A 72,089-nucleotide genomic window follows, 5' to 3' on the forward strand; every position below is an offset into this window, starting at 1 on the left:
AACCTGTTGAGGACGAATCCCGAGTATGCTCGGGCAAGTGTCTACGGTAAATGTGTGATGTACAATAGTAGCAAAATCAGCCTGTCAATGGGATAAGCTCTTGCTTTCATTAAAATGCCATTTTTTTTTCATCCCTTTTTAAGAGGTAGCCCTGATAGGCAAAGCAGCCTGGGTCCTTGTCAAAGAAGGGGTCATCGTGGCACAAAACAATGTGTATTGTTGGCATGTCACCACATTAAATTCTCCCTGTGGCATATAACTGTAAAAAGTCTGATGGCGGCAGCGCTATTTAAAATCCATAACAATGTATCAAGAATGCTGTGCTGGTGCACAGTACAAGCTCTATTTGAATGAACACAAAAAACGTGGAGCACTGCCTGTATCTCTAAACTACCATGGTATCGTAGATTTTCTTGGCAATTGTTACGTGTTGGTAAAAGAAATATCAAGTTACAAACTCCGAAAATGCATTTCTATTGTGAAGTGACAATGTTTAAGTGATGATGGAAAGGGAAAAATGATAGTTATGATTATGGCGTAATATGTTCTGCCAGTGCCTGTTGCACAGTAACAAGTACGCAAGTGAAAACCAAAAGAGTGACCCCACTTGACCTCTGTGTGTAAGTGTTGTGCATGGTTTTGTAAGATCACCTCGTTCATTTGCTCTGAGTGTATACATCCAGCATAAGGACCCAACATCTAGCGATAAACTGTGTACCACATTTATATGCAGTATGGAGAATTTGCATTCATGTGTAACATATACATACCAAAAGAAAAGAAGACCCCTGTATCTACTACCAGGTTATAAATGCATCAACATCTCAATAGAAGGAGGCCAGTGTGTATGTGATAGAAAATAGTAAAGTTAAAATGCATAGTTATGTTTAACCAAGAAAAGTGACACTATTATTTTTTTTAGCAACTAAAGAGAGCCATCCAAACGTTTGAAAGTGAAATGCAACAAACCTTGTGCAGTACTGAAGTGAAATGTGACATTCTAAATATTTGAGACTTTCAAGTAAGCTTGTATTTCTTTTATGCTTTGCTCTGGTTCATTGTGTTCCATACAATTATTGTTGGAGCAGTCTGTAAGTAGCATAGAGCTTGCCAGCTTCGAGACTGATATGAGGACAGCCTATGCAATCTCGCAATAGCAAAGCGTTATATATGCAGTGCTCATTTCACTGCTTACTGGTGAGCCCATGATCAAATTCTAACTGAGGTGGTAAAACTTGTGTTGCTATTCAATTTCACCTCCAGGTCGGTATAAGATTGCGAATTTATGAAATTCAAGATGAGTAAGTCTGGATCATCATCAAAGACAAAACGAATGATTTTGTCTTCATTACTCAATTAATTTTTTTTTTAATGGCTGTTACTTTATATTTGGCCCATGGTTGCATTGCACCCCGAAAGTGCAATTTCTGTCATTGTGCGCAGGCCAGTGTGAAATCCTGTTTGAGTAACTGATACTTACCAAACATTGTTACTCGGAGCCAAATGTTTCGCAGTCACAAACTAACACAGTAATTCTGTTCATGGCACATAATCTGGTGGCACTGCACGAGAGAGAAAAAAAAAATGATTGCCTTTTTCAAAGTACATATCTGTAGAGGAGTCATCATCAGTGTAAGATGCTGGCCCAAAGTTTGGCTTGCAGTTTGACAACCCCTCAACAGAAACACTCCTGTTTAAATGGTTAGTCATATCTCGCACATACTGTCATAGATGCCATATTTCAGAAAGTTATCAGAAAAGTTTAAATTAGCAGATTTGGACAGTGACTTCTAGCTTTTTCACCTTCCCAGCCGTGCTGCTTACTTTGCTACATGTACACTTATTTATTGACAGGAACTCAATCAGTATTCTTGACTCAAAGAAGTGAGGTCCATATTCTTGTCAGGAGATCAACTTTAGCATAAAAAAGAGGGCAACATTAGCATACTCAGTTTGTCAACTGACCAAATCATGCTGATTTATGTAACCATTGTCGTTTGGAGGGAAGTGAAACTAAGATTGATATACAGGGAGTCATGTACAAGTATATCTGTTATTGGTTTGATTTTTTTGTTTGTGCCAACATCCTGCACAAAAACTTCTTCTAGTGTCTGTTTGTGCTTCACTGATTACACTTTTTATGTTGAAAATTCAGAGCACCGTTTTGTATGTCGGTCATCATTATGCTTCATATGGGTGTGTCATGGAATTGGGTTATTGAGCAATTGACTCCAGCCTGACAAAGAAAGTCAAACAGAGGGGGTTACGCTACTTCTTTTGCATCATCAGAGGAATTGCTGATGTTCAGTTATGCCGATGTACAATTATGCCTTCTTCTTATTAGCATGCAAATAGTATTTATGTACCATCCAGTGATAGGAATGTTTGCTTTGAATAAGACACAGAGACTTCATAGAGTACCGTAGTGTGATGTCATGGCCATTTATGTCACTGTGGAAACTAGTTCTAAACAGCTTCGCGTTCCACAGGATTATATATGAACACAGCATTTGCTAACCATGGTGGTACTGTACCCAGTTCCAACCCACTGGCTGAAGTCTTATGCAAGAGTGTTTTGTGTGGAACCAGCCCTAGGCTGTCACAAAAGACTATGACATCATCACTGTGATACTCATTGTCAGATGTATCATGTATGCCTGAAAGGGATGATTGTGAAATCCAACAAGCTGAGATGGCAGTACGCTTTATTCTGTTTTTTTGTACTTAAAATGCGCCGTGTTTATGAGAATGATAGACAAAGGCAAGCTACAAAAATGTTGTAGATTTGGCAATTAGCTTGTATTAATTATGATAAAAGAGGCGATTTAATTGGGCAATCAATTTTTTTTTTTTTTTTTTTGCAAGGATATTGCTTATATTATTGTCCTGCCAAATTTCCCCATTCAGCATAAGGCTAAGTGAGAAGTTGCCATTACTTCTTCAGATTGGAACCAAAAGAAAAGATAAAGGCTTCCCTGGTGCTAGATTTATTATTGCACAGTATCTTCCTGACAGCTTTATGAAATCTTCCTGCTTTTGACATGTGAACGGTGGTAGTCATTAAACCCCTCTGTGTCTTGGATCATGGATATTGTGTACAAGGCTATGGGATTTTGTGTACCATTTGACACTTAAAGCACACAAAGGGTTTAAAGTCTAGGTGCTACTACACATACTACTCTTTTCTGATTGCTTTACATATAAATGTATCTGGGGACTTATATCAGGGGGGTGTTTCATAAAGCTGTTCTTAAAGTTACGAAAGACTTAAGAACGACTGGTGATCAGTTCTTGTGCTGAATTATTGACATTCTGATAAGTATAGCATATCAGAACATGTTCCAGTCGTTCTTAAGTCGTTTGTAACTTTAAGAATAGCTTTGTGAAACACCCTCCAGGTCCCTCTTAGAAAGGTTTACCTGAGTGTGCCAGTGTCTGGCTCTGGAGTGCATGTTGATATCTGTACAGTGTGCACAAACTGGAGGAGGAACGCAGTGCAATCCTCTGTCAACTTCATGCATACCCCAGGCTTTTTTCACTAACTCACTGTATGCTTTTAGTGCCAATTGGCGCAGAAACCCCCACAGCTTTGTACACACTATCTAAAGTCCCCAGCATAGAAAGGGTTAATTGCCCAATGATGTCACACACATCTGTGGGGGATAGCATCAGTTCACTGTAGGAATTTGCTTACGCAGCAGATATACATCTAAGTGACCATGATTACCATAATTATACATTTGCCAGGTACAGTGGAACCAGGTTTTAAAAAGGACAGAAATGATGAAACCTTATAACAAAGGTGACTTTCCAGGTGTCAACTTGGTTTTTAATATATTTCTTTGTTTTTGTACCTAGATATAATGAGAAACCTGACATAACAAGGTATTTTTTATGGCTTTTAGGTTCTTGTTATGATAAGGTTCCCTGATAACAAGCCATGTACATCACAAGATATCTTCCTTATGTTAACTTACTTAAAAAAAAAACAATGTAGTGAACCTGCTTTAGTATTATTTGTGCATCTTTTGAGGGTATGATGCACATTGCCTGTATGGGAGTTTCCTTCCCATGAAAAACTAAAATCAGGATGCCATCAGGGGTGCTGTGAAATCAAGTCTTGTGGCAGAGATGCCATTTGTTATATTAGATGGGTTAGTCAAATACCGGCTAATGATTGGCTAAACACAGTCACGTGATGGAGGCACATTTTTGTAATGTTCTCCCATGGGAAAACATTTCCACGTAACAAATGACAGAAGGCCTAGGACCGCGCGCACACAGTGAATTTGGCTCTGCAACACTCAAGCGTGCTAGCGAGCGATTGTGTGCGTTGTGCTGGTGGTTGACGTTGACGTATTTGACAAACCCATGTAATATAACAGATGATGACTTTTGTTGTCGGGAAAATGTACCAAACGTTCCATCCTCAGGGTTTGAAATGCTATTTCGGGAGGCTATAGGTCCTTCGACTTCGTCTCGGGACTTATGACCTCCCTCAATAGCATTTCAAACCCTTTGAGTGGAACATTCAGTATGTTCCCACCTCTGCCAGTCATCATCTATATAATGATGGGGGATATTGACTAAAGCAAGAGAGCAGCAAAGCAAATAGTGTCTCTCTCAACCAAGGAATTTACATTCAATGAACCACATATATTACTCATAATCTATGCAGTGGTTGGTGTTAAAGCTCAAAGCTCTTCAGAAGACTATGAGAAAATAATTATGAATCAAGTGAAGAGGATGCACTACACATATTTATGTTCTCTATTTTTTTTTTTTTTTTTTTTTTACAGTGTATGTGTGTGTCATACTTGTGGCACCTTTATACATTGTACCTATCACCCTGGTTGTCCAAAGCATTGTTAACATATTAATTTCAGTTATTGTCTCATTGCTTCATTTGTGAGCACATGTCAGTGATATTTTGTATGATTTCAAGTGTTGCACGTAGTGTTTTTGTTTGTTTGTTTGTAAACATTCATTTTGTTTGATCTTCGGTCTTTTGCAGCTGTAAGGTTAGTTATGGATTTTTGCAGCTATGAGAGATTATTCAGAAGCTGATGTGGTAGATGTACACATGTTGTACCAGGGCAGTATGGAGAAAGATGCAGTATGGTTAACAAAGACTGAAACATCTCACTTTTGTTTGTTTGTTTGTTAATTTGTTAATTTGTTAATTTGTTAATTTGTTAATTTGTTAATTTGTTAATTTGTTAATTTGTTAATTTGTTAATTTGTTAATTTGTTAATTTGTTAATTTGTTAATTTGTTTATTTGTTAATTTGTTTATTTGTTAGTTGTTTTCTCTTAGTCTCAGGGTCTTGTTAGAATTGTTGTGATAGAATTAGATGCACACAAGTCTTTTTGATGTACAACATACTAGTAACAGAGTAAATTTTGTAGATACTGTGTGCACAAATATTGGATCCATATACATTGATGAGGAATGGGTCAGTTTTAATTGATGTATTACCACAGTTAAACTTGCCAATGTTGAACTTGCACAGCCGAAAACCTGCCTCAGCCAGCCCTCCAAATAAAGCTCTGATTTTGTCCTTCCTTTGACATGGACGTAGGAAACATTTGAAGATTCTGTAAGACAAAGTACTTTTCTCAATCCCAGTGAATTGGCGTATTCAGGGGGAATGTTTGTCTCCCGACAGTATGGGTGGTCGTCTTGGTAACCAAAACAAATCTTTGTCCAGTGTTCAAGTGATGAAGCAAAGTTGTGCTTTTATCACAATAGCATTTATGCCATGTGACTTCAGAAGTTTAGGTTTTGTCTGAAACTAGACTATGTTTCCAGGCAAGTGATATATCCTAAATTTAAAAGGATACATTCTGATTTTGTTGCGTGATAGATATGATATGTATTGAATATCATACTGGACAGAAAGGAAAAAAAAAATCCTAACTAAATACAGGTGACGTTTTTCCATATATTTCAAGGCATATTACTGACTGTATGTTAGGCAGCATTTCACAAGTGCTGTCAATAACAGGCTGATTATGAATGGTGTGTCGTTGCAGTTTCAATACAGTGATATTGATAAGACAAAGCTGTTCTATCAGATGTATGTGGTGTGTTACCTTACAAAAAATCGTGTTTAGTGGGGGAACAATGTTGCCCCTGAAGTACACTGTACTTGCATATTTTCTAAGGCAGCATCTTCAGTTTTATTTCATTGTTGCCTTCCGTATGGAATATAATGCCGAGTATTTGCAGAGAGAAAGCGAGAAATATTGGGCACAGTTATGATAGACCTAGAGAGAGAAAATTTGTCAGTTTGTATGTATTCATGTTGCCCTATGTTGAAGATATGTTTGCTGGTTGTCTTTTTCCAGACTTAATTGCTACATACATATTTTCCTTGATAGATATCAGTATTTATACATTGTATATGATACCAAGTTCTTCACATGGCATAAACCAAAACTATCATATTCTGTCAATTAATTGGACGGCACCGACGAGCCAGTGTGAGATTTGCGCCTTGTGTGACAAAATGTCATACATGTACCTTGAATTTGTAAGCATCAAAGTTCATTGTCCTGATTTGTGAATAACAATAGAAGGACTACTGTTATTCATAGTGACATTGATTCAACAGTCATAGAGATTTTCCTTCAAAATACACCCGGTGTATTGTCGTCATAACAATGAACTTCCGAAAGTCATGCATAAACAGATTTTTCTTGTCAATTGTATTTACAGTAATTATTCCATTTCTAGGGCCTGTTTAATAATGAGCCAACAAGTAGATTGTGATAAGTCGGGGGAAAGTAGCAATAGATTAAATTCTGATTGTCATCCGAGTGGTGCAGATTTAAGGTATGCGATCCATATCCTTGCGACAGTGATTCCCAATGTATTCCCTCGCATTGCCATGAAGTACTGTCCTCTCGTGCATCCTTGTAAGTGTCAACAACTGAATGAGTCTACACTGCAATATAGCTTAGAGTCTCCTCCCTGCCTTCTCCTAGACTATATTTTGTACATGTTGGTCAGGATACTGTATACATTACATCCTGGCAAAGAGAATACTCTTGCTCAGTCGGAATAAGGAGATGGTGAGTGCAGACACGTTGCATGATTATTTTATGTTGGAATAAGATTGTACACCAAGTGCTTATTATTGTCGTACTGTACGTGTGTGCTATCAAGTTAGCAGAGTGGACACTACATGTTGTCTTGAGTTGTGACCATTTACTGTCAGTGTTGAAATGTATAATGCTTTGTCCTGTTTAATACAACAGAAGCAAACTACAATATGTATATTTCATAATAGGGGCCAGCTACAGTACATACTATGTGGATGGCTACCAGTTAACCTGCCCCTGGAGATCACCCACCAGCCTTTTTAAGGAAAGATTTTCATCTTATGCCACCAAAGGGAACTTGCCAATTGGCTCATAATACACTAACACTGCCCCTTGTCTTCTCACATCAGAGGGCATGCATTGTTACATTCAGAAACAATACATCACACTAACATGAGTACGTGATGAGAAATGGCAAAGCAGTTGGAGCAAGGAGTTGAAGTTAGACCTCATAGCAACAGCTTTTAATTTCATTAAATTCTTAATTGAGCCTGCCAGAAAGTGAAAGACTGCATGAAATCGCATTGTGTTTGCATTCGGACTCTGTCATGTGAAGTAAACAGCAAACTGACTAGAAAGACTAGAGCTGATTAGTTTGCGTTTGTAATTCAATGTCATGCCCCTGTCCAAATCTAACAGTGTATTTAATACAATTATGCAAAGTTTAGGGCATATAGAGTCATTCAAGTATAGACATAGGGAGATGATTTGCCCTCACTCGATCAGATTGCATCACTAGGTACAGTTTAGTTGTAATCATTTTATGCTGGGATAGCAAGGGAATGCTTTCATTGATGTCAAGGTTTTCAGCTTTGCAGAAGATTTGAACAAGGAGATGTCAAATCAATGTCGTTTGTATTTTTTAAAATCTCCTTTTTATGCAACATTTTGCTTTGTTTGGCTAATATATATGAATAGTACCTATGTTTAACTCTTGATAATGTCATATTGATATTTAAGGTGCCCATTTGAGGAAATATACATAATACTGTAAAACATGATATATTCGCGGCGTGAAATTTTCGCGAATTGGAGCTGACAGCCTTTTTCGCGGCATGAAATTTTCGCGAATTGCCACTGGCGTTCAATGCATGTAGTGTAGACAAAAACTTTCGCGTGCATTTTAATTTCACGAATTTTGGCGCTCGCGAAATTTGCGAAATTAAAATGCACGCGAAAATTTCTCGTTTTACAGTACAGTTACTCTCATCTGAGTCACCATATAGTGAATTCAGTTTATGACCTACATGTACCTAACAGTGTTGCTCCTTAAAAGGAATAGTAAAGTTTTGGTGGATGGATGGATTGCGATTTTAACTGTTTATGAAATAAATAGAAACCCCTTATGAAAAAATTAAAGAGCATACAATTCTAGGAGGAATTCATAATTTATTTGATGCAAATCGGATTTGAATGGCTGAGATGTCCAAAATCAAAGTAAAACAAAGTGGTCCTAGTTAAAGGTGGGTCCCACCTTTTACTATGACTGCTATGTTTTGGATATCTCAGCCACTCAAAACCAATTTTCATCAAATTAATTTTGAGTTCCTCTTTGAAGTGCATACTTTTTCATATTTCATACCAGCTTTCATGAAAGGTTTCTCATTATTTCACACACACACAAAAAAGCTGGACACTTGGAGCCCCGTCTAAACGAAAAGTTTACGATCCCTTTTAAGTTTTCAAATTATCCCTTGTTCAGGGAGCCTAAAAGCACTCCAAGTTAGCCTGAGCAAGAGCGAAAGTGATCGCACTTTGGATCTCGTCCCTCCTCTCTGTATAGCAGACCAGTCAGGTCTTCTTGGTTCTGCAGGAAGCTGCAAACTTTGAATATCTACATTGTATTTATGTCTTGACAAAAGAGCTTATGAAAGGTTCCCTAATTTGGGAATTGTTTTTGCCTATTGAGATGCATGTTCAATGGAAATTCGATATAAAGAGATCTGATACAACAAAATTCCTGATATAACAAACAACATTAGTTTCTCCCATGCCAATTAATTTATTTCCTTTGTTTTGTTTTGTTTTGTTTATTGACTACTGATTATGAACAAATTGTCTTGGTCCCAAGGATCTGGTTATGCTGAGTTGCCACTGTAGCACACAAGTATCTCCCTCATTGCCAATTTGGCACCTCTGCTGTGGATCCTGTCAGTGTGGGTTGCACTGTAAAATGAATCATTATTTTGACTAACTGTTGTATAATGGACACTCTGTGTGCACCTGAATATTTACTGAGATGGGTGTCCAAGATTCAATGTTTGGACACGAACAGACAGTGTCTACATAATATATTTTTCAACTCAAAATTCGTTTTCCGTGAGGTACATTATTATATCATGTGAAAGGAACTTATATCATGAGACACGCTATAATTTTGTTTGTTTGAAATATATTTATCTCACAAAGATTTGCTGTGTGATTATAACTATGGTTGAAACTTGCAAGTCAATTGTTATAGTTTCATTCATTCTGTATCATGTACTGTTGGAGGATATGAATGTGTAACAGAGGTATTGTTCATATGTATATAAAATGCTCAATTTTATGCAACAGATTTTTTCGTACATTTTATTTTGCTATTACATGTACAAAGTGTCTTGAATATCACAATTATGCCACATTGTTTTCATCTTGTTTTTAACCACTGTAAGAAATATGTCAATACCAGTGAACAAAATTTATCTGTCAGTGTACATGTAAAGCTAAATCTTTGTAAATATGTACATTTTTGTTTGTTATGTTCACCATTTTGATATGAAAATGTGGAAAATAAACTCAACAGGAGATTGAGTATTTATTAAAGGATATGCGTCATCTTTTTATTTTATTTGTAGTTCTTAGTAATTCAGTACAACGCAGTTTGTTTGAAAACGCGATACTAATCATTTTCTGTTCATGGTATGTCATACATGCAGGCCTACATGATTACATGTACTACACAAAATGCAATTCATCTGTTCTTCAGTAAGACTTCAATTCAGACAGTTCGTTATGTATGGCGATATTGATCGTCATACATTGGAATATCCAACAAAAACTTCGAAAAATCGAAAGTTCATGCATTTAAGTCTCGTTAGAAAATATTTGTGATCTCGAGAGTCCTAAATGTACACCCTATACAGTGTACCAAGGAATGAATCTTGTACATATCTTTTACAAGGTCTCTATGTGTGTGTGTGTGTGTGTGTGTGTGTGTGTGTGTGTGTACATGTTTTGCCGGGGTCATCCCGCGATCGCCAGCTAGACACCAAAACAGACGTTGGGGCAAATATGCCCTCAAGCTCTGTACAGAGCCCTGAAGGCTCTGGCTCAGTAGGATGAACAGCGCCACCTATACACAACGACGAGTACGTACAACTTTCGACAGGTTGTTCCAATAATAGCGTAGAGGAAAAAGGAAAGTGGGAGAGCAGTTTCGTCACGGTGACTTACTCGAGGTCGTTACCAATTCACTTATCCAGTGGCATTGTGCTCTTCTTGAATCGATGTTCATTAAATTTTGTAGGGCTTCAAGTTTGGGTCCTCCATAATATTCACACGTTAGTGAAATAATGCTATATACGTACAGGCTTAGCACAATTAAAGATAAAAATAGGTAGATCGCCGGACGTCAGACTTTCTTTCCTTTTCTCAATCACCATTGCGTCATTAGTTGACTGTCGCATTTGCAAGTTATCCTACCCAACTGCCTACAATTTATTCAGGAACCACGTTTTGAGGAAAAAAATTTAATCTTATCTGAAATTGTAATTTTCTTAATATGAAAATGCTGTCAGTCTATTCTAAGCTTTTGAAATTTGCCGCGGCTCATCGTCGATATAATACAATTTCAATTTCATTTTTTTTTTTGCATTTTTCGACAAAAATATAGGGGGGCTATCTATCTCTTTTTTAGGTAACACAATTCGTGGTTTTTGTGTATTATTCTCCTCTATACGGTAATACTGCAAACGGGAAGAAATGATTCTTTTCATGGATGCATCTCCTATATATCGTAACAAATACAGTTGCACTCTGATAGACCCTTTATCATTATTCTGACTAGTATGCAACCTAACTAGTTCCCCCTTTTTTATACTTCGTCATCGAGATTAATAGCCGCTCAAAAAGTCAAACATGCTTATTCATTAGTTTGATCTAAAAAAGAAATCAACCCCAAAACTTACTTCAAAGAAAGAGACAAATATTCCCACAGAGTGATATAAGAATACCAAAAATTTGATAAGAAATAAGGAAGGTATGACATTTCTAAATTTCACATTTTTCGGAAAACATTTCTTCACCAGCTAGTCCTTATGAATATTCAAATGAGCGTGTTGATAATACACTACCCTCACAATTTTCATATTATGTTATACACGTCGAAATTCGAAAAAAGAAATTGTTATTATAAACTGATAAAAGTAAAAATATATTCCCATAAAACCGAGACATATATCAGAGTTGGGTGGTTTTCAGACAAGTTTTATATTAGCTGGAATACGAGATTTTTGTCATTTCTGTGAAGGAAATGAATAAGCAATGGTGTGAGCATGACATCGTCAACTTGCTGATTTGAATGTTCAAAAGGACTGGTCAAGAAATGTTTTCCGAAAAAAAAAATTGAAATTTTAAAATGTCATATCTTACTTATTTCTTGTTCTGATTCTTGTCATTTTTGTATCGTTCGGAAAGGAATATTTTTCTCTTTCTTTTGGAGTTTATTTATTTGGGGTGGATTTATTCTTTAAGGATATTGTGGCTGGGACTTCGATCACATAATATGAGGGTGCGTATCATAGAACATCTACTGTATATAACGTATTATGACATCAGTTACCCAACATGATGAGCTAAATGTCTTAAGCTACGGTCATAAAGGTTCGTACGAACGATGCGTTCGTACGAATGTCACTATTCGTACGGCCGTCTTATGAAGAGAGGGTTTCGTACGAAGTTAAAACAAAAAATCTTCGACAAGACCATCGACCAGGCTACGAACTTACGGTCTACGAACGATCTATGAAAGCTGGTTTCGTATATACGGCCTTCTTAAGAAGATCTTACGAAATTGTTAAAAATCGTTCGTACGGCTTTCGTAGCAGCTCTTAATGGTATTTGTTACCGAGCCATTACTTAATTGTGCCTCTTTAGATTTGATACCAATATGATATTATTACTCGTTGATTATGAAACTGAATACAAGTTGCTGTGGAATGTTAGTACATGTAATGTATACACGATATACTTTAAATACCATATAATAATACTTACGTCATCGTGTTCCAACAATGAAGTGCTGAAATAAAGCAACAAGAATACTATGTAATGTTAAGGACGTGTATATCCAGTCCGCACCAGGGATATCGACAACTCCCTGTCTATATAGGCCTACCGGTATAGTATTTCTAAGATGATAAAAAAATGACGACGCCGAAGAGTTCCACCACATGATTCTTGACATCTGGGGAATGGGGGTGGGGGTGGGGGATATGGTTGACCTTTGAACCTCATCGGCTCTCAACCCCCCCCCCCCCAAAAAAAGAGGAAATATTAGAGTATTTTTACTCTGCTGACAAGTTCCTATCCCCAACATTGGGTAGGTTTGGAGGCTTCCGAGTCATACAATGCTTGGCAGAACCATCCAGTTTTATTTTCAACATAGCAATATGAAACAGAGAATCAACACTAATTTTGATAGATATAAAATTACACGATTGATATATCACTAGAACGATGTTACTCGCCCAGGTAATAGACTGTCTAGGAATTAAGAATTATCATAGTGTCCTTGTTACGTCTCGTCTAGATGCAAATTAGTAAAGGAAGATTACTTGGTTTCTAGTTCCTATGGATTGATATGGTTCACAGTTATAAGTAGTGTGTGAAAGGAGCACTGGAATCGAGTGCACATCAGCATGGAGAGTTATCACGTGTCACGGTGTAAAAAAAAAAAAAAAAATATATATATATATATATATATATATATATATCTTGGTAAGCTTTTTCTCAAATAACGTGTCGTCGGGAGCTTGACTGAGGGAATGAAAAGAAAAAAAAGATGTTACATGAGATTAACATGTGACAAAATTTTTCAAAACTTCCTTTTCATAACTTCCGCATATCTGTGTCTACGATTTGATTCTACTTAAGTCAACTTATATAGGTTCCCACTTCTGATCCTTAATATTTCGAAAACTATACATCAGAAAACACTGTCATTGATATGAGTAATAGTGTACAATTTAGTTGGAGGTGATTTGAATATGAGAGCATGAATCAGTTTCGTTAATTTCAATGTTAAGTTCCAGATATTGATCAAATTTGAACCCTCTGTACAAAATTGAACTTTACACAAGAACCAATGATGTGTATGTGAGTGTGTGCTTACAATGACCCTGGACACCGGACATGACTATCACCTGTTCAGAGCTCTGCTGACTAGCTTCTGGGTAATCTGGGCGCTTGCTCCAAGCCACATGAATGCTTTATTGATAAGTTGTGATGGATTGCCCTGCTAGTCTGAATTCATAGTAAAGGGTAAAATGCATGCACATGACAAAAATAAGCACATGCTTTCGTGTGCTTGCATACACTGCATTCAGGATGAATAAAGACTAGCTGTGACAGTGGAATTTCTCATCAACATGAAATAGAGCTTTCCAATCCTGGCCACAGTTCAGGACCATTGTTAGGGTGTTAATGACACACTGCCATACACACCAATTGACCCTGTGCTAAATAAATTTGTGCAGAGGGTTGAAAACAGAGCAAAATCTGAAACCTAGCTTCAAAATAAATCTTGAATTTAATGAAACTCATTCATGCTATCATTTTTGAATTACCTCCAACAAAATTGTACACTATTCAGCTCATATTGCTCATATCAGTGTTATCTGATAATCTTATATAGTTTTTGAACTATTAACGATCAAAAGTGGGAACTTCCGTTTCGTGTAACACCTAGTATATAGTAGCCTTTTACCGTAGGCCTAATGATCTACACACAATAGTCTATGTTTTGTTATGACCCCGTCTTGCCGTCTGGTTGGCGCTCTTGACGTGCCTTACTTGTTAGTCAAGTAAACGAATTTCTAGTAATTTTAGTTGACTCTCACTTTCATTTTGTTGCCTCCCCTCGGTACACCTTATTAGGGCTCGCTGCTTGCTCAGCACCCCCTCCCCCATGCTGTTGCTATTTCAATTTTTTTCCTTGCGTTATCCCTCTTTTGTTCCTCATCTTGTTTGATGTTGCCTCCCTATTCATCCTTACCCTTCAAAGGTTGCCCCGCATGGTCCTCAGGATCATTACTGACCCTCCTCTGCCTTTTGTCTGTCCACCCTCCTGCTCTGAACCCCCTCCCTTAACCTGTTGGGTTCCTTGCCCATGATCTCCTACCCTCCCCTTTTGTTTTCTTTGTTCTGTGTCCCTAGCCCGTCCCTGACTGTTCTTGTTGTGTGAAGTCCTTATTGTGATTGCTTTCCCTACCTGTTTGTCATTTTGCCTCCGACGAGGATTCTGCTAGGATCGAAAGCTCAGGCCCCTTTTGATGTTTGACTCCATTTTACTCCATTGGCTCGCCACTGTTGGATAAGCAGTTTTCAGCATTTTTTTTTTTTTTTTTTTGCTACAATGGATTTCTAGTATGTCATTATTTCTATGTATTTCACCGTCTATCATACACAGCAGAGCTGGTCCTTAAACCAGACACACTGCCATATTTTAACTGTTTTTGTGCCTATCGTTACGTGATTAAGATCTCACTGCAAAACATTTAATGTGTTTTTCACACTTAATATGAAATAAACCAATACATTTCACATTTCACTCTACAAACATTGAATGTAGGCCGCTATTACTTTGTTGTCGCTTGTAACCGCACCAGTAATTTGGTAAAAATTATAACCCTGTACATACACGGGTCAAAAGTTGTACATCCGTACATGACCCTTTGCACATGGTTTTATAAGTAATATATGGTTGATGATTATGATTAAGACATTACATGACAAACGTTACGGGGCGGGGGCAGGTTTTTAAAGCGAAATAGTCAATAGTGATCACAAGAACTGAATTCTTCATTTATCTGTTTATGTTATCAAGACTCGTTTACTTTGGTCAAACTAAACAATATGTATATGATACATGCATCATATACATAGGATACACGTGCACAGTCATGTAGACTATGTGCAGAGCTGCCACTCAAAATGATAAAGCGACTGTAAAACGTGCTCGACATTTAAAATGTTGCACATAAGTCTGCGATAACTAACGAGTTCAATGATCAAACTGAAAAATGCGCCAAATAAAACAAAGACTTTGGACCATCTTTCTGTGTACTGACTTCTCTGAGCTAGTTGACAACGGATAAGTGCCGTTTCTCTTAGTGAAGCTTCACTCTGTTTAAAGAAAGAAGGAGTAAAACAATCACAGTCATGTTTGATTTGAGGAGGCTTAAGAGTGGGAGTTCCAACTGGCTGTAATTATTCACATAGTTCCTATTGATGTACAAAAAAAGGGGGAAAAAACTACCGGTGCATTTGTGCCTTTGATGATCGATGTTCGATGCCGCCGTCTTGCTGAGCAATCTCAAGACTCATTTTGATCGTTAACATAACGTTGGCTATATTTTGCTTGTTTATTTATCAAATGAAATGAAATATCACTTAATGATAGAGTATACAAAACAAAAGAAGTTTGTGAAAAAAAGTGTAAATCAGAGCTGTATCATGTGAAAGTTTTTAAAACTGTACCATCCTGAAAAGCCGGCTTTATCACTTTTACAATTGATTTCCGCAAATAAAACTGATGTGGAATAATCTGCAAGTATAATTCTTTATTGACAGATATATTATGAAATGAGACAAGAGTCAATTGTCTTTGACCCACCTTTCATTAGGATTGCTTTGTTTTACTTTGTTTTTGGATATCTCAGCCATTTCAAAACGGATTTTCATCAAATAAAGTTGGAATTCCTCATGGAATTTTTTTAAGTGGTTTCTAAGTACATGTATCTCGCCAAAAAAAAGAGCTAAATCCTCACCTTAACCAACACTATACCATTCCTTTAAGAGAAGTGAAGATAGCTTGAAGTAAAGTGTTGAAACAAGATGTGTAGACAACAATAAAATACCAATTACTCTGTGAGTGGCATGCACATATGGAAAATAAAACAGGCCCGTAATGCGGGTAATAGGAAAGATAAAGACGAATGTTTCTCATCTTCTTTACGAGGTTTCGAAATGCTAAAAGAATGCAGCATTTTCTCGTTTGTTGTTGTTGGTTTTTTTCTTAACTTTTTTTTTTGGGGGGGTGGAAGTTAATGAGACTTTAACCACAAAGAGAGGTGGCGCGAAATCATTTTAAATGTTCAAGGCTATTTCTAATAATCATTGCCGCACTGTAATCAGAATGAAAACTATGAGAAGGACATAAACATTGATAAAATTGGAGTTAACGTATATCGCATTTGTTTTTGTTTGAATGTCGATTGTAGCTTATAGCGTCTTTTGGTTTTGAAATGAGAAAGAAAATGGTTTATTTTACCTACATATCCCGTTCGTTTTAGTACTTCATTTCTTATGTCATTAGTCACGGTTGACATCATTGTGTGTATGTGTGTGTGTGTGAGTCTGTATGTGTTCGTAATTTAGTATGAAAAGGACGATTAAGATTAATCGAAGCGGTCATACCCTACCTTCATTCTTTTTTCGGGGGGGGGGGGGATGGTCAGTAAAATCTGTCATACAAGCGCAATTTCACTCCGCTCCGATTCTGACATGTTGAATCATATCAAGAGTTTGTTTGCAAAAACCGATAAATCCATTTTTGAAGATTTTGAAGTACAGTCTCTGTCATAAAGTACAAAATAATACCTTTTAAATGATATATTGGTCACTACATATAAAGGTGCATTTTTGAGGTTATGGTCGAAAGAAGCAAAAATGTTCTTATTATTCTTTTTATTTTTCTTGACCTTTAATCGCAAATATCTCCATTTGGCAAATATGGACTTATCGTTTTTTTGGCGAACAAACTCTTCATATCGTTATGTTGACTAAACATGTTTGTATAAGCTCAAAATTATTCATCTAAGAATTAAACCAATCGAAGCAATCTATAGCAGATAATGAGTCTTTACCAAATTGCCTACAGTTTCTATTAACACGTGGCAAATTAGATCAACGGAGTCATTCTATGTTTTCCGCCGGGCCCGACTATTAATGCTAAAAAATTGAACGATTATCGTCTTCTGATATTTGCTGATCGCGTGACATGTTTTCAGTTGTTTCATGTTTTTATCATATTTATTTTGTGGCTGACGTCAATTCGTGCTATATTCAAGCAGTTGGAATTCCCCAGCAGTCACAAAGGGTATATAGGCTGGTTTGACGCTGCAATATTCTGCACAGCGAAAACTGTATCATCTGGGGCCTGGTTTGCCGCGAGGCTCCGCCGCTGATTGGCCACCATTATGCTCGCGGCCCCTGCCGAAAGGAACGGAACATTTTATTGGTCAATGTTTGTTCGTTTCGACGTGCCGGGTAAAAACTGTAAATATAGCAGAGTCTGCAGTGGACTTGGAAATCGATGTACGAGGCATTCGGATATCATATAGATATCAGAAATAGCGATGATTTCGGTATGTAATAAATTATGTTCAAATACAGCCAGTTGCACAAGTCGCCAATGTCGGTGCGTTCAATGAGCGTCATCTCCTGATCTCTGTAAAATTATCCTCTGCATGATCTGCATTAGAAGGCATCGATTCTGCTTGGTAAGTAAAATCTTTGTTTCTGTCTGTGAGTTTATCTATTTTTTATTTGTTAGGAGGGAGTATATGCACTCATACTGTCATGGCCACTATCACAAGCCTTTGAAGGACAATTATAATGATAGATAAAATTTATTATGTACCAGTTCCACTTATAGAGTAAGATGCTCAAAGATAATGAAAGGGACAGAGAGAGCACACCACTCGATGGTGTGTCCCGCTACAACAAAAGGAGCTATCAGTTGCGAGAAGTCGTTTTTCTGTTAACGGTATGACGTTATTTCCCCATTCTCTGCTTTTCATTTAATACATGACACGATTCACAGACAGACAGACAGACAGACACACACACACACATACACCATGTCCCGTGTGGAGAAAGACCGTGCATTCCCGTTAAAACGAACACGGTTTTAAGGAAATAAAAATCAACATCGCAAAATTATCGGATCTATGTTCTGTTGCTGTTTATTCGTTCGGTTATAATAAAATAACGGGAGTCCACTTTAGTGGGTTTAAAGGGGAAAAGTAGAATGCTCGGTAGAGAGGTAATCCGTTTGGCCTCTTCAAACTAAAAGTTTTAATGTTCACCTATAATATAAGCGCTCAGTCTTACTTTTTGTTCAGTCAACCAACCACACATTAAGTATGTAAACTATGTGCAGTCTAATTTCTATCAAACTTTCGACATGACGAAATGGCTACCCCCGTTATTAATCCAATTAGACAAATTATTGTACTTTATTGTTATCCCTTCTATTCAAAGCCACACAGCTATCATTCGACAATTCATATCTATTTACTTCCAAATATGATACAGGTCATTTCATTTTGCTGTTTCAGTCGATCATTTTAGGGTAATGTAATAAGAAACCCATGTACAGTATTAATTCAGCTGTATATTCGTTTTGTCTTCTTTGAACTTGCAACATGTGCATTAGCGTATATGCCGATTAATATCTTAAGGTAGGCCTATACATTTTAAGCGTGCAACATAAACATCCACTTTATACTGCCTGTAAACCAATTCAGGTAATATTGATGTTTTCTCTTTAAAAAAAAAAAAAAAAAAAAAAAAAAAAAACTCACTCAGTTTAATATGCCGTTTTATTACTTCAGGCTCCTTGGATTTGTGAGCCCAGTTTCCCTTCTGGAATTCTGACATGCATAATAGTACAGCACTTAAATGAGTTCTGGTTTGTTTGTTTGTTTGTTTGTTTCTTTCTTTCTTTCTTCTCATTTTTGGTAACTTGCAACCCATGTATACACCGTAGCTTATGAAGATGCGAAGTGCAACCCTTTCATAATTCCTTCATAAAAGGAAGGATTTTGCCTATCCCATGTATGTTATTGACAAAATTATTAAGTATCATTGCAGATTAAAAAGTCAAATAATGCAGCACGTGAAAAAATATATTTCATATAGTATACAAGTAAAAAGAATGCACTTTGCATACAACGTATTAGAATCTTCCATTTTCTTATGTAGAATTTAAGACACATCCGCGCCCATGCAGATACAGGATACAAGCCGACACACACACACACACACACACACACACACACACGTACATGCATATGATTTGGGGATTTTTCTTTTCTTTTCTTTAAGACGATCTTGCTTTCCAGACAGCCACTGTTTGTGGACGTCATTATGGTCGTCTCAAGGAGGAAAAAATTCACAATCATTTCAAGTGAATTTATAGGAATAGCTTCACCACATACTTTATAAATCCAGTCTATTACTAGGCAGGCAAAAAAAAATTACCTCACGAATATAGGATCCTATCAATTCCGGGCATAGCCTGCTATAGACGTTATAGACAATGATAAAACGAATGATTACTCTCTAAAAAATCGGGTAAAAATGTTCACTCTTCCTTTCATTTTATTTCATTTTATTCCATTTCCGACGAAAATTTACAATATGAAAATTGCATATAAACAAAGTGAAGTTATTCAATCTTGAAGGAGTGAATAACAGGAAAGAGTGAATTTAGAGTGAAATAGGAGTGAATTTTGAGTGAAAATGTTCATTTTCACTCATGTGAGAGTGCCTTTAGGAATCACACCAAAATCTTGAAGTGATCCCTGAGGTCACTCCAAATTGAGTGGAAATAAACATTTTCACTAGATTTTTTTTCTTTTTTTAGAGAAAGAGAGAGTATGTTCAGTGAAGAGGTAAGTATTTTCTTACGTGAAATATGTAGTGGTGAGCTCGGTGTCATGTCCGACGTTATGATAAATCATGTTTACATCTGAACCTCATTATCCAGTGATGGCAAGTCCACGAAACGACAGTCATGATAGGAGGCGTGGCAGAGAGAGAAAAGGTAGACGCCAAGGTGGAAGGGTTCTTGAAGAGACAGAACGAGGAAGAAGACGCCATCCAGATCCCCTTCGGGACCCCGAAGTGGAACAGGGAGGTGCGGGTGGTTCCAGGAGAGGGGCATCACACTTGACTAGTGGTCGACGAGGCCATGGGGCAATACATGATCCTTCCAGGTACATTTCAGTTGGGATGTTGCCTCGCTTTCATATTGAACATAACCGAAAGTGAATCTTTCTTTTAAAAAAAAGGAATTACAAAGGCTTGCGATGGTCATACCACGTATACGTTCCTTTCGCTTTATTTCATTGGAAGGGTGTCTAATGATAGGCCTGATAAGAAGAAAATACAACGGCAAAACTTTTAACGTAGTAACTGATAGCTTTGGATAAAAGCAGAATGGATCTGTACCTGACTATTGCTTCGGCTAAACAATGGTATTATTTCTTATCTTTGCTGTTTGCATTTGACTTTTTTTAAAGTTCCATTTTGTTTCGCAGTATTTCACATATATACATTTTGGAAATTTAACCAGAAAAATCGCAGATCAACGTAAATTTAAGTCTCGTCTTCATTCAATATAATTTTTCCATTTATAAAGTGCATATTATTTTTGAGGATTGTCAGTAAACATTACAGTATGCAGCATGACAAACCTGTGTATGTTTCTTTGTTTCCCACTGACATTTACATCTAGTACCCATTCCAGTGGGGGCCAACACAATCGGCATCGTAACTTTCGACCAATAAGCTCTAGATTGCTACAGGACATTCTTCATAAAGATCCATCCGAGGCAGCGGTGGAGCTTAGTTCACTCAAGGGATGTGTAGAAGCCAGTTTCAATGAACCCACAATGGATGAGGAAAGGCAAAGGCTTATATGGCGAAGTTTGGCATATATCTGTGGAACCATTGGCGCAGATCATACAGTCAGCATGCTACTCACCTTGGTTTCTGACTCAAAACTGCTTACGCTGCATCTCCCGACCTATCTCATCAGACTAAGAAGTTTCGCAGACGAATATGTCGATGAAATACAAACTGTCCTAACCGACGTCTTCATCGTGTTCAAAACAATGCTACAGAGTTTGCCGAGTCGAGTGACAGATGTCAAGGTTCCCTTCACTCTACTGGTAGACGCCGTGGAAGGATTCAAAGAAGTATCGCCAGATCTCTACAAGCATCTAGAGTCTATCAAGACTGACTTATCACACCAAATCGATGCCCTCGAAAAGGAGCAGAACAAAAGACGTCAATTGGATCGCGCCCTCAAGAATCCTCCTCCAGATAATTTTCGTGAGCAAGGCATCTTCCCTACCGCAGAAGAACTTGAGGCCGGGTATCAACCCTTCCTTCGGCCTCATATCAGGAAAGGCGTCTACGCGGATGGATATCACTATCTGGATGTGCAGTTTAGACTCCTCAAGGAAGATTTCATCTATCCGTTACGTGTAGGCTTCTCAGAGTACTTTGCCTTCAAAAGAGAGCACCCCAACAGCAAACCCAGAATTCATGACATCCGAATATATGAAGACGTGAGATTTGTTCGACCTATTTGTGATTCTTCCGGCGTCTCTCATTCTATGTCCTTCAAGACTCCACCAGGAGTTCGATGGGAAACAGCTAAGAGGCTTATGTTTGGGTCTCTCGTTCTCCTTTCCAGCGATGACTTCCAGACATTTTTCTATGCAACAGTGGCCAACGGAGATGTAAAGGAACTGGAAGCCGGCCGTGTTGCTATTCGTTTGGTCGATCAAGGAGACGCTTCCGGTCTGTTAGGAAGAACTTTTGTCATGGCAGAATCTGCTGTTTTCTTTGGAGCTTATCATCCAGTTTTGCAGGGACTTCAGCGAATGCAATCCAGTTCTTTGCCCCTTGCGAGATACATCCTCGGCCTCCGTGAAAATGCAGACGTGCCACTCTATCTGGGGACAAAGTGTGATGAATTACCAGAGCACACTGAGTACAAGAAAATGGACATATCCCCACTGTTTCATAACAGACGAAGTAATCGCTTGAAACTTGGACGGCAGCGAGATTTTGAGCAAGCAATTGAAGTCACGAATGATGATTCTTGGCCGAATGGCGGTGATGTCAAACTTGATCCATCACAACTTGAGGCAGTGAAGACAGCACTCACCAACGAACTATCCGTTATTCAGGGCCCGCCAGGAACAGGCAAGACGTATGTCGGTCTCAAGATCGTTGAAATCCTTGTTCGGAATAGGCATTTATGGTGTACTCTAGAAGATCCTGGACCCATTCTCTTGGTATGCTATACAAATCATGCCCTTGATCAATTCCTTGAAGGTATTCAAAAGTTTCTTGAAGTCGGTATTGTAAGAGTTGGTGGTCGAAGTAAAAGCAAAGCACTCGAGAAATTCAATCTTCATGAACTACTTCGTGGTAGCAGAAGACCTGACCCTGATGGAAACCAGGAAAACTATATTGATCGAAGAGTAAGGCATCTCAGAAAGGAAGTTCGTACTGCAAAGAATATCGTGGAGCGCATGCAGGCGCGACTGGCTGGAGCTAAAGCGGGGATCGTCAACGAGTCTGAACTTTGTCACTATATGTCATGGACGCATTACAATAGTCTCCTCAGACTTTGCAAGTTGAAGACGGTTGAATCGTGGATGGTGGAATGGCTTCTCTGTGAGTGTCAAAGGTACTCCGACTGGACGCAAGGACTAGAAACACGAGAGGTAAATGAAGAAGGGGAGGAGGTATTTGAAGATACGGAAGAAACGACAGTAGCCAACAACAGTTCTCAAGATACTGAGCAGGCCAAAGAAGAAGATCAGGAGGTAGCGGAAGAAATGACGGAAGCCAGCAACAATTCGCTAGATACAGAGCAGGTAAATGAAGAAGAGGAGGAGGTAGCGGAAGAAATGACAGAAGCCGACGGCAATTCAATAGATGGTGAGCAGGAAAGGGACCCCACAGAGGCAGAACGAATGATTGAAGAAGACTTTGAGACAGAAATGGATGGCGAAAAGGACGACCTCCCATTTCTAGGTCTCGATCTCTCCCAAACAAAAAGTCAACTCAAGAGGTACATTTCCCAAAAGCTGCTTGGAACAGATAGAATTGAGTCAACTGCCATTAACGAAATTCTAGATGTGTGGCAAATGTCCCCAAATCAACGATGGGCACTGTATCACGAATGGCTTAGCGAGTACATCGAAGATCTTCATATTCGTCTGCCTGTCTATGAAAACAAGTATAAGCAACTGTGTTTACAACTAGAAGAAGCCAAGGACATAGAGAAGGTGCAAGTGCTCCGAGACGCTACCATCATCGGCATGACGACAACTGGGGCTGCTAACAAACAACAAGTACTTCAAAGAGTGGGACCAAAGATTGTGGTTGTTGAGGAAGCTGCTGAAGTACTCGAGGCTCACATCACAACTGCCCTCCATTCTTCTTGCCAACAGCTCATTCTTATCGGTGACCATCAACAACTCAGACCCAAGCCAAACGTCTACATGCTGGCAAAGAAATATCATCTGGACATTTCCCTGTTTGAACGACTGATCAATAACGGATTCCCGTACACACAGCTACAGCTTCAACATCGAATGCCCCCTCAGATTGCGGACGTCATGAGGAAACACTTTTACGATGTCCTCGATGATCATGACTCTGTGAAGAAATTTGAGAACATCCGAGGTGTAACCAAAAATATGTTCTTCATTGATCACGCACAGAAACAGGAATGTAATGAGGACATTCAAAGTCATTCCAATTTGCATGAAGCAAAATTCCTGGTTGCTCTGTGTTATTATTTCATACAGCAGGGATACAAGACACATCAGATCACCATCCTCACACCCTACACAGGGCAGCTTCCTCACTTCAAACAAAGAATGACGCGCGATAAGTTTCAAGGAGTGAAGGTGACTTCCATTGATAATTACCAAGGAGAAGAGAATGACATAATTCTCGTTTCATTCGTCAGGAGTAACCACGATGGTAAGATTGGCTTTCTGAGAATCTCAAATCGGCTGTGTGTCTCCTTGTCAAGAGCGAGGAAAGGCATGTTCTGCATTGGTAACTTCACCATGTTCGCTGAGCACAATGACTTGTGGAAAGAGATTGTGGAGACTCTGAAGAAAACCAACAGCATCGGGGAGTCATTGCAGTTGAAATGTGCAAACCACCCTGACCAAGAAATCGCTGTAAAAACAGCAAAGGACTTTGAAAGAGTCCCAAATGGAAGCTGTACCCAGCCATGTGAAGCTAGGCTAGAATGTGGACATGTGTGCCGACAGCTTTGTCACCTTACTGATAGAGATCATGTTTTGTACAAATGTGAGGTACGGTGTCTCAAAGCCATCTGCACTAACAATCACACTTGCCCGAACGTGTGCTCCCAGCCTTGTGCCACTAGCTGCTCTGTGATTATCGAGAAACTACTGCCTTGCTTGCACTCATGCCAAGCGCCATGTGGACAGAGAATATCTGATATCAAGTGTAATGAGCCTGTAGAAAAGACTCTACGATGTTCTCACAAGCGCATCCTCCCTTGCCACGAAAGTCCTGATTATCTTCATTTGTCGTGTGACATCGTCGTCACTCGGCGGCTCGGATGTGGCCACACAAAAAAGGGAAAGTGCTGTCAGCAAGGCAAGTGCGAGGAAATCGTGAAAAAGACATTGGATTGTGGTCACACTTGCTATGAGGAGTGTCACAAGGATCCCAGCAAAATAAAATGTTTTCAAGAAATAGAGCGAACCCTTTCATGTAGACACAAGCAGATGTTTCCATGCCACAAAGATATTAACTGTATCGTGTGTGAAGTTCTAACGAGGAAGACTCTCTCGTGTGGGCACAAGATGGAAGCAAAATGTTGCGATAAGAGTCAATGTCAGCAGCTCGTATTGAAGATACTTCCGTGTGGTCACTCTGAAATGGTGAAATGTTTTAAGGATCCAAAGAAAGTGCTGTGTACCTCAGAATGCCAGAAACTACTTGCATGTGGTCATAAATGTCGAGGTAAATGCGGAAAGCCCTGCACGGAAGAGTGTGGAGAAATGATAACCCGAGATGACTGGCCATGTAAGCACAGAGTGACGGTCAAATGCTCTGACAAACCCAGTGCATGTTACGTAAAGTGTGACGCAACATTGCTATGTGGGCATTCTTGCAAAGGTACATGTGGTGAGTGTAATCGAGGACGTTTCCATTTGCCTTGCACAGAACATTGTAAGAAGATGCTGATTTGTGGACACAAATGTACACAAAAGTGTGGGACGCCATGCTCGTCGTGTCAACAGAGGTGTCCACAGAAATGCCGTCATGACCAATGCCGTTATCCTTGCAGTATACCTTGTGAGCTCTGTTTGAAGCGGTGCAAGTGGAACTGTCCACACTTCAGTTGCTCTAAGCTATGTTTCGAACCATGTGATAGACCACCGTGTGACGAACCCTGTCCTAAGAAGAGGAAAATATGCGGACATCCCTGCATCGGTCTCTGTGGAGAGATTTGCCCGACGCCATGTAGAGTCTGTGACAAAACCGAGCTGGAGCAACCCTTTTTCGGAACCGAAGACCCGAGTGTATCAAGGTAAACATTTATGTATACCTTGTTAGCGTATCAAGGCAATCACCTCCCCCTCCCCCGTCCCCGACTAAATGCTGGTTAGAGAAAAAATTAGAGTTAGGGTTAGGTTTAGGGTAAAGAGTTTGGGTTAGGTTAGAATTTGGTTCAGGGTTAGGATTAGGGTTAGGGTCAGGGGAAGGGTCCGGGGTAATTGCCCATTGGAAAATTACCCTAGACCTTGTAAGAAGTCCTAAATCCTGTTATTTTGTCGCAATTTGCCCCAGACGTAATCGTCAGGAGCACGACGCAGTCACCAATTTCAGCAATAATTTCTTTTAAACGTGCAATCGAATGAGAATTATCGTACACGGAATATTCACAACCTCGGTGAAAGATGCGATTAATTGTGAACTGACTTAACGTGTATAAACTTTTTCAAAGTTGATTCTTAACAGCGTTGAAATCATGGTGTATTTGTCAGTATAATCAAATGTATATATATATATATATATGCAATTTAATTGATGTCTAGGAAACTCATATCTGTGACAGAAAGTTACTAGGGCATTTTGTCATTAGGCCTATAACCATAATCAGGATTATTATCACTGCATAAACCTTTGTTCCAATTCAACATCAATAAATAAGTCTCATTTTAGTTTATGAAATTAGATGTAGGATTAGATAGTGCTTACCATCGATTCTTCATCATGTCGGTGTCTAAATAATAATTGCCATAATGATTTGCCATCACAATTTTGCTTTTATGAAAAGATACATCAAGCTTGAGGACTGCGGTCATGTCTTCGAGGTGAAGGAACTGGATAAAAAACTTGGATATCAGAAAGAAAAGACAGCAACCGCATTGACACAGTTCAAGAAGATAGTGGTAAAAACTTGTATCAATCTATCTGATAAGACCGCTACGTAACCATGGTATATTTATCACTCTAATCATGACTACATGTATAATCAGGTGCTTCCCAATTTCCTCGTTTTGAAATGATAAACTTGTTGAAATTATCGACGAAAGGGAATCGTGAAGAGTTAAATGCGGGCCATAAACACAACGAAGATCATGTGCAGTTACAACGTTTGTTGTGAGGAGAACACATAGAGGGGGACATGGGACGAGATGATTAATTAATTAATCATTTAATCAATATTCTATCTATACTGAAGTAACGCTAGTTTCCAAACTTTGAAATTGCGTCGCTCTGTTCACGCTGGAAAATGAGTTCTTATCAGTCTAATAAGTCATTAGAATGGAGTAATCTTTATAGAGAAAGATGTGCAGCTCGTTCGAATCGGATTCATCTGGCGTTATGTCAGGAATATTACTCATATGATAGATTTACACTTTCCTTTGGCATTCTCTCCTTAGAATTCACTGACATTTACTACTACCATCGCTTTATCAAACTTTTTTTCTTTCAACCGACAGCCTTGGATAAACTGTTCCGAAGTGTTTCACGAAACTAAAGGACAGTGTGTCTTGAATTGAATAGGATATCCTCGAATCATATAGAGTTTGACGGGTGTATACCGCGTCATTCGAGAATATGCAAAGATTTTCTTCATAGCATAATACTGCAAAAGATATTTTGATATCGAAAATAATATGCAGAGTACGTAAAATATTTGCAAAAAAGAAGCTGAAATTGTGTTTATATGTTCATTGAAGGTACCTTCTTGTCCGAGATGCGGCCAACTGATACGGGTCAGTAGGCGATACGGCTCCCTCCTTCACACCTATCGAAAGAGTCTACGTTGCGCTGTTGAGAAATCCCAAGAGGACCTCGAGAATGAGATGGCTCAAACAACAAGGAAGATCGACAGCCTGACCCGTCAGCCTCTAACCATCAGGGAGGAGAGACACCTCCATGGTCTAACTAAAAAGTCATCACTTTTACTGGGATGGGCGAAAGACATTGAACACGTGACATCAGATCATAGCAAGGGGGCGATGTCTCACCTCCCTGATCATAGAAAAGGCATCTGTCTCCGCGTTAAAATGATCAGTCGCGTACAGTCGTGCAGCGGTTCATACATTCGCAAGTTCCGAAATTACATGGCATGCAACGAGGTAAAGGATGTCGAAACTGTTGGAATGTTGGTGGAGGCGCTTCAAACCAGTGTCGATGAGGTTGAGGATTTTCTAACCAGAGACACTGTCGAGCTAACCGAGCAGGAGATCCAGGATACGGAGACTGAACTGAAAAGGCAAATCATGCTCAAAGAGTTCCTGTTGCTTCTTATCGAAGAAATAAAGGACACTTCTGAAATGGAGAAACTCGTATCCATTTTGACATCTGCGACTCGGTTAGGGAACAAACAGTGGAGATCAGCTGATGAGCGTTTGACTAAGCTATACCGGAGGAATGGGTTCGTTCGGTCAACTTACCGTTCTCTAGGCATGGTGCTAGGTGACTCTTCCGAGCAGATGTCAAGTCATTTGGATGCCTGGAGGCAGTGTCCCGTGGGCCATGCACTGAGGAGCAGCGAGTGCAAGTCAAACATCTGCCCAGCATGCGAGGACGAAAAGAAAGAGAGTGAGAGAAAACGAAGACAGGAAATACAACAGGAGAGAGGAAGGGGACGAGGACGGGAACGAGGACGGGGACGAGGACGGGGACGAGGACGGGGACAAGGAAGAGGGAGGGGTCGTAGTCAGAATCGAAGAAGATAAATTCGGACTCATTCTACATTCGGAAAAATGAGAAAATATTTTGTAGAAGACGTATTGTCGAAGTAGTTACGCCAACCAATGGGACTTTGGCTTCTTTTGTCCGGTTGAAATGCTGATCCTATGCGTCAACCAGTTACTTTAGAGGGGAAGTCCGGACGATTATCAGCCGTTTCGTGTGTAAAGAACAATCTTTCATGAACCTATTACCCTTTTCCCGACGAGAAAAGACCATCAGATACATTTACTATGATTTTTTTTTTAAATAAGGTAATTCTTCATGTTCGAATCCGTCGCGAGCAGCCCTTCGTACTATCTGTCCCAGGATGCATTGCGCGTGACGTATCAGGCGCAGTTTCCTCAGCTGAGAGCACCGCGAGAGAAGCCCAGCTACCGTATACGCATCGATCTCCCATTGCACTGCTGACTGCGGGCGGTATCTGCATGCCTGAGCTGCATAGGTGTGCCTTGTCGGCGCTGCTGCAGGAGACCGTACACCGATTTAGGAGTCGAGTGCTGTTGCCAAACGCTGTATTCCTTTATTCAAATAATCTTCGTTATATATCTACATAAAATCTTCAAAGATTAATGTAAAATAGTTGCAATGCTATAACATTTTCGTTTAAATTGAAATATGTATGTATTATAATACTGCCGTACTTATTAGTGTCCACCCCATCACTTACAATGCATTAGCTGTTGTCGGGCTGTTCAGGCATACATTTACGTCTGCTGCTGCCAAGTGCTATCACAATCCGCGATCGTTTTTTCGACTTCTGAGTGTGAACAATCTGAAATCAGTCTGTCAATGTCAGAATTATTGCCTCTTTTGTTGTCCGAGACTGTTGAAAAGTGTGTCTGACGGTGATAAAATACGACAGTATACATGTAACTTGAACCGCGGAAGAAACGCCAGCGCCAGCTTGGTACCGCCGCCGCGCCGCGCCGGTAACTACGACCAGCAGCCCAATACACACAGCGTAATGGGGCTGCGTGTTGTAGCATTCAGGATCATGATAAGGTAGTATCGTGGATAAATATCAATTTAAAATCGAAATATTTCTTCAATTTGAAGACTTACTAGTAAAGTTGAAGTATTGACAGCACCCTAACACTTGACACATCGGCATTTTTTTAATGAAGCAATAGATCATGCCGCGTGCATCCGCTGTGTGGTCAGAGACTGTTGAGCGGTACGCTACTACCGATTGCTTGGCCCGTATCACCGTTGCTCAAGCAGGGCTCCCCCGAGCCAGCTGACGCTCCAAGCAAAAAGCAATGTGAGGATGATACGTCACGCTGTCACGTGATCTTTTTCGCCGACGTACAGAAATCGAACGGTTACGATTCAAAATTAGTGATGCTAAAAATCGATTGTGGCGAGTTGGGAGGGTCTTTTTCAATGAAACTTAGTCATTATGGTCCTTTATTTATGTAGATTTGGGTTAATTTTTTTCAAAATCGTCCGGACTTCTCCTTTAAGACTTCAATGTTGGCACTTATAGAAGGGTCAATTTTTACTTAATATTACTCCGTCACATGACTTCAACAAACTGTTTAAAGCATGTTTTGTTTTGTGTTTTTGTTTTCCGAACTGGCTGCTGTGATTTTTACATTTTGGTTTTCTTCCATTCAAAACTTTTTTTTTTCATTTTGTATTGTATTTTGTATTAGTATTTTTTATTTTGTATATATATGTATTGCTCCTCTCGTATACTGTATTATTTTACCTGAACTCCTTTGTAAAACGGTGATGTTCTGTTGATTATTTTTACTTTATTCTATGATTAATTGCTGTACATTTACAAAGGACTCTACACGTCCCTGGTTTATAGATGAAAATGCAACACATTTAATGCATCTTCACTGGGAATCTGATACAGAATTTGTAATATCAGCATTATTTTAGGAATATATTATATGTATAGGTATTTGAACATGAGTGCTATGATAGCGATGAATCGCTTCGAGATAATAATCATCTACCAATCTTGCCGTTTCTTTTCTCTATCTAATGGTTGATTAAAGGGGCAGTCTTTTAACTTTATAATGGATGATCATATGAAAATACTGTGTCAATACTATTAGAAATCGCATATGCTTTTCTTCAACGAGATCTGTGAACTTCAAAAAACTCAGTTGAAATCGCCTAAATCGCTCATTTTTCGGGTAGTCGGGAACGCCCCCAGAAAAAGCAAGGACCGGTCGCGTGCCTTGTCAGGTGACACTTTGACGTAGCAGGGGGTATACAGTGCCGACTGTCTCGCCGTATACCGTACTTCACAGTGCAGTGAGTCTTGTGTATTTGTAGGAAAGTTAGAGAAAATATTTCAAGAAAATGGAGAGAAAGCAGGTATGTTCTGTTTATAGCGTCTAGACAATTCTATAGTATAGAGTCGAGATAGAGACACGAGACCATATAGACCTAGAGACTCTAAATCTCTAGATCTATAGAGTCGGGTATGTTCTGTATAGACGACTCTCTAGCTATCGTATGAATCGTAACTACACTGTAGATCTATACACAGCCCAGTTGCTGTATAAATCGGGACGGGGTTCGCACGGCGTCTGGTTATGGCGTCGGCCTATTGCTAATGCAGTGGAAACTCGATATAACGAGATGGTCGGGACCGAGTCATTTTCCTCGTTATAGCCGATATCTCGTTATATCAGTAGGCATAAAAGAAGGCATAAAATAAAGACATTAATTTGCACATGTGGGACTACCCATCATATTTCAATCAACACTGATAACTTGATATTGTGTGTGAGGGAATTACTCACCTTTATGGGTAAGAAGATGTTTTTCGCCAAGGAAATCCAATATCAAGATGTGTAATTGTTATCGTATGGGTGTGTGTTGTGTGGAAAGCTTGAATATGGTCTGCACAATGCTGTGTGTGTATGTGACACATTCTGTATGTAGATTATGACTGCGTGTGTGTGAAGACGGGGAATTCCCTAAGTACAAGGCCAATCACAGCATCAGATTGCCTCACACCTGCTAAACGTCATGATGATGTCATGTATACATATGGCCGTCCCACCACATTTTCTGCATGTATCAGTGTGCGTGCACACACACACTTCACACGTACAGCATGCAGTGCTAGCTGGAGTGCACTGAAGAAAATGATTATGTGTGTACAAGACAGTTTTTGGCGCATCAAGCTTTACAATCTCGGAAGATGATAGCACAGGCGAAGTAAAGCTTTACCGAAGGCATTTTGTTTTACCTCGCTATAGCAGGTTTGATTTACTATCTCGTTATAGCAATTATTTCGTTATAGCCGATCTAGCTATAAGAGTAGCATTTTACATAGACTTGTGTGGAAGGAAATTTGGGACCGAGAAAATTTCCTCGTTATAACCGATATCTCGTTATAGCTGTGTTCGTTATACCGAGTTTCCCCTGTATTCTACTACATGTAGTATCATTATTTACTAACAGTTTCTTGGTTTCGATAGGTTGATAAGCTCTGTCTAGCGTTTCGAGTGGGACTGCCTTGCTTCCCCAATAAAGCTCTAAAGAGTTGTAGTAACCGAACGGTTGGATGGTATGTTCCAAAACAAATTATTAGATTGAATTGATCCAGGACTGGGCATTTACAGTTTGTCTTCACTTGCCCATTTGTCATTAGGCAAGTGAAATCTTCAATATCCTTTTTTTTTTCTTGCCCCAAAATGTTTCCCATATATTAGTTGACAAATGTAATGTGATTTCATAGTTTACATGTACAAAAAAAAGTCACTTTCCAATCAGACAAGGAACTTTCTGCAGTCGTTTATTTTCAGTTGTCATCATTACCATTTCACTTGCCCTGGTTACATTGTTGAATGTGGGGAAGTACTAATGGCAGTTATTATTTGTGATTAACAGTATTTGTTTCTCCCAAGAGTTCCTACATGCATCTAGTTAACCATGTTCTTACAGGCCTACATAGACATTTTTTTTATTCAATCCTCTCTATGCTATTACTATTTACAGGGTTCAGCTGGCAGCATTGCATTACAGTGTACAACACAAATCCAGACAGGAGGCAAGCTCGAGGTGCAACAGGTGATCTGCTCTACCAGATTGTGAAGCCGAAATACAAGCCTGGCTCTTCTAGTGTGAAGGTTCGTAAAGAACGGCGTAGATATTTTATGTAATATTGGAAGAAAATGAATTCACGTTACAAAACCAATGACAATGAAGAGAAAAATATTAGAATGGCACAATTTGTCAACTACACATTTTATTATTGTTTGTCTCTGTAGAAGCATGACTTTCTTGACCACTGAGTACACATAAAATGATCAATTTTAAAGGGTCTAGATATACATTTTCTCTTTTTTTGGGGGGGGGGGGGAGGGGGTGGAGGGGCAGGTCTTATGCTTGTTCCACTAATCAGAAGTCATAGAAGGGAGGCAGTCAGTTTTCCATTCCCGACGACCAACACTCCACATTTCATGTTATGACCAATGGCTACTTTGGCATTCTCAAATCAAGTCTTTGCATTGAGGAGGGCAAACCCCAATTTTGATATGAATTTGCAAAGATTTTTTTATGTCATTATCAAAGTGGTGGTTTCTGTTCATGACACCTTAAGGACTTTGATGCTAAAAACCAATGCAAACATCTTAATTCCATCTATTTTGTGTGTCCCTTTGTTTCTTTCTGTTGAATTTTCTACAGCACATGTTGATGATGTCCTTTCTGCTGTTGTGGAGTACGATGACAAAACTCCTGCATCCTGCCAGCCTTCAACGCCTCCCCTTGTGAGTGCCATCGTGTGTCATCCAAGGGAGGAAGTTATTGAATATCACAGGAGACAATTTGCACCTGACGAATGATGTGATGGTTTCAGGAATCCTTGCAATTGAGATTGAAATTCATATTATGTACAATATGATACTTTGCAAAGTTTTTTAAATTGTTGTAGAATGATTTTTTCATCTGTTCTTCTGTCAGATGTTGGATACAAACACTCAGAATTTTGTTATACATACCCAGCATTCTTATGCGCTCTATTCATGAGTGATCATCTAAAGACGAGATAAGATCACCTTGGTTACTGTTGTGTTCCGTCTGTATAACATGTACCTGTATGTAGCATTTCATTACAAACAATATGATGCCAACTTGATATAGTGTTTCAAAGACCATTTCTTTGCCAATTGAATATTGTCCTTTTAATAGCAAAATCATAATTCATTTACAATACAGGAGTCATGTGGATACAAAAGGAAAACTGTGTATTCTTTTGTTGATGTTTAAAGCATAAATGACCATATTTATGGACAGATGAGCTTGCATTCTTAACACTATTCTGTAGAGATATTCAGTGTTGTATTAAAATGGTAAGTTAAGAAGATTTCTACATGAATGCTGTCCCTTACTATGATTTTATCATTGTATGTTTGCTGTTATAGATTAGAGCTTGTCACTCTTATGATCAAATATTGATATTTTTGACAAGATAATTTAGAATAAGATGTGCATGCATTATAGAACACAACACACTCAAAAGGGATTGGAAAAAAAATTGTATATACATGTAGTTTTGAGAAGAAATGCAATAATTTACTCTTGGTATATGATTCACAGATTATGAAAAAGGAGAACAAGATGTGTTCTAAGCATTAGCATTTTACGTAATCTTCATCTGTGTTTAAGCAGACCGAGGCCCAGTTACTCAAGTTCCGAGACCTGGAATGCATCCACAGGGAGAATCCGCATTCATAATGCAATGCTAAGTCTAGTTGGGGAATTATTCTGTTGATTTCTATTATAGTTCTCCATACATAATCATTGAAGTCAAGCATTAAAAGTTAAGCATTGTTTGTTTCTTTATGAATATGGTGTCAGGGGTCTTATGAAAGAACATTTGCTAGGTCACACAGACTCAGACATTCATAATTATTCATGCAGATAGGTACTTCTGAAAATGTGCACACAAGCAAACACCCACATGCACGTATGCTCACATACATTCACACATTTTGTACACATTTTTAAATGTGTGAAAGATTGAATAACATCACTCACCTGTATTGTTTTGTATATGTACACTTGCAATACATATATCATTTTTATCCTAAATTTGAGTTCTGTAGAGATTTCTGTATAGTGAAGAAGAAATCACAAAGCTTTTGATTCAATGTTACATGAGAATGTCTCATAATATTGATATGAAATATACAGTATGTATGTGGAAAAGATAACTCTTCCAGACTGATTTGATGTCAAATGTGGATGTCACTCATGCATGCTTGACTGACCAGCTGCCATTGATCCAGTGGAATAAATCCCATTGTGTTCCAACATTAGGATATGGAGATAACACACTGGTAGGGTTTTACAATCTCACTCCTGTAAGTACACTACCCTCCCCCATCTTTTCTTCACTCCCTTTTACTAATTTTCTTTGGTCTCCTATCTATACACACATCAACACACACACACACCCTTTAATAGCCATACTACACACATACCCACAAACACCTTCAAACAGGCATCACTTGAACACTCCCACCAACATGCAAATCGCATACAGATGTACAATGCCATACAAATCTTACCTGTACATATATCTATGAGGGGAATATTTCTATCCATTCCACGAGGGAGAACATCAGACAAACATAGGGCAAAATATATCAATGATATATTCGTCCTATGTGTGTCTGATGCTGGTATGTGTTTGTGCATGTTTGTATCTGATATGCATGAGTGTACTGAGGGTGTGTGTAAAGTGTGTATGTTTGTGCATTTTCATGTGTCTGTATGAAGCTAATCTTTTTTTGTTAATAAGGATGAATTTATACTGCATGTACTGTATTACTACAACCGCTACAACTACATATAGAAAATACAACACACTTTTTTTTTCCATTTGCTTACAAAATATAATTGGTGTAATCAGCTGGAAGGAATGTTTTGACAAATGAATACTGGTTCATGACAGAATACTACTATATGAGCCAGCTACATTCCAGTTCAATGAGTTTGTAACTAGACTTGGTCCTGTTCTCTAAATAGAGGCTGTGAAGCTATTGCAGGAAAGGCTACAGCATCTTAATTGTATCATATCATTATTTATTTCTTCTGACCATGATTGACAACATAGCTGTTCAACATGTCAATTCTACACAATCAAAATTACCTTCTGTTGTATGGTTGTGAAAGTGTCATTTTCCAATTGCTAAAACATGCAGTAGGTCTACATTACAAAAGAGAGAGGGGGAGCATAGTAAGAGTAAGAATTGAGACAAGAGTGCATTTGACATACAGTTGAATCTTGTTATAATGAGGGACATTATGGGACCAGAGATATCACTCCTGTATATCAAGATCTTGTTATAACTACAGTTTGTCATATCACTGCTTATAATATTGAGGTTCCACTGAACATGCATCAATAAATTACAATAAAATACAATGTACTGTAATACATGATCATTTGTACAGAGAGGCTGAAGTCCAACAGCATGTTTCTCAGCTGTGTGCCTTGATGAGTTGGTGTTGGACGCAGCATATCATCAGTACATGTATACCCAACATACCGGTAATGGACAAGGTGTCTGACAAAGTATACATGTGACATTTTGCAATGTACAAACTTATCTGATGCATTTCTACACTGTGACCACGTTCCCGTTAAGCAGATCGCAATGTGACAAGTTGTAACATTCTACACCCAATATCAGTGCTGCATATACAGTCTTATTACAACCTATGCAAAATGAAAGCCTGTCACTATTTCTGATGGATGAGTTTATCAGATTTTTCTAACAGCAGAAGATGGCAGTAGGACTCTCACATTTTGGCCCAGAAATTTCCAGCATCATCTCACCAGTTGCCGGTATGCAACATGTCTTGATCGCCTGATATTGAAACAAAAGTGAAACAGAATGGAATACAAAAGGAGTAAAATTTGATAATCCTATTATATGACATCATGTGTTCATCTAGGAATTTATCTTGAGAATAGGATTTAAATTAGACAATGTAAATGGGACCCATGGGGTATGGTAGTCATTATTTTGGGGACAACTGTATAATGGCAGGATAAAATACATGTATAAAAACATGTATTGACTGCCTGAAATTGAAACAAAAATGAAATGAAATGGAATGCAATGGAATGCAAAGGGACTAAAATTTGATAATATATTACATAAGTGTTACTCTAGAAATCGTGAGAACAGGAATAAAATTACACAATGTTAATGGATCTTTCATGGGGTGTGGTACCAGGTAATCATTACTTTTGGTAGAATCGTATAATGACACCATAAAATTCATTAGGAAATTATCAGGGATATGAAAAAAGCCTAATTTTCATTGCAACATTTGGAAAATAAAATAGGGAATTAAATGTGCCTAACAAACTCACTTGTTATCTGCAGCATTTGTTCAGGCACCTTCTCCATAGGCCTACTGTTGGGTATCCTGGTAGTTTCCAGTTTCTTTCACCCATTCATCGAGGCCCACAGTTGAGAAACCTGGATGTGCTGTAATACAGCGTATTGGAGCATCGAAATGTCTTTCATTGAACCGAAATTCTCAATCTTGTCCATTATGTGCTCTGTCTCTTTGCAGCAAATGGATCCCCTGGCAGTGGTCATGTGGGAACACAGCTGCGACAGAGGCACCTGAAAACGAAGAAAAAAGAAAAAAGAAAAGAAACATAACATACAACACATTCCTATTTCCTTCTTTGTGTTTATGAGTTGGTGTTTTGAAGTAGTACTGCACTGTCACACAATGAGATTGAGACTATGTTAGTCATTAGTGAAATCATTGTTTGAGTTCTAGCCAAGTGTGAACAAAATATCGTTCATGACTAGGCCTATAGGAACCCCTACTGCCAGAGAGGTTACCACTGATACCAGACTCTTCAAACCACTGCTGAGCCCAGCCACATCTGATACGGTAATTGAAATTGCAGTTATGGTATGGGAAACACTTGTACCTTATTGCAAACAGCAGTTTTTCACTTATCCTTTCATAACTTGTCTCGTGCTCGGCAATTTACATGTGAAACTGTAGTAGCTAGGGCCTAGTGGAAACAAACTTGGTTGGAATTTACCAGTCGATTACCTCATTATAGGAAGGTCCTTGGGGCCAGAGAAATGACCTCCTTATACACGTATACCGGGTACATGCGTATACAGGTACGGTACTATGAATTACATCAAAAGTTATATACCAGCTAGGACTCAAGTAAAATACTGTTAAATGCGAGAAAAAAAAAATCGGGATCTGAAAAATCAGTTTGTCCTTGTGACATTATGAATGAGATCGAGAGATATGAGAGCTTGTATGACATCTGCCTCGCCAGCTCAGTGCATAGCCTTTCAATTCATACCGTCGTTTACCGATGTCCCTCTTCCACTCCAGTTTCACGTCCATGTTGTATTGTAAACAAAATTCTGTTTTGGTTTGTCCGACCCCAATCGACCTGCATTCTGTAAAAATTAACGTTAGGCCTAACGCGAACTATCTAGACTCTCAGCGTACTTGATACTAATGATAGTTACCAATTATTATCTCCCAAGTCCCAACCTCGTCGCGGGCTCGTTGCCATCACCCTGTTCCTCGAGCAGCATCCTCACGGGCCACTGCGCCGGGGGCGGGAGGTGAAGAGTCGGGTTCATATAAGTTTACTCCAGAACGGTACGGCTACGGGCGGGGGTGAACTCAATACAGATTACAGTAGATTTAGGGTTGCGTGGGGCTGGAGCTGGAGCTGACGAAGGGCTGCTTTACCTTCGCCTTCATCATCTCGGTGGGGGTCGCAGCCAGAAAGGCGAATCCAGGTCTGAATCCATATTGAGAACACTAGCTGTCTTGTTGACCACGTACTGCTACCAGCTTGTTTACCGTGTGTAAAGCTAATGCAATGCGATCCGCGGAGCTAGCAAGGTACGTACGCTGTTATCGTAAAAATTAGAGTGCCATCCAGTCTCCAGTTGAAATTTGTTGTTATCATCCACGCACACACACAATGTACGGTCAGCAATAAAGCGGCTGTCTGCACGTCTACTTGTCTTTTTCTCTGGCAGAAAACATCTAGTTTTTTCCAAACGTAAACCGGATCCAAAAAGGCAATTATCATGGGTAAAGTGTTCAAAAAAATGTCAGTGGCGTCACTGGGCCTCTACTAAAATGTCTAAACAACATATTCAAATCACTTTTGGGACGCAAAGATTGTCAAAACTGGTTAAATCTTGATTTCAAAGTAGATAAAGTTTCACTCATTTTACATTGCCAATGCATTAGACGAACTCGGTGGCTTCGCGGGGTCTACCCCCTGATACGTCAAATCGCATAAGCCAATCAGCTGCCAATTTTGGGGGGCGTTCCCAAATCAGTGAACATTTTGAGCGATTTCTTGTTACTGAGCAATTTTTGGTGGATAAAAACGCCAGAATCGTGTTAGTGAGCTCAAATACCTTCTATATAGCCCCAATGTCCGAATTAAAAGACTCCCCCTTTAAAATGTTATGACGATCTTTCCTTTTTTTTGTGTTATTGACATTTAAACATTGCTTGCAATAACTTTGTACGGAGAATATTTCTTTTTCTGATGATGAGTATAACGCAGTCGACTAAAAGTTGAAGAAAGACGTCTTGTCGAGGAGTGAACTGTTCTACTCAACTGTTTTCATTTTACGGGGCTACCACTACCTAGTATTTGACTGCAAGTTTATATAATATACATTTGTTATACCGTGTCGCTAATACTGGCAACTTTACCTTCGCAGCTTGGATAAATCTGTGAATGTTAATGAACAGAATTATAAATCCCCACTTGTGTATACTTATTTAAGACCTACCACAGTATCTCAGAATTATTCTTCGTGCCTAAATCAGGGCCCCTGGGTAAACATTCCACTGTTCAGAAGTTCAGAATGATGTAGCTTTTTTCAGTTATATGACATCATTAGTCCCATGTGCTGATATGCACTGGGCCATTATCAAATACGTTTATTACGAGTTACCGGAGCCTTCACCCAGATATAGACTGTATGGTCGTGCTCTGACCCTAAAGGGTGATTTTCAAATTAACGGTCAGACTGATAACATTGTTGTATAACAGCGGAGGGATTCAAAGAAGGAGCGTTGATTAATCATAGTAATCAATGATTTCATAGGTAGACCTATTATAGCAGTGAGAAGTTTTATGCATGTAGGCCTACTCGAAAGGGGTGCTGTGTATATTTGAAAATTATGAAGTTCATTTAGTCATGCTTACACTGCAAAAAATGCGGTGTTAAAAGTGTAACACCAACCGGGTGTCAAACTGTGGGTGTTAAATTTGGTGTTAAATTGACACAATTTGACACCCTTCGGTGTTAATTTAACACCAACATTCTCTCATTCATTGGGTGTTAGATTCTCGGTGTTAAAATGACACCCAAGTGGTGTTATAGTTTTGTCATGAAAAGGGGGTTTTCACTAATAACACCGTATCGGTGTTAGTTGTCCACCAGAGAAAGTCACGTGTTCGCAGTCCGATGATCTCATTGGTTACACATGCCAATGCCTGAAATTTGTTGCTGTGGCGCGGAGTCGTCAACGTCTGTCATCGCGATAGTCAGGTTTTCGATGTCGTCTGGGGCTAAAAATGACATTGAATCTATGATGGTGACTTTGCTAAGTCTGTCAGCGGGGATAAGTATCTTTTAAGGTAATTATTTCCTGTACCAGTTATTTTCTATCATAAACGATGTGCATGATTTTCACGGATTTCATCGCATATTATAGACAACTTTGTCTTTGCACGCACATAATACTATAGTATACTACGTAGCGCAGCATGCTAAGTACATGTAGCCTATAGTGTTTGCCATACACCTAATAGGCCATAACACCAACGCGCTGCAGTGGTGCATTGAGTCCGAATTTCGCTGAGGGTTCCTTTGTCCAATAATTGCATTTTAAAAATATCATCATATTTTAAATATAAAAGGTTCCGTGGCATTTTGTATTGTTATTGATGTAGTTTTCTTACCTCTGAGGCTCTGGTGCGGATCTTTGTTAGCGCGCAAATCATTACCCGCTACTGACGTGCACGAAGACGAAGTTCGAACAATGTTTGTGTGTACATGTTCGTAGGTTTGTACATGTTCGTAGGTATACTGGTAGGCCCCTAGGCCTACTATATTTTTTGTAGGGCCTACTGTAACTGTTCTAGGTCCAAACTGTTAGGTTTAAATTAGTACTAGGTACTAGTAGCAAATATCGCTCTAAAAAGAGCGTAAATACCCGATTAAAGGGGCTGGGTGGGGGGTTCTCCCGACCCGATTTTTGTTGTATCACAACAGGTTACGTGATGTTTTCAGTAGCTACATGTAGGAACGTAGGGGCCTATATAGGACGCTAGTGTTTGCGCGTGGATCTTACGTTAGAATCTACTAACTAGTTTCTAATATGAGTACTACTATTTATGAGTTTGCTAACCGCTTACAAATTTACATTATATAAGAATATGCTCTTATAAAGTTGATGACGTCACATGCATGTAAAACCGGTATTTCCACCGAGTCCATGTTATTATAGACTCTAGACTCTAGATCTAATTGTAAGGTGCGAGTTCAAGGGTAGCGAGAAACAGAATCACAGCCCATATTAATAACTAAGTGGCAGTTGTTCTCTGTCTGAGAACTGATCCTAAATTTCACAAATGAGTCAAAATGGAATACATGTATCATCGCTTTTTTCATGATTCAAGTGAGGGAATATACGTCTACTTTGATGGTAGTATTTGTTGAAATAATCTCTTGAAAAAAAAAATCCCTTCTGGAATATGCCTCTTCCCCATACTTATGTTATTGCCACACTTAATGATATTGGCAATAGTGCACTTGAGAATCTTGAAAATGACAGAATTGCAAAAAGACCTTTTATTATCTATCTAAAAAACCTTGAAAATGAGAGTAGATCAATTGCAAAATGGCATTTGATTTTTCCATTTCTCCTCAAATAATATTTGCATAAATGTACACTGCATAAAGATGATGAATACCTGGAAGCAGGATATTATTGCCCCCCCCCCCCCCCCCCCCCCCCCCCCCCTGGTGGCTAATTAAAACGAACATGAAATTATGAGCATATCTCAAGTAGGTATATATAATAGAATCACCGACTGAATTAATCTGAAGCCACCTGAACAAAACCCTTTGTTTTCTGCAGTTCTGATCAAAGCTTTCATGCACACAAGATAAATCTGTTTCACGCACTTGTATACAGTAAATACACTAGTGCAGTTATGTGGATGTTCAGTACTTTGAATCCTAAGCCAGTGCATCACACCTTGCGCACCAGTTTGACAGTTTGCGGACTTGTAGCCACTTGATAATTATGTATGTTCATGGTCCTTACACTTGCAGGTTGAACAGTACTTCTCACTCCTTCTCCCAGGCAACGATGCCAAGCTTTTTTGAGCAGTGGCCAGTTTTTGGTGGAAGGTCTTGTCAAGCTAGCAAGAGGAAAGCCTTCAGAAACCACAGTCAAGCTGTTGAGTTTGCTGGGAGAACACATGCGGAAAACTGATGTGGATTCATGAGACTTGGAGCAATCATCAAATAGTGTACCACCAGACCTGGTAGCAGTCAGGGTATGCACAATACTATAGGTTTTGAAAGCCCCTTTTTTATGTTCTAGATGTCTATCCATCCAATATCGTTTCTTGTGTATCATGCCGCAAGTTGAAAACAATCATCTGTGAATGAAACTTGGTAAGGCTATGTAAATCCAGGGGGCGTTCCACAAAACTTGTCATTGGTGACAACTGTTATAAGTAGCTGAAATCTTTGCATCTGACAATACATTTTATCAAACGTTTCCCTGGAGTCGATGAGGGTCATGAGGTCAATAATCAAGGGTCAGGAGCCCTTCATTATGAAAAAAAAAATGCAGGAAATATCTTGTGACTTTGATTTTTCAAAGGCAGATGAATGGATTTCACCAAACTCAATTGTAATATAAAAGTTCACAGTCACAAATCAATATGTAATGTAATTTTGTTATTTTGGAGATGCTGATGAAATAAAGAAGAGTTTTTTTTTTCTTGTTTTTTTTTAAAGAAGTCACACAACAACCCATGGGTTCATCCTACATGAAGGATCATATGTTTTTAATACTTAATGCTCCCTGATTATGCAGTGCAATTCACTGATAATTTCTGTTGATACCTGGATACTTTGTTAATGAGTCGTAGAATATATTGTATATAACATGCATTTCTTACAACACAGCATAGAATGTAAGTAACCTGCAAATCCTTCTTGTACTCTATCTGCTTCCACCTGTGAACCAGGGCGCAAGGATTGTGCAAGATTGCTGTGGCTTTGGCTATAGACTACCTTATCCGATTTCAAAAGGTAAGTCTACATGACTATAAGGTTTGTTCAAATATGATGCGACAAACCCCCTGACATTTTTAGTGTTCAGATATGGTGCGCCGAACCACGCCACTTTCATTATGTTAATGAATGCACATGACTAAAAAAAAAAAATAAGATAAAGATAAACTCATGACATTGTATCTTCACTTACTTTTGAGCTTGATTGCACCATAACTTCTTGCCACTATGTGGCAAAATATATTCCTCTTGCCTCAGTGTTTTTGTTTTGTTTTGTTGCATTTTGATCTGTTTATTTGTTTGTTTTTTACCATCTCATATCGCATTGATTTATGCACTAAAATGTTGCCGGAGTTTGACTCATCATATCTGAAAAAGCCTTTATGAGTCATTTTGGACAGGCAATTAGAACTCACAGTACTTTGGTATTCTGAAAATGAAATTGATTTTTACGAGTTTAATTGAATTTGCATTTTCTACTTTCTATGATCTGTTTTTGTATTAGAAAAGAAATTAGAGGTCAAGGGAAATTTTCTGGGGTTTTTTTTTGTGTTGTTGGACTATGTAATTTATTAAGATCACTTGCTTTTCAATGTTTCACAGGTTAACTTTTTTTTTTGGATGTTGTGAATATTTTTGCGCACTTGCCTTTGTCAGGGTTATGTCCTGATGTCGACGAGAACTTTACTCGTGAATGCTTCAAAGTCGATCCTTGAACTTTAAAGATTGTCTTCCCCATATGTAGGCTAAAATTTTGAAGTTGCTTTTTGATCAGTCACGAATAAGAGAAAAGTGATAAATTTCAAAGCTTCTTTAAGAAAAAATAGGTATAAGTGAGTTTTAATTGTGAAATTATAGTGATCTTTAAGTAAAATGGAATAAGATCCATTTATTATCCTCTGCCAAGAAGTGGTGCCTGAATTGTTATGGTTTTGAGTAGTCCATCCCTCCGTGTGTGTGATAGCTTGTAATCTGTTAAAATAATCATAAATGTGAATAAAATGTGTTAAGCCTATGTATGACTGAGTCTATCAAATTGCATTATGGAATCGAAATAAAGGTCACAGTCAAATTTGTCTAGTTTTTATTTGTAATAGATTCATACAATGTCTGTTTGTTTTTCATTGTTTCCTTACATTTTCAGCCTGATGCTAGTTTTGATCACCACTTGAAGAGGGAAAGCAGAAGAAGATGCAGCTCTTGATGCAGCTTGCTTGCTTGAAGATCAGAAGATGCAGCTTGCTTGACAGAGGACGTCAGAAGGATAACATACATGTGTACCAATATTACTTCATTGTTGACCACTTGGTACTACCCTGCCCTGGTGATATCATTCAGAGTGCCTTCGACACATTGTTCAAAGCACATTAAATATGTGTTTTGTCTACGGTATGCAAAACCTCTCATCAACCTTTGGACATTTGGAATTACCCCGAGTTCGTGAACCGAGATCTAAACTTTCAAATAGATAATGAAGTGATGCATTCTTTAGGAGTTCCCACTGAAACTGCTTTTTTTTTTCACTGTTTGCCATACGAACATGGACTGAGTGATGGACAAACAATAAATTGCGCCCAGGGGGGCTGTGTACGGACATAATTTGATTCGTTCAGTGGTTTTAGAAGACACTTGAAGAATCATCATTGTGACAATGAAACTGTGAAGATACTCCAAGTCCAGTTCTATGGAGGAACCGAGATAGAGACTGATGATATACAGTTGATGAAGCAGTACTCTCCATTAGTCGATGACAGTTTTTGATGAGGAGGTGATTACCTTTAGTCCAGGGGACATTGAGCAACGACCTTGTAATTTTTACATGTCCTAGTTTACATGTGTCAGTATGGAGTAATGCATTACCATGGTAACATCAAATTTTCATAAAGATTACAAATACAGAATGTGGATCAAGCTACTCAGTTTTAAATCAATTCTGTTGAAATTTGATTGTCCAGAAATCTGTTGCCATGGCATTTGCAGTTTTTAAACAAATCATACAAAATTGTGTGGATCACGCTGCTCTCTTAGTTTCTTTTTTTTTTAGCATTTAAATTTGAATTTGATACATATGGTCACTATGATAATATGTTATCGTGCAAGACACTTTTTGTGGGGGGTCATAAATCCGTTTCCATGGCAACAGCATCTTCATACAAATCATCCACAAGTACGATGTGGATTCAGCTAACTTCCTCAGATTTTGAGCATTTGACTTTAAATTTGGCACATGTGACCACTGTATTATGTACTGTGCAAATTTTATTTTTCGTCATTGTCAAATAGTATGTTGTCAAGTTAATGGTATTTTGTAATGAGAATCGTATAAACTACAAGTGGATTGAGCTTACTCTCTCAATTTTTAGCAATAACCTTGAGATATGACACCTATATATTGTGACAAGATAAATTCTAGATGTGCAAAACACTTTTCTCGTCAATGTTAAACAATGCGTTGCCATGCTAACTTATTTTTTTTTTAATACAAAGCAATCGAAGATATTGTGATTGACTCATAACTCCCTCATGTTTTAGGCATTTGACTTGAAATTTGGCACGTGACCACTGTAGTCCGCTAATGTGCAAATGTCATCTTTTGTATCGGTCAAAGAAAGTGTTATCATGGCAGTGACATTTTCAAATTAAAAACTTACACAACAGTTGATTATGCAATCTCCCTCAGTTTCTGAGCATCTGGCCTGAAATATTGCACAGAGTGCTAATGTAATGGCAACCATCTTTTAAAATGAAAATCAAACAAAAAATACTGTGAATTGGGTGAGCTCCCTCAGTTTTCTAGCATTTGACTTGAGGTTTCGCTCATGTAACCAGTGTAATCTTAAAATGAGTCTCACACTGATCTCACTGTTGAGTAATCTTGCTATGGTAACAACTTTTGTTACATTGTACTTTTTTTTCAACTAAAGGCATACAAGAATATCATGAATTGAGCTAACTCTCTAAGTTTTAGGTGGGGGTATCAATTACATCCAGTTCGAGTTGAAAATATTGGCCCAAGAAGGCCTTATGTGTGTCATTTGAATATTTAAATGATCCGAATTTCACATGCTTGTATCGTCACTTGCAATAGCATTGATCAAAAGAAAGAGTATAATTTTTTTTTTATGTTAACATTTTACAACCAGACTGGATGATCTATGTTGAATATTTGAATTATACAGCTGAGTAGGCAATTCAATTTGAACATTTGAATGATAGAGCCAAGAAGATATAATACTAGTATCAATTTCATTTGAAAATTCAACTTGATAGTGCCAAGAAGGCCAAAGGTATTCAGAGTGAGTATTTAAATTTGATATTTTAGCCTACAATAGCCATAATGTATGTCATTTGCATAGATAATCAAAGAACCAACTGACAGGGTCAAAGGTATTCCATTTTGATACTTATATTGTAGAGATGAGGATTTCATTACATGTAATAGAATTATTGTGTTTTGTTGTGACAGACAGAATTTATTAAATATTTTGATCAACCTAGTAGCACGTGACTGTCTTTCACCTACTTACATTACTGTGTTATTTTGTGCGATTGAATGTGGAGAGTGTGAAATGATGTCGAGGTATCGACACTTCAAATTGTTAATAAGTTGGCATCACTTGGAATTTATTTCTCACTCTGAAGCGTTGAATCAACACTTCTGTGGTGTCAAATAAACACCAAATAATGCAAACTTATAACACTTTGAAGTGTTAGAATAACACCATGACAGGTGTTGGGGTATAGATTCTAACAACAAATAGTGTTGAAGTTACACCGTAATTGGTGTTAAAGGGTGTCAAAAGAACACCAAAGTGGTGTCAACTTATCAATAATCTAAGCAACACCAAAGCTGGTGTTGGTATATTTTAACACCACGGGTGTTGAACTTACACCATAACTGGTGTTGGGATGTCAAATGAACACCATTATGGTGTCAACTTCTTAACACTCTCTTAAGTGTTGAAAAAACACCGAGGCTGGTGTTGGTATATTTTTACACCCTTTAACACCCATGGGTGTTGGATATTTTAACACCAGAGACGGTGTTACTTCAACACCAGATGGTGTGGTCCTTTATTGAAGTTCGGCCGGTGTTAGATTCAACACCAGTGGTGTTAAATCTAACACCACTGTTTTTGCAGTGTAGTTATTCATTGAAGTTAGAAACTCTTTGCTTTTAAATAATTACTTCTTGCCGATTAGACTGTCTAGGCGATTATATGACATTCTTTGCGTGCAATCAGTGTTGTCCAATTTTGATAGTAACTTTGCATTCTAGTGAAGAACTGTATATTGGAGATTTACGTTCTAATTTATGCTGTAATTCTTTTCATCGATGCTATTACCATTACGTGTCTATCATAAGCCATAGAAAGAAAACAAGCAGCGGTATACAGTGTATGTAATATCAGTGTAATGGCTGCGATTGTAACAGTTCTTATCATTGATACAATATCCTGCATTTTTTTTTTGCAACTTCAACGTGTATTCTGAGAAAGCGCTCTCACAACATGGGATGTTGTACAAAGAAAAGTGGAATGACTTATCACAAGGAAGCTTTTAGAGTCGAGAGAAATTGGGGGAAGCAAGTTCTGGTTTTCTCTATGATGTCAGACATACGAAACGGAAAGATGCAATGTTAACACTAATGATACCTGAATATATCTTTATACACTCTAGTTCCCACATTGGTCATGCAGAAAACAATGGTAGTTTGTGAATACACGAGCCATGATATGATTATTGCAATAGATCATTCTGTTAAATACCAAGGTTCTCAGAGTGCACGGATGGAGCAATTAAAGGGATCGTATAGTTTTGGTTGAGACCTAATTTCAGGTTTCTAACAAATTTTGGTGAGATAATGAGAAACCTCTTATGAAATATGAAAGAGCATGTAATTCTATGAGGAATTCAACGATAATGAGAAAGCTCTAATGAGATATGAATGAGCATGTAATTCTGTGAGGAATTCACCGTTTATTTGATGAAAATTGGTTTTGCAATGGCTGAGATATCCAAAAGAGAGCGATTCTACTAAAGTGTAGGACCCATACTTTACTACGATCGCTTTGTTTTACATTGTTTTTTGATGTTTCAGTCATTCCAAACCCGATTTTCACCAAATAAACTTTGAATTCCTCTGATAATGGTATGCTCTGTACTATACCATAAGTGTTTTCTTGGTATCTTGCAAAAAGTTAAAAGCCCAATCCTCATCTTCACTTATGCTGTACCATCCCTTTAATGGCTAGTTTGACGTCATTCATCAAGGCTAATGAGAATGTTTGCAGCACATTTATCTAATGTACTATATTAGTATATCATCTTCTCTTTGTTATCAGACCAGTGTAATATATTTGTGCATGTACTCTTTTCGCTTTATATATTACATTGTTTCTCTGGTTTCCCTGTGACATTAGTTTACGGAATTTCAAATGTTTGTCTCACTTTTTGCATCAAGAGTATGCAAAATCTTTCCAGTAAATAACACAAATGGCTGTAACAGACTGCTTCATTTTGGTTTCTATAGTATGTAACTTTTACGTTGCCTGCTTTATATGGTACTGTAATTGACAGTGGAACACTGTAATTGACAATGGACATTGACAGTGTTAACACTGGTTAACACCCCCTCGCAAGTCGAAAGATGAATCAAAGTACACTGTTCTATTTTTAATGTGGCTTGTATTCGTCTAAAGTGTCATTGTAGGCAAGCAGTGTATGGTTATATTCATCCTCGTAATAAAATTAATGATATAAATAGACTAACACGAAAACACGACATGACATTCGTGCTTACAATACCACTATACGACGATACGATTGTCCCTTTTGTGTTTGCATGTATGGTCATGATTAAAACTATTGTAGGTGAAAATGTACAATTTTGAAATTTTAATCACTTTTTGTGTTTTATTTTCATCTCCGATCTTCATAAAATGTCTGAAGATTATTCCGTTCTCATTTCTCTCTCTCTCTCTCTCTCTTGTCTATCGAAGTAAATTTGATCATGGCGGGAATTGTACTTGAACTTTGTTCAGAGATTGTAAATCTGAGCTCTTTAAAATAATGAAAGGTTAGCTTGAAGTTTGAGGACTACCATGATGTTACAAACATGATTGAAGGCGATGACCCCTTCTCCTAAATTGAAAAAAAAAATGGATAAAAGAAACGAGTTAATTACTCAAGAAATTATCCAGGAAACCTCAGACCGTATAAAACAAAAAAAAAATCAATTAGGAATGAATAACACTGATTAATTGTAAAACGAAATCCTTATTTTACAAACGTCCTACAGAAGGTGGGACTACTTATACATACACTGCAATATCATAGATATTAATGCTCATTTACGCACATTGGTCAAGAGGGATATTATTGGTAAAACATTCTTTACAAGGCCTGCTTGCTGCCAACAAACTTTTAATCAGAGTTCGACGGAAACGTATGTGTCATATTCTATACCACCGCTCTTGTCGAAAATATTTCTATCTCTTTTCCTCTCTCTCTCTCTTTCTCACTCCCACCAATTTCATCTGTTACCATGGTTACATCCTCCGTTTCCCGCGCTTTAATCAATCTGACCTTACTCTTCTGTACACATATTTTTATTTACATTCCCTCATAGACTTGCATACAGAGAGGAAGGAATGGTTTGCGTATCACAGAAGGTGGGGCGATAATCAATCCACTCTCACTCGCTGATCTGTTATTGACTGTGTGAAAATGTATTGTGTTATTATGGTGTGTGAGGACATCTCAGAATTCTGCGAGAGAATACTCTTGTAGATCGCATGAAACGTGTTGGGCGAGAGAGGGCGTTTTCAAACCACTGCAAAGGGACCCTAATTCTACTGCAACCAGAGCCAGCTTATACCATTGAGTAATCTATGCGCGTCTGTACGAAAAGAGATCGCTTAGAACATGGGTTACGAAATTGCTGCATTTTGTTTGTCGCCGAGAGCAGCAGCTGCAGCACTGATGACCTGATGATTGTTTATTGGCAATGATGTTTTATGTTCTAAATATACATTAAACATTTGTGTAATATTTCAAGCACTGTCTCCTTCTTGGGAAACACGGTGATCCGAATTTGTATCTTCTATCAGGTCGCTACAAATGAAATCACAGTTTTGCTGTTTCTGGTACTGTCTGCAGATACACAATGAATACAAAAGGAAGTAGTGTAGTGAGTTATTTCCGAAACTAATTTTTACTCGCGAGGTTTAAAGTCAAACAGTCGTCTAACACTAGTCCTGACCACATAGCACATCAAGGAGTTGATCATCTCGAGTCATTTATTTCCCTCAAAGCGAGAATGCCGGCAGATCTTTATTCATATACGGAGACGATAAGCGCAGACGCATACTACTTGTACACACCATTTTCATTATACGTCATTGGAGAGCTGTAAGATCTTAGCCGATGGTGGCGCTAGACTGATTCAGTCAGAGCGGGTTGATAGAATAATTATATTTTTAAAATGCAACTTGAACTGAGTTGAATAGAACAAACTGACTGTCCGGAGGAACATGACATTGGCTCCCTCTTTTTTCATATAATAATGAAATGATATATTCTATTATGTATATGTAATTATATATATATATATATATATATATATATATATATACATACTCTCTAAAAAATCGAATGAAAATATTCACTCATAAAGGAGTGAATACAAAAAAGAGTGAGTTTGGAGTGAAAATGTTCATTTTCACTCATTTTGGAGTGATCCCTGAGGTCACAACGAGTGAAAGTTAACATTTTCACTCCAAATTCACTCTTTTTTGTATTCACTCCTTTAAGAAAGAATATTTTCACTCGATCTTTTTTTTTAGAGAGTTTATATAATTGTATAAGATACAATATGCCATGGGATATATGGCAAAGAAACCATACTTGGGCTATAGAAAAGAGAAAAACAATATGTCTTCAATAATGATGATAAAAAAAAATCAGGACAAAAACAAGTGGTGTGATCGAGCTGCCAAGCAATGCCAAAACAGTATGGTAATTAACCAACGTATGACCCTGAAGCCAACTTTACGGCTTCCCGTACCTATTGAACCCTGTTATCGATCTCTTTTTTCCCCTTTTATTTTGTAAGTGCATGTGTTACCCAAAACCAATTCAATTTGTGATTTTGTGTATATTACCCGTGGAAAACAGTGCTCGGCAGCAGTGTTTTTGTTTGGTTGGTTGTTTGTACCTTTAATCACTCTGATTGAATGATTTTATTCTAATTATGACGGAAAAGTGACAAATTCCAATAGAAAAAAAGACAAAACAATGTAAAAAAAAAACAAATAAAATGCATAACAAATTCCGGAAACAACAAAATGTATAAGAACTGAAATGACCTTGGGAAGTTCGTTCAAGTGCTGAAATGTTAAAACGATATACAAACCAAAAAAGTAGACTCTCAATGCTGTGACTTCGTGTTTAACAGGCGAAAATAAGATTAATACAATTCATTTTCATAATTAATTACTTAAAATCGTGAATTGATAATTTCACCCACTCAAAAAAGAAAAAAAGAAAAAAGAGAGTGACACACAATCTTGTAGCAATGTAGGGAACAAGGGGGTGTAGCGTGCGTCAAATTTGGTCGCTTTTCTGCCACTGACGGCCGAGATCGAGGGGGGGGGGGGGGATGTGAATTCAGCATGATTATGGTTAAGGCAAAGTGAATGGAACATAATTACTAGCACACACAATCCACGGTCCAATGTTTCATACAAAATGACTGACAGGTTAAAACACGTAAGAGTTGCAAAATAATTGGCTATCGACATAATATTTCGCGAATGAGCGAAAGCTTATACACCACAGTGCTTTCTTTGCCTCCTGACAGAATAATTACAGTATAACTGATCTCTTCTTGCACCGGTACAGGCGGTACAGAATAGAGATGGTACAGTATCATTTTGTATAGAAACCACTAAAATCGGTGAACAGCTAGATTACGTAATCTGTGCAGTCCCTATTGCGTCACCATGTACTCACTTCAGAGGCTTGGCTAATACCTCAGAAACCTGTCGAGCAAGAGGCGGACATGATTGATGAATTTAAGAGTGATAGGTTTAAAGTTGTAATGATAAAGATAGTGGAAACATTGGACGGAGAATTAGCCCACGATACTACTGTAAAAGGTATACTGCATTCTCTCTTGCCTGTATGTTAAAGGACAAATTCACCTTCATAGACACTATAGAGCGTGGACTGAGTGAGCAGCAATATTAGTACAACACATCAGTGAGAGTTTGAAGAAAATCGGACAAGCCATTCAAAAGTTATGAATTTTTGAAGTTTCTGCGTAGCATGCACTGCTGGATGAGAAGACTACTAACAGCTTGTGATATCACGTGCGTAGAACGATAATATACAGAAAATATGAAGGACATTCGACATATTTTCACTTTCTCGTATTTAAAAGGACGCTTGACTTGCCTCTTTTAGAAGGCAGGGAAAAATATTAACCTTAACATACGTCAGTGACAAGTCAAGGAAATGTGCACTTATCTAAAATATAATATTTTGTGAAATTCTCTTCATATTTTCCTTATATAGTTCTACACATGCGACCTGTAGTAGTCTTCTCATACAACAGTGACTGCGCAGAATCTTCACAAAGTCATAACTTCTAAACGGATAGTCCGAATTTTCCCAAACTTTCACTGATGCGTTCTACTAATATCGCTGCATTCGCGAAATCTAGATGTATGAAGGTGTATAACTCTTGTCTACCAAGTCTACATTCAGAGTTTTACACATTTTCTGTGTACGAGAGTCTGCGTGAAAGGGGAATTCCCTATAGGCCTACTTGAATGTAGATTCAGATAAAAACAAAAGCAAGATGAGGGAAATACTCATTGAAATAATTTGAGAAATCGAAAAATCCACTATCAACATTCAATGTGTCCGCCGCTCCATCTCATTTTAGAGAATATTTTATATACTCTAGAATGATTGAAAACATCGATTCATGAATCGGACCCAGGCCTTGGTAGCTCTAAAGAACTGATAACAGCCATGTTATCTATGTAGACAGGTTTCGATTAAAGGAAACAAAAACCCGAAGAGAAATGTGGATTGAGTGAAAGCAGCAATATTTTAATTAGTAGAACACGTCAGTGAAAGTTTGAGGAAAATCGGACAATCGACAATGCGTTACCGCAAAATCTACTCGTCCTCAACGGGGACAGTTTTGGTTGAGCCATACTTCAGGTTTCTAACTCGTTGGTGAGATAATGAGAAATCTGCTATGAAATATGAAAGAGCAGTTAACACTGATTTCATGAAAATTTTGAATGGCTGAGATATCTAAAACAGAGCAATCGTAATAAAAGTTGGGACCTACATTTGTTTTAATAGGGCACAGGTCCAACTTTCGGTGTCATGGTGCTTCAAAAACACAAAAAGATAAATATAATACATGTACAAACATGACAACAGAGAAGAACATGGCAAACAACAAACGATGTATACCAGATAAAGAACACACACACATACACACACACCACACACAAAATCAAAGATTATAGATTGCATCTAGAAGTCTTCAGTGTGAATGGAACAGAATATTTTAAGTTGGGATTTGTGGTGTCGATTGACCGAGCAGCGTCGGTAGGCGCAAGCCAGGTTTCACAATGAGCAATAATGTCTAATTCGTGATCAAAAAAAGAAAAAGAAAAAAGTAGCCAACGTATTCAGCGGTTTTGTTCTTTAATGATCTTGCATTTCACATATCAAATTTTAAATTCATACATGAGATATTAGATTTCAAATTATTTCTTTCATGTAGCAATTTCAGGTTGATCGCTATGATGCCTTATTATACTGTTCTTTTGCCTCTGTGAGTCTTTTTCACTCTGTTGATAGTATAGCGCAGTAATTTGTTTCCATGTCATTTCATTAATCCGAAAGGTCTTACTGTGTAATTGAATAATCATGGTTAGGGTTCGGCTGTTAAAAATCTGAAATACCATACACTTTTCGTATCATTATCACCAACAGCACGATTCTTGACAACTGACACACCAAGGACCATTCTCCCCAAAAAGTGTGCAAAACTACGATTTTCGTGTTGCCAGCATATTAAATTGACACTTTGCCCTTCGAGATATCAAAATTTTTAGTTCAATTCATGCGAGAGGTTGCACCTGTAAAATGTATATCAATAAAGCTATTGGGACATCCGGGATAATATTAGAAATACAATCCAAAGTTTGATTTAACCCTAAATTTACCTCATGTCGCCATCCAAAAGGAAATGCTCATATAACAAGTTCTTACTCGTTAACATATTCAAATCAAATCTTTCGTACTTCATTCAATTGCCTCACAAGTGCCCGAATGACAAATAACATTACATAACAATATGACGTTTTTTTACTTCTTTAGATCGATAGATCATTTATCTTGTCGCCAAATCGCAATCAGATTCGTTACCCTTTTTGAGAGTCGTAAGAGAAGATCAAAGTGATGCCGCATAGCAGTGTAATTCAATGTGTTAAACAAAGTCAACCTCACGTATACAAAGAACCATGTTCATTCATTGAATCTTGTTACAAAAACATATACTGATCCAAAGCCGTTGAATCCTAATGTTACGATGAGCTGAGATATCTGATACCTTCATTTAGAAAAAAAAATATGCTTCACATAAAAGCAAAGATCAGGTATTTTTTAACACTTATAGTACTAATTTATCACACAACAGAAATTGCTTATGAAAGTTAGTATTTTGTAGATAATAGTGTGAGAACGGTAAGGGCACATCAGATACGTTATCATGAAACATGTCAGATACGTTGCCATGATGACTTGTTAAGAGAACATACAATTCTAAGAGGAAATAAAAGTATATTTGATGAAAATCGATTTTAAAATGGGCGAGATATCCAAAGTGAAGTAAAAGAAAGAGGTCCTAACATAATGTGATGGCCCATCTACTTTTATTTGGACATCTTTCTTTTACTTTATTTTGGACATCTCAGCCATTTCAAAACCGATTATCATCAACAGACCTGATCAATTAAACTTTTAATTCCTGTTAGAATAAATTGTATGCTCTTAAGCATTTCGTATAACTGGATTTCGATTACACTGTATTTGAATTATTGCAAAAAGCTGAAACCAGAATCCTCATCTAAACCAGAACTATCCTTTAGAATTGTGGCATTTACAAAAAAAAAGTTATGTCAGATATACGATAGAAATCCATTTTTTTCTGTCATGTTTTCATTTTTGGGTGTGTTTTGTATCACAATAACATTATGTCTGTAAAAGTCAACTTAGAAGAAATTAAGGGCTGAAGTCTGGTACCCACCTGAAGTTGACAACTTCACAGCAAACGAAACTACATCAACGGTCTACCATTATTCATTATAATTTTGCATCTTATCTACATAAATACGCTCAGTATTATGGCTAAGGTCAACAGCACTTCCTTCATTGCATGTTTATGCTCTGAAAATGGCTATTGGATTTGATGTCAAACGTTTTGCATCAGGTTTTTTAATCTCATGTTTGAGTGATCGGGGTTTGATGTAAATCTGTAGTTTAATGTGTCCCTGAACATACATATGCCTTGTCAGATACGGTACCATCGTTTATCGATTCTTGAGACCTGATGTATTACAGACAGGAACAAGGAAAATTGAATTCATGCGCATTAATTGCAGAGAAATATTTTCCTACTTTAATTTTACCGTCTTCCGCGTAATTACAAAAAATTTGGAACTATATCAAAACAGTATTGTGGATTTGTATTTGTTTCGTTCTCGTATTTCACGTATATCTAAAAGTTTTATTGAAGATTTATCTAATCTTCTATCTATGACGAGATCATTCTCCGCGGTTAGATGTGCAGTGTTTTAACGAAAATAGCCACGTATAATGATGTTCTTACAAGTTCAAATGAATTTATTAGCATGATTATTGTTGGGTCTGAAATTATATTATTACGTATGCTAGAGGAACTTCTGATTGGTCAGATACGTTACCACACACCGTTCTTCTTTCGATCCAAAATGTTTTTATTCTAGTAGAGATATTTCCATGGCTTTTGCTATTTATGAGAAGTGTAATATTCATTCATAATGCTTTATACACAATCAATGAGATTATTGATATAATTCAGCTGCAGGTAAAGTGTTAATTTAGGGTAACATATTTTAAACCGAAATATGTATATGTTCTTGACTTTTATTCAGCCTTCAGTTTATAAATCCCGACCATTGTTATTACATATTAGATCGAGGCTGACTCCACAATGTTTCCATGATGTTTTGCTTATGTTCAATCTTGTAGTTTCACAAAAAGCATTGCCATTTTAAAGCAAGAAGTAAGCAGACAATCAACGATTTTCTAAGATGCTACCTCTTGTAGCGTATCTAACATTTGGTCTTAACATACATTATGTACAAAATGACTCTGGGTTGGGAAATGTTTCTAGGAAATATAAGAGCTCTTAATAAAATTCTCCAATTGATGTTTTGTAGTCCCAAGGGATTGAGGTTTCTGAATTGATAAAAAAATGAGTGTAATCTTCGATGCTGAATTTATGTCATTCATACAACTGTAATTGCACACTTTTTCGGAGAATGACCCACCAAATGGAGAACTTGGGTTGATTCAAACATCACCACTGAGCTGTGATGTTAGAAAAGTGGGGATTGCTTTCTTCTAATACGAAATACATGCTTTTGAGTAGGCTTTTCCTTATATAAACCCATTCTTATTATTCTTCACACTTGGAAGCATTCCACAAGTGCATGCGGTGGCTATACAGCGGCATTACATCATGACAATAGACACCCAATAAACAGACACCTCATTCCTTCCATTATACCGCAATGATCCTTATTATCACTGAGTAGTGAGTACACTGTACCGACAAGCAGAGAATAAAGTTCATTTTAAGTGCAACAGTGTGGAAATACATTGTACATGAGACCAACCAATATTCAGATCGTTTCACAGTGGAACAGTTGAGTGCCCAGACACAAACATGTATGCATGTCATGAAGATTACAGTATGGCTTCTATGCCCTTGACAGCTCTTTCAAATCTAAAATCTTGGGTGCACAAACTGAATGTACATGAAGGCTGCCTGTAGGATGGCTTCTGTACAATCAATAGCAATCAGCAGGTGATACAAACTCCAATCTAATTTGCTAGTTTTCAGTCAAATCTCTGCATTACTTAGCACAAAAAATGGTCCAGGCGATTCGCGAAACACATATGGTTGGCATAGAGATACAATAAGATGAAGGAATGATTGAATGAATCAATGAATCAATAAATCAATGAATCAATCAACCAATCAATTTTATGAATTTCACTAAGTAAATACATACATGCAAACATAGATAATAAATAATTGACAAATAAATAAATAAACAACAAAGTAAGTGAATAAATACAAATTATTTCATTCCATAAAAGAGACCAATATTATGAATGTGTATTTGTGGGGTGGGGGTGGGGCAGGGCTTCGATCCAGCCCCTCTCTCCGCACCCCACGGAGGTTCCGGGCCCTTTGACCCCAGTCTGTCCTGTTGTCCGCAGCTGACGTTGGGCTGCTTGTTGTAGCGGGTGATCACGTGCCCCGGTGGACGACGAAGACGCGACTGTTGGTGCGGGAGAAATGGCTGTCTCATATTTTTCGGCATTTGACGGATTGTAGAGAGCACAGTTATCATGTCTGACAGTATGTCCACCGCAGAGATGTCAGGTATTGACTGTCGGGTTGTTCTCATCGTCGCAGTCATATTCGTTCGATCGGCTTTCCAGATGGGAGTCATCAAGTCCATCGGAGTATTTCTCCCCGGCATTCAGGCGAGCTTCGTCGAGTCTACCACCGGCATCGGGGTGACGCTAGGCTTGTACACCGCCTGCAATTTCTGTCCGGGTATGTTAGCTCGCCTTCGTGCACTGGTAGTATACTAGTCGGTTGACCGAAAGATCGGTCTGTATCTGTCCGTTGGGGAATGTTCCGCGGAGACTGCGTCTGGCTTCATGGATCCCCTCTCTACGGAGGACAGCGTTAATGGCCAAATATAAAAGAGTCCTCCGGACAGACGGATCTTTCTGTCTAAGTAGTCGGTATAGCCAGGGACCCTCTCACCTCCCTGGTATAGCTCATGCACCGAATCATAAACGTAAATGTATCTGGATCTGAATCTGGATGAATACGCTGAAAACTCTTGATAGAGTACCACTCTATCTATAAAGTTTATCGAAATAAATTGACAAAATTGATTCGTTTATCCCGCAGATTATATTTTTCTGATAGAATGAAAAAGGTTTCTTCGAATATTAATGCAACATGGAAAATTATTAAAGAGGTCCTAGGTAAAAAGCCTGATTCTCCGCCAACGGATGATATCACATTAAACGGTATTAAAATAAATGATCCTAATATGTATGCTAATTCATTTAACTCATTTTTCGTTAATATCGGTCCGGAACTTGCTACTAAAATTAGCAATACTTCTGCTCATTTTACAGATTATCTTTTTGACCAAAATCAAGAGTCTATTTATTTTAACCCAACAAGTCCCAGTGAAATCATTAGTATCACTAAATCTTTAAATAGCTCTAAATCTTGTGGTTCTGATAAAATAAGTATGATGTTATTGAAAGAAATAGTTTATCCACTCGCAGAACCGTTAAGTTATATATTTAATCTTTCTTTATCACAAGGCATTTTCCCTGACCTGCTGAAAATAGCGAAAGTTAATCCTGTACATAAAAAAGATGATCCTCATGAAATTAGCAATTATCGTCCTATTTCTTTATTGCCTAGTATATCCAAAATCTTAGAAAAAATTGTTTATAATAGACTTCTTAAATTTATTAATAAGTATGATTTACTTATTCCCAATCAATATGGTTTCAGAAAAAATTATTCAACTGATTTAGCACTAATACAAATTTATGACAAAATCACGAGTGCTTTTGCAAACAAAGAACATGTTGCAGGTATATTTTGCGATTTGAGTAAAGCATTCGATACTCTTGATCATTCTATTTTACTCACCAAACTTAGTCATTACGGTATTCGAGGACAAGCACTTTTATGGCTTAAAGATTATCTAACTAATAGAAGACAATATGTTATTTTTAATGGTTGTGAATCTGACCCCCTTTTAATTAAATGTGGTGTTCCTCAAGGCTCAATTTTAGGCCCATTATTATTCCTTCTTTATGTTAATGATATCATAAATACATCCTCTCTTCTCTCTTTTGTTCTATTTGCTGATGATACGAATATATTTTATTCTCATAAAGATCTTAAGATTTTAAATGACACTTTAAATATTGAAATTAGTAAAGTATCAAATTGGTTTAAGTCTAATAAACTTTCTTTGAATATAAAAAAGACTCATTTTATTCATTTCAAACTTCATTCTCATAATGAAGATACGTTGATACATATTAACATTGATGATATCCCATTAGAAAAGAAAATGAATTCAAAATTTCTAGGAGTATATATAGATGAGAGTTTGACTTGGAATGAGCATTTACATAATGTTACAACGTGTATTTCTAGAAATATAGGGATAATTTCCAAGCTGAAGTTCTTTCTTCCTCGTTCAACTTTATTTCTATTATATAATTCCTTAATTCTCCCATATATAAGTTATTGCAATGTTGTATGGGGCACTTGCGGCTCTACCAAAATAAATTCTATATTTAAATTACAAAAGAAAGTTATACGTATTTGTACAGGATCGCATTTTCTGGCTCATACTGATTCTTTATTTCATGAGCTTAAAACATTGAAGGTTTTTGATTTGAATATTATTCAAGTAGCAGTAATTATGTTCAAATATATACATCATCAACTTCCATCATCGTTTGATAACATGTTTAGGTTCAATACTTCTGTCCATTCGTACCCTACTCGTATATGTAGAAATTTCCACCTTTTGAATCCCAAATTATTAGTGACACACAAATCTATAAGACATTCGGGTCCGGATATTTGGAATAATCTCCCGGATAATATAAAGTCTTGTTCAAGTATTTATTCTTTGAAAGCTTCACTTAAACGATATTTGATACAATTATATTCTCCAAACCAATTGAGCTAACAAATATTTATAGTATAGATTGTCATCTTATTGTCAATCTCAATTTTCTTCCTACAACTGCATCTTGCACTCTCACCTGCAACTGCACTGCACTCACCTGATCACCTTCCTCCAAGAGAGTTATGTCGTTGGATAGTCATTTTATGAGGCCTCCATCCATTTCAAGCTTAATCGCTTATGATGGTGGTCTCCTGCATTCAATTATCTCTGCTGTTTACTGAAAAATACTGTATATTTTATTTTATGTTTCTGTGTATCTACATTGCTCAATGCAATCACCTATGTAAATCTATTTATGTACTGTTATTGATTTATTTCACTGCACTTGTTATTCTTTGTCTTTGTACTTTTTGAAGTTTGCATTCAAATTGCATCTGATTGAATGCAGAAATAAAAGCAAACAAACAAACAAACAAACTCTGCACTGTGTTGTGATGTGCAGCTAATCACAACGGAGGTGACGCGAGCACTTGAAGAACCATGTGAAGTAGAATAATTATCAGGATGATAACTTCGGGTGCTCGAGTAGGGCTGATATATAATCCTCTAACTTGAAGTCAATATTGCCATGCTTCATTTTGAAAAATGTTGATAGCCTTAAAAGCTTACGTCATTTTGGGAGTGGATGAAGTTTAAGATCCTTTATCCTATCATAGGGGGCCTTCCTCGATCCCTGGTTGATATACGTGATGTTAAAAAATGATCATTAGTAGTTTAAAAACTGTACAGATATCAGATAACACTGACACTGATATGAGTAATAGCTGAAAAGTGTACATTGTTGGAGATATATACAATTTGTACTTAAAAAATCAAACATAAATCAGTTTCCTTTAGTTAACTATATTGAAAAATTTCGGTCATCTGCGAAACCGCGCTTCCGTGCGAACGCTACAACACGTAAAACGGGTCAAAAATCGACCCATCTTTCCACAAAATCTGCCATAACTTTTAAACCATTTAAGAAACAAACTTGGGGCGCCCGGATTCTGAAAGTGGACACTTTAGGGATTATTTATGTGTATTTCATTATTGTAACATTTGTAGCAGTGACGCAATTTTGATCAGAAAAGGACCTTATGAGTAGATTTGTCTATGGCGAACAGTCCAAATTTGACGAATTTGAGCATATTTTGCCGTCTCGCAATTCTTCCACACGGGATATCTCGAGAACGGAAGGTCGCAGGAACTTGGGGCGGACGGTTTCAGAAGGTAGAGATTCTACCCATTTTTGTGATATAAGAGTCTTGTTCATTGGTTGAGCAGTCCTGACGCAAATTTGCAGTAAAGCTAGACTACCCAGTCACAATTGCTGTCATAGGGAACGTGCACAATCCGTACAGAACTATCACGTGACGGGACTACCGACGAAAATTTGAGCCGTTGACCTTCACTGTCTGCCGTCGTCAGCAGTGTGAATTCCTGTGATTTCAAGCTTTTGTTTCTCGCCAAATATCATTTTCAATGTAATATCCAGATACAGTTGTATGTGAGACATTATCTAGATACATAAATATAGCAGCCTTATGAACAACATAACTGTTAAGTTTGGGAGCAAGAACAATAGTAGAGCAGATAAGCCGAAAAATTGTGCAAAATTTGACTAAAGCATGAAACTTTCACCAGTGTTAGTACATGTTATAAGATTCATTTCAAGATCGGGAGGTAAGTCTGAATTGACCTCTGATGACCTCCGAAGGTCAATGACCTCAAAATTTGACAAGAATTGATATTTTGCATCATTGATTAATGTTAAATATGGTAATGATGTACAAAAAACTCATTTTTGTTACAGTGGAATTGTCTTCATGCTCCATAGAAGCCTGACAGGTTTCTACCTTTGACCTCTGATGACCTTCAGAGGTCAATGACCTAAAAATTTGATAAAAATTGATATTTTGCATCATTGATTAATGTTAAATATTGTAATGATGTACTAAAAACTCATTTTTGTTACAGTGGAATTGTCTTCATGTTCCATAGATCCTTGACAGGTTTCTACCTTTGACCTCTAATGACCTCCAGAGGTCAATGACCTCAAATTATCAGAATTTTGACATTTGGTGCAATTTGTTGATGACAAACATAACGATGTCCTAAAAATTCATTTGTGTTACAACTGAATCGTTTTCCTATTCATCAGATCAAGGGATATTATTTACACGTCTCTGCCTTTGACCTCTGAGGACTGTGACAGGTCAATGACCTCAAAATATCAAAATATTGATATTTGATGTACATTCAATGGTTAACTGTATACCAGGGCCCCATTTCATTAAAGATGTTAGGATGGCAACTCTTGCTGGAATGGCAACTTCCAATAGCAACAGCCAATCAGGAAGCTGGATTTTTGTCGTTACTATATGACAATTGCCATTCCAGCAAGAGTTGCTATCATATCAACTTTTCATGAAATGGGGCCCTGGTGTGCAATCATGCAATATGCTATTAGCATTTATATTACAAGAAGTGTCTTCTCATTCCACAGAACATTGGTCATTACCCTGTGTATATCCAACTTTGACCTCTAAGGACAACGTGAGGTCGGACTTTTAGAATATCAAAATTTGTGTAGGATTGCAAATATTGATGTTTGGCTTCATTGGTTTAATCCTAAATGTTTAATCATGTACAAATCACGCCTTGACGTTATAATCAAAGTATGTATGTACATTCCACAAAGCATTGGTTCATAGTAACAGGTCTCAGTAATGTGAGCGGTCAATTACTTCAGAAATGAAGCTCACGTGTCTTCAGTGATGGCAGTGACCTCAAATATAATATTTATGTTTGGGTTAGTTATGCAGACTAGCTTACATGAAATTATGTGCATCATTATCCAGTTTGCACTGGACAAAATTTGTATGCTTAAAAATGGAAGGTGGGGTGAGGAGTACCATATTTTGGGTTGATGCTTAATAGTTTGTGAACAGGCATATGGTAAAGTTCCTTGAACTGGATGAAAGGGTGACAGATGCCAACCAGAAAACAACAGGCCCACCTCATCAGATGTACGTCACGAGTCAAAACAACCCGAGTCGTACAGCCCATGAGTTAAGCAGCCCACGAGTCATACATCCCGTGACCTAAACACTAGATGAACAAGGTCAGTGAGCTCGACATCAAATATAACAGGCCCACAAGCTGTGCGGTCCTCGAGCTCGACACTCGAGGAAAACAAGGCCCACGAGATTAATATATGTATTACATCAGAAAGCTTAATCTATTCAGTGTAGGTCTTGTGGACCTCCCCCTCCCCCCATGTGTCGGACTCTTTTGGGCCTGGTTTGCCTAAGTGTCAGGCTCATGGGCAATGCTACCTAGTTTCGAGCTGGCGGGCCTGTGTTGGTCAGTGTCAAGCTCGTGGGCTGTATGGTTCCGATGAATGACTCATGGTCCTGGAGCATGCAGTGACGTCATGGACCATCTGGAAAGCGACATACTGTGAGGCATAACATGCATTCCACATGAAGCAACCCTGTGTCTTGCAACTTGCTATTGTCATCCAATTAAGTTTACGGCAGTCAATTTGGGGCATTTTTTCAATGACTTGTTTAGGTACCTCAATTCCAAATAGGATTGGAACTACTATTTACTCTAATTGTCTTCTTTATGCTCGATACTCCTTAACACTTGGGCCTGATGGCCAAGAGTTGTGCCCCCATGCCCAAATATTGGTTGTTTCCAATATGGCCGCCATCCGGTTTGCATCCAATGTGTGAATCAGGGTACGCTGGCAGCGGGTAATATCATCTGCATAATCCGGTTAAGACTCTCTGCCAGCAAGTGATGATTCAGTGTAACCTGCTGAAATTGGTTTAGATCTATACCCTCGATCTCTTTCAAGACAGGGCAGCATCTGCGTCTTCAGTGAAGCACGCGATTGAGCCTACGTACATTGTACGGATCGGCACACAGATCTCCTCCACGACTTTACTGGATAGACATCCTGAGGTCAGACCAGCGTTCTTATAGGTGCACAGCCACTGTATGCGATCATCAGAGTCTTCCAATGGCAATATCTAAACAGTTAGGGTGAAGGCAAGCTTGTCTCTATGATGAGTGTATTGCACATAGAGTACAGGATGCACGAGATGATAAGAAAGCTTCTTTTTGACTTTAATACGGGATAGGCTACAATCCTTTCTCAGGCAAAGGTTCTGAATTATCGGGTCGTGCTCAGTCAGCACACAGTGAGCTGAACACCATATCAAGTATACGTGTGTAATGATTGTGTGTAATGATATGGGAAAAATGCATGGAAAAATCAAAATACATGTTTATGTATTTTACGTGGAATATCAGTTCCTGTCTGTTGTCTTGGCAGAAATGCATCAATCTTGCAATGTTGTTGTTTATCATTTTCCCTCTCCATCACGAGTATATATGGAACGTGTTGATCAAAAGTTTTGTGATGTCGGAAAATGCGAGGCATTATTGCAGGTGGCCTATTGCAGGTGGCCTTCAATTTGTTTTTCACAGTATATTGGCATGTTTAACAGACTGTAACTCACCAAGATGGCTCTTGAAATGTTTTGTAAAACTTCTGCTTGATTTCACATGAGCGGATGATTATCAGTTGTCTTTCTGCTATCATCTTGTGTGAAACAAAGTATTGTTTCCCTTCAAAAGATAGCGTGCCAATTAATCTGCACTTACTGCTGGTGCTCTATAAAACATTCAAACCCACCTTCAGCCTAGACATCCGTAGGCGTTGTGGTGTCGAGCGGGATCTGAACATGTCTCATGAAGCGACCCTTACGAAAAAGTCCTGTGGTACTCCTGTGGTAATTACCACAGGACGGTACCACAGGACAGTACCACAGGACAGTACCACAGGAAAGTACCACAGGACAGTACCACAGGAATTGTCCTGTGGTATTTTGGGACATACCACAGGACAGTACCACAGGAATTCCTGTGGTATTTTGGGACGTACCACAGGACAGTACCACAGGAAAGTACCACAGGACCGGTACCACAGAACAGTACCACAGGACAGTACCACAGGAATTCCTGTGGTATTTTGGGACGTACCACAGGGCAGTACCACAGGAAATCCTGTGGTATTTTGGGACGTACCACAGGGCAGTACCACAGGAGTAGTACCACAGAACAGTACCACAGGAACTGTCCTGTGATATTTTGGGACAGTACCACAGGACAGTACCACAGGTCGATCATTACCACACAGCATTACCACAGGGCAGTACCACACAGCATTTCCATGGTACCACAGGAGAGTACCACACAGGATAGATCCAAAAAAAAAAAATCTGGGAGAATTTTAGTCACATATCAAGGAATATTCCTGATAGGTGAGTGATGGATTTCAGGACAAACATGGCCCTACTTAATAACCTGTCCTACTCCTAACATATAACCTCAAACGAGTCTAATGGCCAAGTGCCAATCTAGTCCTATAATAGAGCTATATAGTCATATTCTATTCCTAGGTAGCCATCGACCGTATCAGTACATATATATATGGCCGTCTATCCGTAAAGCATTAAGGCATGGTTACTAACTCGATTATACTTTATTATCAAGATATGAAATTAAACTTTCATAACAATATCTATGATATTGGGAATAACATAACATAATTAGACAATCTTTCATAAAGTTCAAAGTAAGTTCCATCATTAATACTTTGACTTTTTAAGTTATATATGTATTTTCTCAAATCTAGAGTGCTTTTTATGAATATTCATGAGCTATGTAAAAATTTGTACCACAGGAGTACCACAGGAGTACCACAGGAGTACCACAGGAGTACCGTACCACAGAAGTCCTTATGAAAATTCTCATGCTTTACATCAGCACTTTCACTAAATAGGTAATACTGTAGGAGTATAGGACAGGATAAGTAATGGCAAATCAATTGCTATAATTCACAGCATAACTCATCTATCAATTAATTGAGGAATATTGATATGTGCTTTTCTGTTTGTATTTTTATAATAAATTTCAGTAGATTCTGCCTTACAAATTTCCTGTGTGGTACTCCTGTGTGGTACTGCTGTTTGATATTCTCCTGATGTGATAGTCCTCTGGTGTAAAATGTTAAGGAAAAAAAAAAAGAATATCCTGTAGCCTTTTTCTGTGGTACTTACAAATTTAATTTGCTGTGTGGTACTTCTGTGTGGAATAGCACCATGTTATGATTTTCCTGTGGGATTTTGGACAGTTCCTGTGGTACTCTCCTGTGGTATACATCGAAAATTACCACAGGAATTCCTGTCGTATTGTCCTGTGGTACGTCCCAAAATTCCACAGGACAATTCCTGTGGTACTGTCCTGTGGTACGTCCCAAAACACCACAGGACAAGTCATGTGGTACTGTCCTGTGGTACTGTCCTGTGGTACTGCCCTGTGGTACTGTCCTGTGGTACGTCCCAAAATACCACAGGACAAGTCGTGTGGTACTGTCCTGTGGTACTATCCTGTGGTACTGTCCTGTGGTACTGCCCTGTGGTACTGTCCTGTGGTACGTCCCAAAATACCACAGGACAATTCCTGTGGTACTGTCCTGTGGTATGTCCCAAAATACCACAGGACAAGTCGTGTGGTACTGTCCTGTGGTACTATCCTGTGATACTGTCCTGTGGTACTGCCCTGTGGTACGTCCCAAAATACCACAGGACAAGTCGTGTGGTACTGTCCTGTGGTACTATCCTGTGGTACTGTCCTGTGGTACTGCCCTGTAGTACTGTCCTGTGGTACTGCCCTGTGGTACTGTCCTGTGGTACGTCCCAAAATACCACAGGACAAGTCGTGAGGTACTGTCCTGTGGTAATATTCTGTGGTACTGTCCTGTGGTACTGTCCTGTGGTACGTCCCAAAATACCACAGGACAATTCCTGTGGTACTGTCCTGTGGTATGTCCCAAAATACCACAGGACAAGTCGTGTGGTACTGTCCTGTGGTACTATCCTGTGGTACTTTCCTGTGGTATTGCCCTGTGGTACTGTCCTGTGGTACGTCCCAAAATACCACAGGACAAGTCGTGTGGTACTGTCCTGTGGTACTATCCTGTGGTACTTTCCTGTGGTACTGTCCTGTGGTACTGCTCTGTGTTACTGTCCTGTGGTACTGCCCTGTGGTACTGTCCTGTGGTACGTCCCAAAATACCACAGGACAAGTCGTGAGGTACTGTCCTGTGGTACTATCCTGTGGTACTGTCCTGTGGTATGTCCCAAAATACCACAGGATAATTCCTGTGGTACTGTCCTGTGGTACTATCCTGTGGTACTGTCCTGTGGTTCGTCCTAAAATACCACAGAACAAGTCGTGTGGTACTGTCCTGTGGTACTATCCTGTGGTACTTTCCTGTTGTACTCTCCTGTGGTACGTCCCAAAATACCACAGGACAATTCATGTGGTACTGTCCTGTGGTACTGTCGTGTGGTATACGTCCCAAAATACCACAGGACAATTTGTGTGTATACTGTCTTGTGGTACTGTCCTGTGGTAATGTCCTGTGGTACTGCCCTGTGGTACATCCCAGAGTACCACACGAGCCTGTGACACAGTACCACACAGTTCCTGTGTTAACATATATTTGTGTGGTACATTGTGTGGTACCAACCAGTACCACAGGGAGTACCACATGAGCCTGTAAAACAGTACCACACAGTTCCTGTGGTAACATTTATTTATGTGGTACATTGTGTGGTACTGACAAGTACCACAGGGAGTACCCTACAAGCCTGTGGTACAGTACCACACAGTTCCTGTGGTAACATTACAAGTGTGTGGTACATTGTGTGGTACCGATAAGTACCACAGGGAGTACCACAGGACTTTTTTGTTAGGGGATACTTCTCTTTTCTTTTCTTTTCCCCACTAACAATGTGAAACAAAGATATTCGTTGGCGTTGTATGTAGACGTGGTAGAGCGAGACTTCTCTTCTCTTTTCTTTTCTTTTCCTCACTAACAAACAAGTTTAGCAGGAAACATAGAAGCATTCGCACATACTGTTTACATTTCCTATCACATGCTTTTAACATCGGAATTTTCATGTACAAATTTTGCCTGGAAAAGAATTACCAAGAACTTTTCAACACAATACATGTTTAAAAGAAGCCATTTGGTTCATATATAATTTACTCGACAGAGTGATTTATAGGGCCCTACTTATCACTGTCCACATACTCGAACAGTTTTCGCTAAAGATACAAATATGTTCACAAGACTGCAAACAGTAGAATGATTTTCCCCTTAACATATCAGACTACTACATCTCTTGAAATGTCTTCAAACGTAAATTAAAGTCATTCCTCTTAAATGATTACTCTCGGTCGACGAATGTGGTCCTCGTCTGCATGTCGATCTCGTCAGTGTGACCAGGGAGGTGAGTCACCTCCCTGGTGTGACTGGGCCGTCCGTTGAGCGGTCTGCCGTCACGCTGTCAGTATTCTCTTCGTCACCATCACTCTCCACTCTGTATCAGTCTGACAGGGCGCTTCAACATCTCCGATGACGCCAGTGGACTATTTGGAGTTTGTAATTGCACTCCAAATTGGCGTAAACCAAAGTTTTGTCTTATCGTGACTCGTAGTTTTTCCTAATGTCCTGCTGCTCGCCGGTTCAGTCATGACAGTCAGATCCTCATCACATTCACAGCGTAGGTCGATGGTGCATTCAACGTCGATAAAGATTACTTGGTTGACTTGGAGGGGGCATGATGTACAAAAGAAAGGGGAACTCCTGACTTTATCTCTGTGGTCTCCAACTATTCTCAAAGGTCCTCAAAATTCCAAAATACTCTGCAGCCTTTGCTTCACTACATAGTGTGAAGCCGCTCCCACTGTGCTTGCCACTCTAACTGATTTTTCGGCTGAGACATGTTTTTTTTCATAACTAATTTACTTACAAACTTCCTTTCCCTAAAGCATTTCCTTGGCTCAATCTTATATTTGGGTGTGGTGTTCCCCAGAGATTAATTCCTTACTGGTCAAATGTTCAATTTGCTCCTCCTATTCGTGTCTGTGAAAACTCAATTTTCTATGATTCATCTCAATTTTTGATTAACTCGCCCACTGTCTTTTAGTTTCTTCATTCACTTGTTCTCTGTAACCACTGGTAAAGACTTTATTGTTTCTTGGATATCAAAATGATAAACCAAATGAATATTAGTGTCATTATGGCAACCAACGTCATCATTGTTCTGGGTCATTATCCCTGAATTTGTCTTTGGAGTTCCTGTTTGACCCACTCCACTAAACAATAAATGCTAAAATAGAGGGATAAATTCTGGCAGGAGGGCCACCTTCCAGCTCAGAGGGTCATTTATGTTTGGGGATCAGAGGGCAAAAACACGTCATCACGTCATTCCCCGTAATTTGGCGCGGGACTTTGGGGGTGGAGAGTGCTGACCACTAGCGGGGAAAGTAGCCAACATCAAACTCATAAATTCCTATGACCACAGACTTTTCTTGGAAGAGGTGGTTTTGACCACAAAAAAAAAAGAAGAAGAAAGGAAATAGCTGGAAGGAAGATAAACGGTATCATAAACTCCAAGAAGGGGAAAAGACTGAGCATATATTGACCTCACAGGGTGTCTAGGAAAACGACTGCAGTGTTCTGTTTTCCTTTACTCTCTATCCTATTCTATTTTATTCTTTATAATAAACATGTGCTAGTAGCCATCTGGGCTACAATTGTGTTTGTTTTGTACATCCTCTAAAGGTCACCAGAGGTCAAAGGTAGAGCCCTAGCTGTGCTCTTTGGAATATGAAGACAATTTTTTGTAAAACAGGTATGCTTGTTTTGTACATCTTAACCATGTTTATCATTAACTAATGACACTACAGATCAATATTATGATATTTTGAGGTCATTGACCTCTAAAAGGTCACCAGAGGTCAGAGTTAGAAACCTGTCTTTGCTCTTTGGAATATGAAGACAGTTACATTGCAAACCAGATATGCTTGTTTTGCACATCTTAACCATGTTTATCACTAATAACATCACAGATCAATATTATGGTATTTTAAGGTCATTGACCTCAAAAGGTCATCAGAGGTCAAAGGTAAAAACCTGTCAATGTCCTGTGGAATCAGAAGATTTGTAGTACAAATGCATATTTAGTGCAGCGTAACCAAGATCTAAGCCTATCATTCACAAATGCTTCCAAACATCAATATTCTGATATTCAAAGTTCATTGACCTCTGGAGGTCATCAGAGGTCAAATCAGACTTACCTCCCGATCTTAAAATTAATCTTATGGTATGTACTAACACTGGTGAAAGTTTCATACTTTAGTCAAATTTTGCACAATTCTCATGATTTTGAGGGCTTAACCGCTCTGCTACAACCAAATATATTCCACATTCCGTCTCATTTTTCGATGATGGCTCTAGTCGGACTGGTGCATTTCCTTTGGAGGTGGTAATAATGTAAGTAGTTGCAACGGTCGCTAGCCACCTGCTGTCTGCAATCGAGCGCTTATATAGACGTGTTGTACACAGATAATCAACTTAAATAATGTCGTAAAGGAATGATAAGGTCCTAGACTATATCTCAACTGTAGATTTAACCTGATTTCTGTACACTGTAAAAAATTTGTTTAGTTTCTAAACACCTAACTAAACACTTTTCTGTGACAGTTTAAAAACACTGCGACGCGTTTATATATTAAACATGTTTACGAACTAAACACTTGCTGTGTTTATTTTCAGCACACCCTAGGTGTTTATCACACACACATGTTTATGTTTTAAACGGTTCTGATGTTTAAAAACTAAACACCTGCTCTGTTTATAGCCTAAACACCAAACGTTTACACCATAATCACTCACAGTGTTTAAATACTAAACACCGCACAGTCACATAATCACCCACAATGTTTAAGATCTAAACACTGAACCAAAAAATAAACATGACGCACTGTTTACAATGTAAACACTGCGACATGTTTATTCGCTGTGACAGATTAAAAACACTGCGACATGTTTATTTGCCATTTGAGTGTTTATTCTCAGAACACATGTCTGATTTTTAGATCGATCACAAAATTGCATACACTAAACATGTGACATGTTTACATATTAAACATCGCAATTTCTCAGTGTTTATATGATACATGTTTACACCTTATACATGCTGAGTGTTTATATGAGACATGTTTACACATCATACATGGTAATTTCCACGTGTTTATATGAGACATGTTTACACATCATACATTCATACATGCTAATTTCTACGTGTTTAAATGAGACATGTTACTCATCATGCATGTTAATTCCCATGTAATTATTAATGTAAAGTGGATTGTTTCCACTTTTGCATGGAATGAGATAAACGCATAACATCATATAGAATTTACCCAGTGATGTACCAAATCATCAGCACACTTACAACGCATAATACCAGGGAAGACCTGGGTTAGCTTTCACAAACATTTTGGCTACAAGAGTCAAAGGCACTTCTCTGAATGTAAGTTATCAAAACATCAGTCAAAGCTTGGGCAATATCTGATGAATAATAAGTTAAAATCCTTTAAAGGGGAAATCGAGTCCAATAAATTAGATAGTCTGATAAAAAAGAGTAAAATCTTACAAGTTTAACAGTAAAAATTTGAATGAAATCGGATGAAAAATAAGGAAGTTATAAAATTTTGAAGTTTTGCTAATTTCTGAAAAGCAGTTAAAAGTGGATATGAATATGCAAATGAGTGAGTTGACCATGTCATAACCTCACAATTTTCCATTGATTGTGTACAAAAAAAAAATGATGAAATTCAATGTTTATGTTAATGAAATGTGAAAGATTATGGTATTGCTGGTTGAATAACTTCAGAAAGTGATCAGTTATTATATCAGGACTTGAGCCTCGGGAATAATTGCGTTTGGATGAAAAACTTTAAATTAAGTAAGTGGGGAATGACATGCCCACGTTGCCATTTGCATATTCATAAATAACCATTCAAGAACTGTTTCCTCAAAAATTAGCGAAACTTCAAAATGTCATAACTTCCTTATTTTACATCCGATTTCGATCAAAATTTTACCAATGAACTCTTAATATTTTACTCTTTCTTATCAGACTAACTTGTATTTTCACTGGATTTCCCCTTTAGATATTGCCATGTTTTGCTATACGACACCATACTGAGTTAAATGCAAGATACCTGGGAGTCACTGGCCTGTACAGGAAGACGTAAATAAAATTCTCTC

At 38.2% G+C, this 72,089-nt stretch overlaps 1 protein-coding gene across 1 annotated transcript; it reads left to right on the top strand.

Annotated features, from left to right (window-relative positions):
• Positions 1-17,324: 17,324 nt before the first annotated feature.
• Positions 17,325-28,837, top strand: LOC139709302 (NFX1-type zinc finger-containing protein 1-like). The gene is made up of 5 exons (XM_071621251.1): positions 17,325-17,870; positions 20,144-20,372; positions 20,894-25,765; positions 26,516-26,630; positions 27,426-28,837. Exons 2-5 carry the CDS (start codon positions 20,146-20,148, stop codon positions 28,428-28,430), a joined length of 6,219 nt encoding a protein of 2,072 aa, XP_071477352.1. The 5' UTR covers positions 17,325-17,870; positions 20,144-20,145; the 3' UTR covers positions 28,431-28,837.
• The last annotated feature ends 43,252 nt before the right edge of the window (positions 28,838-72,089 follow it).

Source organism: Diadema antillarum, unplaced genomic scaffold (genome assembly GCF_040938485.1).
Source record: "Diadema antillarum isolate AM-2024a unplaced genomic scaffold, OU_Dant_1.0 seq00001425_RagTag, whole genome shotgun sequence".
Classification (NCBI taxonomy): Eukaryota; Metazoa; Echinodermata; class Echinoidea; order Diadematoida; family Diadematidae; genus Diadema; species Diadema antillarum.

Excerpts from the sequence above, each read along its gene's own strand:
- LOC139709302 (XM_071621251.1), top strand. The coding sequence starts at position 20,146 with ATGGCAAGTCCACGAAACGACAGTCATGATAGGAGGCGTGGCAGAGAG. Across the intron at positions 25,766-26,515 it reads GAAGACCCGAGTGTATCAAG|ATACATCAAGCTTGAGGACT; the intron begins GTAAACATTTAT and ends TTTTATGAAAAG. Across the intron at positions 26,631-27,425 it reads CACAGTTCAAGAAGATAGTG|GTACCTTCTTGTCCGAGATG; the intron begins GTAAAAACTTGT and ends TGTTCATTGAAG.